Below are 52,424 nucleotides of genomic sequence, written 5' to 3'. Positions count from 1 at the left end.
GAATTCCTCCTCTATCCGAGAGGATAGAGAGTGTTCAGAGCAGGGTGGGCACCCCACAGCTTGGGGTGGATTCTGGACCCAAGTGCTTGACCTGCACCTGAACATCTTTGTGATTTGAGCAAGGCCCTTCAGGTCTCTGTTACCTCAGACATAAAGCAGGGATGATAAACTTCTTTACAGGGTCTTTGAAAAAGATAGATAAAGAGCTTAGGGCCAGGGACACCGAGGGGAGACAGATGGGCCTAAATTCATACTCACAGAGTGTTCAGCCCAGCAGCGTTCTCCCTCCTGTTTATGATGAGAAGAATGACAAAGATGATGATGGTGACAGCTTACTTTTTTTTTTTTGATCACTTACTGTGTGCCAGGCTTTGTTCTCAATATTTCCCATGGATCGTTTCAGATAATCATCCCGACCTCCCTCTGAGTTGAATAGTATTATCATCTCCATTTTACAGAAGGAGAAACTGAGCCACAGAGAGGTTAAGTCATTGGCCCATCACCCAGCCCGTAAATGGCTGGCCCTCTCCACTCTGGAGCAGCTGGCCCTGTGAGGGGAGGGAGCCCAGCACTGGCTAGAGCTAGCCAGGTGCCCCCCCTTGCTGCTCTGTCATCCCTCCCCAGGGCTACATAAATATTAGGGTTATCATTAACCAGGGACTGCTGGCGACTCTGGGGTATAGGGCCACAAGGGGCAGAGGCTCATGAGGGACACTTTTGAAGCTGCTGGGGTCCTCTGAGACCACGTGCACATGCGCGCGTGTGTGCGCGCGTGTGTATGTGTGCACGCGTGCGTATGTGTGTGTGTGTGTCAGGGCCACCTGTGCCTGGGTATGAGCACGTCTACCTGCTCCTGATCTGTGTCCTGCAGAGTGTGGTATCTGGGCCCAGGTCTCTTTCAGGTGGGGGCAGTTTCTGTCCTTAACCACCAGAGGGACCTTGGGAGAACTATCTCCACTTTGCTAAACCTTGGTTTGCAGATATCTAAAATGGAGTTAATAATAAGAAAACGTCAGGGGGACTTCCCTGGTGGTACAGTGCTTAAGACTCTGAGCTCCCAATGCAGGGGGCCCAGATTCGACCCTTGGTCAGGGAACTAGATCCCACATGCATGCCGCAACTAAGAGTTTGTATGCCACAACTAAGGAGCCCACGTGCCACAACTAAGGGGCTCTTGAGCTGCAACTAAGACGCAGCACAACCAAATAAATAGTAATAAATAAGTAAATAAATATTTTAAAAAAAGACAATGTCAGGTTCAGAGACCTCTGAGCCTGGCCCAGGGTGATATGTATTACCTTAGTGATTTCTCCATTTTGTAGGATGGGAAACCAAGGCACAGAGAGGTCTCTTGGGCTGCTCGAGCTCTCACAACTAGGAATGGCAGATCCCAGAGCTGATCCCCCTTTTCTCTGTCAGCAGTGCCTGGTAACCTGGTCCACCCATGAGGACGCCAGGTATGCTGTCCTCCAGGGGGTTTTAGGGGTCACATGAGCTCAGGGATGGGGAGGTTCTGGGCTAAACACATCAGCGCACATTTGGTGGTGTCTCCAAGTGTGTGAACACAGAGCGTAGGCCTGTATGTCTGCAACTGTATGACCAGCTGTGTGCCTGTTTGCCAGTGCATGAGGATGTGTGTGTGTGTGTGTGTCTGTCTGTCTGTTTTTATGGTTATGAAACCACAGCGTGGTTGGTTGTATGCCTGTGTCCTTGACAGTTTTTCTGCTTCTCCATGAGCCCATATAAATGTGTGTGTGCGTCTGTGTACAAATGTACACAGTTTGTGTGCCTTCACATGCCTGAGATTGTGTAGGAGTGCTGGCTGTGGCGGTGCCTTTGAATGTATTTATGTTTAGTGTGCATGTGTTGGTGTGTTTCTGTACAGACATTTGTCAGCATTGTCCTCGCAAGAGTGTGTATCTTTGTGACCATTTGTAAGAGTGCACAGTTGTGTGGTTGTGTCTTTGTGCCTCTATATGGGCATCCATCTCAATGAACACGTGTGTGTTTTGTGTGTATACAAATGTGTTTGTCTTGGTGTTTTGTGACTGGTGTAAGAAGTGCTGTTGAGTGCCTTTGGGTTTCTCTATGGGTGTGTTATTCTGAATTTGGATGTATGTACATGCATGTATTTGTCTTGTTTTGTGCCTGTTTATCCAGGTCTTTGGGTTTCTGTGTGTGTGCGTGTGTGTGTGTGTGTGTGTGTGTGGTGTGGTGTGTACCCCTGGGGGACCTCACAGTCAGTAGAAGACAACCTACATACACGCTGAAATGCCCTCCAAACAGCCCTGTGGTGCTGACAAGGGCCCCGCAGGACCCTGGGGTCAGGGGTCAGTGGACTCCTAGGTACTCAGGCCAGGTGACCTTAAGCCCAGGCTGGGCCTAATTCCCAGGGAGCAGCGTGGAAAATCATTGACACCCACCCTGCCCTCCCAGCTCAGAAGTCCTCTGAAGTGTGCCTGAGGCTCACGTGTGAGTGTGTGTGTGTGTGTTTCTGCGCCTGTAATACAGTCCTCCCTGCCGGCACCTCCTCTCTCCAGCTTTCCCCACGGCTGGCTGCCTACGATTCCTCCCTCTGAGCTGAGAGAGTTAACCTAGCGGGCCAGGGCGGTCTGGGCTGGGGGCCGCCCCCTGGCCCCCCTCCAGCCCGGCTCCAGTTACAGCTGCCGGTTGGGGAGGGTAGGGGTGGGGTGGGGCGGGGAGGGGAGACGGCTGAGGGCAGCGCGGCCAGCTTTGGGCCAGGGGGTCCAAAGTGCTCGGCCCCAGGGCACAGCCGGACGTTTGGGGCCTTCTTTCGGCAGGGGACAGCCTGACTGGGGTGAGCGTCCCCTGCCCCTCCCCTCCAGGCCTCACCCCTGGCCTGGCTGGGCCGCCTATTTTGGGAACAGGAGTGGCTTCCCAGGCAGGCCAGACCCAAGAGGAAGGGAGTGTGGTTGGGACGTTGGGGTTCTCCCAGGGGTGGGAGTGTGGGTGCAGCTCCTCCCTGCTCCTGCTGTGGCACGTGCACCCTGGCTGGGTGTGGGTTTTGGACACTCACGTGTGTAGGGTGTAGGTCGGGTTGCGTCATTGTTTGGGGGTGCAGGAGGCCCAGATGAGGAGTAACGTGTGCCTGGGTCTCCACCCCATGTCCTGCTCCAACCAGAAGTTTGGGGAGTGGGCGTCGCCTCCATTCCAGCCCCACTGTGTGTGTGTGCGCGTGTGTGCATGTGTGCGTGCGTTCCTGCCCCTGGCATCTGTCTTCTATCTCTCAGCCCCGCTGGCCTGGGCCTCATGTCACTCGCCTGGTGTTGTCCGTTCGTGAAAGATGTCACCCAGAGGCAGGCAAAGGGGACGTTTTTCCTGTTCTCTTCTCTTCTAGGAGAGGAGAAGGGGTGGCCTTTCCCACGGGGGGCAGCCCATGGCAATGTGGCAGCCCAGCCTCACCCGGGCAGGGTTGTGCATGACCCCCAAGAGGGGGGAGGAAGGCTGTTGCCATGGTGGCCTGTGCGAGGCAAATTCCTCCAGGGTGAAATGGGAGATATTTATACCCAGGGTCAGGCAGAGAGCGGGCCAGCGGCTGAGGGCAGGAGAGCTGGGATATTACGGACACGGTGAGGCCGTGGTGTGCGGGCAGGTGGGCCCTTGGGCATGTCCTGGCTGCCTCGTCCCTGGCAGTGTGTCTCTCTCTCCACCTGGGTGGGGCAAGGCATCCTGCTCTCCCCCGCCAGGGTAGGCATGGGGAATCTGGGGCCTGCTGTGGGGACGGCCCTGGCCTGCGGGAGGTCCCTGTGGACTGTGTGTGTGTCTCACCCCTGTCCTTGCTGCTCTGTGATCCCCATTGTGTGGGTTGTTTTCGTGATGCTGTGTCCCGGTGAAGCAGGAGGGTGCCTCTGTTTCTCAGGGCGACCAAGCTGGATGATGGACACTTTTGAAATTAAGTCCCTGGACTGTCTCTGACTTATCAGAGACAGTCCCCTGAAGAGAGTTCAGGCCCCAAAGGTGGGGGAACGAGGGTACAGTTTTCCTGACCCTTGGTGTCCCCCAGGACAATGGCATCTCTCAGCCACATCTTGGTTCTTTGTGTGGGTCTCCTCGCCATGGTCAACGCAGGTGAGTCCGGGGAAGGCAGCCCACTACCCACTTCAGCCCCAGGGGTGGCAAGGGTAGGGGAAACCCTGCAAGAGAAACAAGTTGGAGGCTCCAATCTGAACTGAGTCAGTTGAGGCACCAGGAAATTGGGGTCTCACGTGGGGTTCAGTCACAGGCTGGCATCTGGGGGAGGGGAGAGGATGCCCCAGGTCAGGCAAAGGTGGAGGGTGGGATGGAGGCCTGTGAATGACGGAATCAGAGACAACCTGTAATGAGCTGGAGAGCTGAGGCAGTTAGGTGCCTGCTGCTCCACCCAGGACAGTGCAGCGGGGCAGCTAAGACCCAGAGAGGGTAGGCAACAGTCTCCAGACTCTCGGCCCAGGAATGTAAAACCCCCAAAAGGTCTGTTTATGCCCCTCCTTGTCCAGGATCCCATGAAGCATCCGACCCTGATTTCTTTCTCTCTTTCCAGAAGTGCCACAGGAACACGACCCATTCACCTATGGTGAGGGAGGGAGGGGCACCTTTCTTTGGGAGTTGGGGGGGTGCTGGGCTGGGTTAGCCTGTCCTCTCCTCATTCCTCCCCTCCCCACACCTCTCTCTGTTTCTGTCTCCATCTATCTCTAGACTCTCAGTGTTTATGTCTCTGTCATTCTCATTGTCTCTCTTTCTCTTGATCTGGCTCTCCGACTCTTTCTGTCTTGGTCTCCCTCTGTCTCCGTCTCTCTGTTGGTCTCTGTCTGTTTCATCCCTCTCTGTATCTCTGATTCTTTCTCCTTTTACCTCTTATGGCTCATCCTCTGCTGCCACCTGCCTTTCTCCTCTCCCTGATCCTCTCCCTCATCCTTCCCTACTCGCTTGTCTCCTCCCTCCTCCTTGCCTTGCCCACCTCCTCCCCTCCCTTTTCTTTACATCCTCTCTTCTCCCCGATCCCCCTTCTCCCACATCTCTACCTTCTCCTCTCATTGACCTCCTTTCCTCTTCCCCATCCTTCCTCCTTGCCCCTTCCTCCCCATTCTGCCCCTCTACTATCCTTCCTCCTCCCCTCCCTGCATTCACGCTCCTCCTCGCTGCCCACAGACTACCAGTCCCTGCGGATCGGAGGCCTCATCATCGCTGGGATCCTCTTCATCCTGGGCATACTCATCATCTTGAGTGAGTACCCCTACCCTGACTCCAGCCGCGAATCTGCGGGTGTCTGTCCCAACCCCGTCCAGTCCCCGCTCCGCCTCCAACCCCGCCCCTATCAGAGCCCTTGGCTCCGCCCTTATTTCTGCCCCCCTGCCCCCGCCCTCGGCTCCGCCCCGTTTATGCCCCTCCCCTATTGCAGCCCTAGGCCCCGCCCCTTCTACTCCGCCCTCGGCCCCGCCCCCGTTTCTATCACCGCCCCCCGGGCCCGCCCCGTTTACGTCCCCGCCCTCGGCCCCGCCCCTGTTTCTGCCCCTCCCCTTTCCCTGCCCTAGGCTCCGCCCTGCCCCTCTACTCCTCCCTCGGGCCAGCCGCGTCTCTACTGCAGGCCCAGCAACCCCCTGTTCCTGCCCCTCCCCCCCGCCCCCGCCGCTCCAGCCCTAGGGAGCGCGAGCTCTGGCTCGCTGTGCCGCGTAGAGCGTAATCTCAGCGCACTCCTCCCCACGCCCCCACCCACAGGCAGAAGATGCCGGTGCAAATTCAACCAGCAGCAGAGGTAAGAAGCCTCTCTGGGCTCTCACTCATCTACTCCCACTCTGAAGGAGCATTGGGGGTGAGGCCGGAAGTCCACTCAATCCAGAGCCAGAGAGACCCCTCGGCAAATATGTATCAAGCACCTACTACGTGCCCAGCCCCAAGCCAGGCCTTGGGACCAAGCCACGAATTAACTGCCCTCCCTGCCTGGCTGAGCTTCCAGCCCAGTGGGGGCGGTGGCGATGGGCTCCAACAGACCCACAAATATAAAATCACGAAGCGCGATAAGTGCTGTGAAAGAAAGAGCCGCGGCGAAATGAGATCACCTCACTTGGCGGCCCAGTTTCGCTCGGAGTCCTGTTTCTAGCTCTCTGATTCATCCTTAAATAAAAATGTAAAGCCCAGGCGATGTATGAATACCTTGTCGGTATTAAGATACTTGTAGATGTTATTATAAATAAAGGTAGTATTTATTGGGTGTGTCCCACGTGCAGGATGCTGTTTCATGATGTGTTATTTACCCCTCACACCATCTCTATAAGGCAGGTGCTGTTATTAACCTCATTTTACAGATGAGAAAACCGAGGCACAGGAAGGTGGTCACACGCCCCAGATCGCTCAACTGCAAGATGAAGGCTCTGGGTTTCTAGCCTAGGCCGTCTCCAGGAGGCAATCTGCCCTCAAGTCACTTTGGCTATACCTCCTCTTCCAAATTCTAGTTCCTTCTCCAGCACTCGGGGAGGTACTCGCTGTTACCGGCTTGGAGTGCCTCCTGCCAAACACTTAAGCTGCTCCTGGGTGCACTGGATTTTCTGGCGGCCCGGAACCTGCTCCTCGCCCATCTCTGGGTCTCAGTACACAAGTCTGTGAAATGGGGGCTGCACTGGGGTTTCCCGGGTGTAGCTGCCTCTCTCCTTTTCCATCCCCAATTCCTTCTGCATCTCCTTTCTCAGGACTGGCGAACCGGATGAAGAGGAGGGAACTTTCCGCAGCTCAATCCGCCGTGAGTTTGGGGAGACTTCGGGTGTTTGGGGATGCGAGCTGGTTCCAAGAACCCCTTTCCTGGTCCTCCGTGGGCACGTGGAGCGGGGGGCTTGATCTGAAACCCGAGGTCGGGGAGTTGCCCTGCTGTGCTCCCACCTTCCAGAGGAGCTGGGGCGCCCCTCCTGCTATCCGAACTCTATGTGTTCCTCCTTAGGTCTGTCCACCCGCAGGCGGTAGAGACACCTGGTGCGATGGAAGCCAGCCAGGTCCTGCAGCTCTGACTAGGCTGGAGGAGGGAGGGGGGGAGGAGGAGGAGGGGGCGAAGGGCTGGGATAGGGGGCTTGGAGGGCTCTCCTGCCTCTTACCCTTTTCACCCACACAGAATTCCCCTGGCATCTGACGCCTCCCACCCACCTTCCGCGCGCCCACCTCCATCTGGACTGTCCTCTTCCCCAGCCCTGCCCCCACAGACTGCTGTCTGCCGCTCAGATTTCCAATAAAACGTGCTTTTCTGTCTTGACAGAGCGGTGTGGATCTGTCAGTCCCTTCGCGCGGAAAGCCTGGGTGCCCCCTTGGCCCCGGCAGAGGGCGCCCCCACCCTTGGGGAAAGGGCGGGGACGTCGGCAGTGGGCGGGGGCGGGGGCGGGGGTGGCCGGGACGGGGGCGGGCTCTCCGGGCCCCCATTGGCTACGGCCCCCTCCACACCAGGGCTCCCCCCATCTCCCCCCCGACAACAGTCCGTCCCGATTCCAGCTGCTGCAGCCGCGCCTTCACCGCCTCGGCATCCAGCCGCCCCCTGCTCCGGCTTGGCATGGCGACCCCGACCCAGGTCACCACAAAGGGTGAGCGCCGCCTGGGGAGAGGGCGCAGGGGGGCTCCGGGATTTTAGAGCTTAGGAGAGAGGATCTGGGGAGATTCCAGTACTGGAAGGGGAGGGGAATGGGGAAGGGGATGTCCCTTCCTGCCATGGGCGGAGGCCCCTGCAGTGCACCCCTTGGCACCCCTCCAGGCCTCTTGGACACCCTCTCCCGGTGGTTTCGGTCCTGTGCGGGACCCGTGGTTGGAGAGCGGCAATCCCGGGAGAAAGGATGCTCGGACCGGTAGCTATAGCAACCGGGTGGCTGGTCCAGCACAGCGGTGGTAGTGGACTCGAAGAGATGGGTTTCGAAGGTGGGAGCGGGTGGATCTGCAGCCACAGAGGTTCTCGCAGATTTCAGGGTCTCTGCGGAGGGTATGGGGAGGGGGTCCATATGCCTCTTTTTTTCCTAGTGCTGGCACCTACGGTGGGTGTTTCCTGAAATCTGTGACAGGCAGGTTCAGTGGGAAGCAGGGAGAAAGAGGGAAAGATAGGAGCTGGAGGAAGTGAGAGAGAGACGGAGAGAGACAGAGAGAGCAAGAGAGAGGGAGACCGAAAGGAATATAGAAAGAGACTGACAGAGAGCCTGAAAGAGATAGAGACTGAGAGATAGAGGGCCTGAGGCAACTATGGAGAGGGAGGCATAAAGACACAGAGGAGGAGAGAGAGAGAGATGGACCCACAGCGTGAGAGGGAAATGGAAAAGAGAAGGGGGGGGTGACACAGGGTGGGGCCCGTACCACTGCAGTGAGCCCCCATGGGCAGGGGTGGGTGTCAGGACCCTCCTTCCCAGCCCACATTCGGGGTGTTGTCTGGTCCGAAAGGTGCACTTGGGTGTGCACACAGATGTCCCTCCCTACCTCCATCGCCCACACAGAGATTTACATTTCACACCATTAGCCCAATTATGCACCCCCGAAGTACTCACCCCCCCAACAGCCCCCTTTCTTGAGCCTGCTTCTGCAGAGGAGCAAGGGGAAGGATACGTCCATGGTGGGGGAGAGGTGGGCGAGGGAGGGTCTCCAGCGCTGAGAGCAGGGCCAGGGGAGAGGCCAGCGGTGCTGAGGAACCTCTGGCAAGTGAAGGGAACCCCAATTCCACTCTGATCTCTCCTTCCCTGCCTGCTTTCCCGGGAGGCAGGGGCTGCTGCACTGAGCCATATCTGCAGAATTTGAAGCAGGGCGGGGGGGTGGGGGGGGCGGCTGCAGAGGCTGGAAGCCACCCTAGGGAGGGGGGGCAGGGCTGAGGCAGCAAGCCTGGCGGGAGCCTAGTGCTTCCTTTCGCGGAGATGGTGGTTAGCAGGATCGATGACAGCAGTCGGGCAGAGGTGGGAGGACAGATGCCCCCACCTCCCCGCACCTCTTCTCCAGTCACAGCAGGAGATGGGAGCACAGGTCTTGGGAAACCCCGGGGGAGAAAATGCATGTTGCCTGTTGCAAACCACTTAATGAAATGAATGAATGAATGAATGGATTGTTTTGGGGCGGGGGATGGCTCCCGCATCCCCCCATCCCCCACCCCATCAGAGAGCAGGAGGATATGTTGGGGACACACAGAAAGAAGATGCAGGAGCACAGCTAGGTCTGGGTCCCTATCCCTAAGAAGGACCCTCCGCTTGGCCAGAAGCCAGTCCTGCAGAGGCAACAATAGGAGGTACAAAGGGAGCAGAGGCAGTCAAGGTTGGCCCCAGAGTTAGAAACCCAACCCCCAAGTCCCACACAGGACCCTATCCAGCCTGGGGTACCCAGACGCATCACCTCTCTTCACCTCTCAAGATGCCCCAGTTGCCATAGTAACCACCTCCTTCCTGATGTCTCCTTGGCAACTGGCCAGGAGTGGTGCACATTCCTTCTCCTGCCTCCTGGCTCCACCCTTAGCTCAGCCTCGTCCTGAGGACCCAGATTGCTGGGGCAGCAGAGACCAGAAGAGGCACTTCTGCATGGAGCAAGGAGCACCCAGGGAGGAACCAAAGAGGATTCTGGGGCAGGCTCTCACCCACTGGGCTTCTCTGATGGTTTGGGGAGGCAGGATGTGTGGAAACACAGGAGACAAAAGCAGGATAATTCAACTGCTCCACCTCTGATGCAGTCTCCCTGCAGCCTAGTAGGAGCTCATTCATTCATTCATCCATTCATTCATTCATTCTAGAAAATTTCTTTGAAAAACTTTATAAATGCCAGGATTAACAGTAGAGATGAGTCCAATAAATTTACTCTCCATCTGGTAGGGGAGCTAAGACAGAGCACAGATGGCTCTAAAATAATGTTTCCCCATCTTGATGCTTATGAGTACCACCTTCATGATTTTTGCCCTGTCCAAATGTTCCCCACACTGATATTTATTTAACATTTTTCCTTCAAAGAATTAACTTTTAAAAAACTTTGTTAGCTTTATTTTATACTGCCACCACAAATGGAAAATCAGGAATTTTTTTTGGTCTTACACTGAAGGCAAGTATTAAAATGATCTTAAACAAGTGACTTCACTTTTCTGAGCTTCAGTGTTCCTCTTTTGTGGCATGAGAATGAAGACAGCACCTATATCAGAGAGCTGCTGTGAAGATAAGTGTGTTAATATCTGTAAAGTGCTTAGAAGAGAGCCTGGCATGGACTCAGTGCTATCAAATGCTGCTTAGATAAATAAATAAAGGAGAAAAGCAAATAACGTCATAACAGTCTATTTAGATATTGTTGCCTGCTGAAGGCCCTGAACCCAAGGCCTGTTTTATCTTGGGAGATTAACAAGGGTTGGAAAGTGTAGAGTCACATCAGCTCCTATTTAAGACTTGCTCTTTGAAGATTGGACAGGGAACTGAGAGGGGTGAACTTACACACTGTGAATCAGTGCTAATCAGGGTCTTGCCTGGGTGCCACCTGCATGAGTCAGTTTAAACTAGAGTATGCTGTGGTAACAAATAGTACCAAAAATCTCAGTGGCTTCTCACAATGAAGGTAGATTTCTCATTTAGACTATATGGCCACCACAGGTCAACTGGGGGGGTCTCTACTCACCAAAGAAAACTGGAGAAGCCACGATCTTGAGCATTCATATCACCAGGCCAAAGGCAAAAGAGAGCTCTTGTGTGGGCACTTAAATGCTGCAGACGGGACTTACAGTTCATTGGCCTGAATTAGTCATATGTCCCCCTTCCCAACCTCAAGGTAGCCATCCTTCCTGAGCCTGGATAGGGGAAGAACATTAATGACAACATCTGGCATCTCCCTGGCACTCTTGATAACCCCCACCCCCGCTCCCCTAGTGGTGCTTGTTTTGCAGAATTGTGCTCTAATCAAGGCAGAGTGTACTAAAAGCTGTCAGAGGAATTAGGGAAGCATCAGCATGGGTTTCCTGAATGGGAAGGATGTTCTGAGCTCTTCTGAAGGGGAATATAGTTTGAGACAGGGAGGTGGGAGCTGGGGAAAAGTAAATCCACAGACACACAGACACACACACGTTTTATCCACATGTTAACATTTATGAAATCAGAGTGAGTCTTCCAATGGATGAATATGTTTTATGTGGTACAGCTACATATATATGCGTGCATATACACACACACTGGGAAAGCTATTACAAAGTCAATTTTGAATCTTTAAATTGATGTCTGAGAAATAAGTAATATAGGATATATATATAAAATATAGTATGATATAATATAATTAATAAATATAATATAATATACAATTTTGGACAGCTCTGCTCTGCTGGATTTGGTGGCAGGAGCAAGTGGATGAGAGCAGTAGCCACAGTGCCTGCCTTTTGGAGCTCTCAGATGGCTGAGAAGTTTCAGGGAGTGTTCAGGGGAAGCCGATACACTCAGCAGTCCACTCAGCAGTGGGACTGGAGTCTCAGCATCATATGCAAATGGGAGTATATATGTGTATTTCAGGAAATGAGTCCATGCTTGCATTAGACCTCCACGGGGGGCTAGGACCAGGACCGCCATGTATGGTTAGGTAGGTTGTACACTGTACAAGGGAAGGTATCGAGCAATGGAATGAGTGGGGGCTGGAATCCAGCCTATGCTCCTCTCTTTAAGCTTTGTGTCTGGCCATGAGGCTACATCATCCAGAGCAAGAGGTCTCATTATCTGATTTCTACACAGAAACCACTGGACCAGTGGCCCCATCAGAATTCTCAAAAATGTTAAGAAGCTCATTGCTGAAATTTTTTCCCCCTCTCTTTCTTTCTCTGCCTTCTTGCCACAGTTCCTCAGGAACCTGACCCATTTTACTACGGTGAGTGGCAGATTCTGTGATGAGGGTACCCTGGGGCTGGATGGAGGGGTGGCTGTAGATCCCCATGGGTCACTGCGGAAGTGGCTTCAGCTATGGCTACATGCTACGTGCTGGCCCACTGGCCATGTGACCATGTGGATATAATTCACATCAGCTGGGCTCATGGAGGGTCGAGTCAGACTTGGGGAGGGGGTACCCTCTATGGACCCTCTTTAGCCTTCACCAGCGCTCTGGGCTGGTGTACTGGGATCATCAGAGAAGCAGACAACTCTGACACCAGGCTGTCGGGATTTGAATCCTGGCTTATCCATTCACTGGCTGTGTGGCCTTGAGCAAGGAACTTTGCCTCTCTGGGCCCTTCTGTAAATAAAGAATAGTAATGGTTCCTACCTATAAGGACTGTGGAAAAGAGTTACTTGGATGATATCATTAAATCTTCCCCACAGCATTGAAGCTCAAAAAATTACTCCAGGTCTAGCAGAACTGACCGCAGTTCCCCCTCTAAATACCCTCCTGCCCTCTCCCATTGCTCACTCATACCACTTCTCCATACACCAAGTTCTTTCCTGCCTCAGGGCCTTTGCACTTACTGTTCCCTCTGCCAGAATACTCGTCCTCTGGCTCTCCACACAGCTCCTTTTTCTTCTTCAGGCCTCAGATCAAATAATGACTGTCTACTAGGAGAAGCCCTCCTGACTCCGCAGCAAGGGGGACTACACCCACATCTAGCCATGGTCACATGACTGAGTTTTTTGGTTTTCTTTTGTTTATCACTATATGAACGACAACTCCCTGAGGGCGGGGGCCTGGGCTGCTGCTGGTACGGAGTGGATGCTTTATAAATTAATATTTTGATAAATGTTTACTACAGCATACTAGACAAGAATAATTCTTATGAAGGAAAATAAAAGAAAGAATGAGATTAGGAAATGTTGAGGAGAGCATGGAAAATTCTAAATGAGACAGCCAGAGAATGTGTCACTAACATTTGAATAAAGCCCAGAAGTTGGTAAGGGAGGGATATTTGGCGGAGGAGCTTTCAGGCAGAGGGCCCAGCAAGTGCAAAAGCCCTGAGGTAGGACCATGCCTGATAGGCTCTAGGAACTGCAGGGAGACTGGTGTGCTTGGAGTAGGGGATTGAGGAGGAGAGTGGAGTGGGATGAGCTCTGAGAAGGGATAGGAACTAGATGGTACAGGGCCTCACGGGCTGTGGGGAGGACTTTGGCTTTTCCTTGCAATGCAGTGGAAGTGGGAGGGGGTGGAGTGGTGTGCTCTGAACTCAGGAAGACCCTGCTCAGACTCAGGTGTTAACAGTATCCCTATGGCTGGAGGGATGAGTAGGGGGATGGGTGACAGAGAGACCACAGAGAAGGTTATTTGCTGAAAAATATACATATACATATATATATATACATATATATATATATATATATATATATATATATATATATATATATATATATATATATGCAATAGAGGAAGGTCATATCTATATCGATATCTATGGCCAAAGAATCCAGAGAAGGGTAAAGAGGAGAGGTTAAGGGGAGCACCCAATGCCCAAGGCCATGCACTTGATCCTCACGTTGACCCACTGGAGGAGCCTGCAGCCTTGAACCCAGGCCAAGGCTCCAGGGGAGCTGAGGTGCTGCCCCCACTTTGATGTCCTCCAAAATCTTCCCCAGACTATGATACTGTCCAGACCGTGGGCATGACTCTGGCTACCATATTGTTCCTGCTGGGCATCCTCATCATCATCAGTAAGTGTGACCCCTTCTTGGGCTCCAAAGTCCTGGGCACCTACAGTTCCCCTGCTGGCTCTTGTCCAGACCCTTATGTCCTGTCTCCTTGTTCTGTTCTGTCTCTGTCCTAACAGGCAAGAAGGTGAAGTGCAGGAAGGCGGACTCCAGGTCTGAGAGGTCCGGCAGCCGTGGGGAGAGGCGGGGCGGGGTGGGAGCAGCCTGGGGCGCTGGGGTGCTGCCACACAGAAGGGCCCCCAGGGCCTGCTAGGTGTTTCCCAGAAAGCCTGCGCAATTGAGCCTCTTTATGCTTTTCTCTCTCATCTTTGCTTCCACAGCCCAACATGCAAATCCTGTAAGTCGGAGCTTCCCTCCTCAGGTGAGGGTGTGAAAGGCTGTGGCTCTGGGAAGATGGGTGGGAGCAGGGAGGGGAGTCAGAGGGGAAACTGCACTGGATGTCCCTAAGAATGGGGCCACCAACGATGGAGCTGAGACCCTGCCGATCAAACATGTTAAAACATGAAGTTAGCGGGATGTGAAATGTCCTAAAGAGTCCTTGAAACTGCCCAGAAACAAGTACCTAATCTCATAAAAGCAAGGATGAACTAATTCCCCAGATGAGAAAGCCACAGCCTGTGGAGAGAGGGGTCCACGTGGGAAAAGGATGTTGGCAGTCAGAATGAAGGCAGAGTTGAGCACTAGAGAAGGCAGGAAGATAGAATGTTTTCCAGACTTTACTGTTCAGCTGGGAAGATCTAGGATGAAATGACTGAGAAAAAGGGAGGGAGGAAGGAAGGCAGGCTTGTGAATAATTGTATCAAAAAACAAAAGGAGAGACATATAGAATACAGGTTTTAAAAATTGATATTGGAGGGCTTCCCTGGTGGCGCAGTGGTTGAGAGTCTGCCTGCCGATGCAGGGGGCGCGGGTTCGTGCCCCGGTCCGGGAGGATCCCACATTCCACGGAGCAGCTGGGCCCGTGAGCCATGGCCTCTGAGCCTGCGCTGTGACAGTGAGAGGCCCTCGTACCGCAAAAAAAAAAAGATATTGGGAAAGAGAGAATAGAGGAGAGAATATGAATGTGAGGATGGGAAGATGGAATGTATAGGATAAAGAGTGAAGAGAATGGGGGTGTAAGAGGAGGTGAAGGGTGCAGGAGAGGAGTATAGGAGGGGATAGAGGAAGAGGGGGAAGGAGTTTGTAGAAGGGGTGGAGAATGGAGGAGGAGGGTGGAATGTGGGAGGGGGTGGGGTGAAGGGGGGAGGGGGAGGGGTGGAGGGGGAGGAGGGGGAGAGTGAGTGCAGGTAGATAGATGTAGGATGTAGGAGGGGGTAAGCATGTAGATGAAAGATTGTGACTCCTTGGGGGTGTTAATTTTAATTATGTAAAAATATCTCGACCTGTTTTTAGTGGAACTGTGTCCTTTCCAGGGACTTTTAAAAAATCAGAGATGGGAATCTCTCTGCCTCTTATAAAGTTTTTAGAACTAAAAAAATTGGCCTTGCGGTACTCCATATTTGGAGGATTTGATGTGGAATTTCATGTGTTTAGTTTCACGTTTATTTAATGAGATTTAAGAACATTAATGGGTCACTTTGTGGATGATGGCGGGGGTATGGTTGGCCTGGGTACCTGGCCACAGCCTAAGAATATGTACAGAATTCTGACCCATTCCACTTGAATGATGGGCCCAAGTGGGTGGGAGACATGGGAATTCCTGTTGTATCCAGATGTTCCAGAGATGGTGTGTTGGAAAGGAGTGGGGGTATAGGAGGACGTTGGGAGCACGGGAGAGGGATGGAGACTCCTTTTCTGGTGGGGGGACACCCCAGAAAAGCCCAGGCTGGGCCAGGGGTCTTCGCCCTCATCACAGATGTGTTCCTCTCATGACAGTGTCCTGTGGGACAGGACAAAAGCCCCAAAGGTGTCCCTCTATGGACCAGATATTAGGATGCAGGGAGGCAAGACAACTTCCCAGGGCTAGCAGCTCTGGGGAGACAGTCTGGAGATCTGACTTCCATGAAGGGGCCCTGGGGCGGGGGGGGCTGCCTCCACCCCTCTTGCTGCCCGCTGAAGCTCCATGGCTCTCTCTCTCTCTCTCACTCCCTCTCACCCCAGCCCCTGGAGGTGGCGGCGTGTAGACCAGCCCTGGGCACCTCCACTACTGTCCCTGCCTGAGTGCGGGAGCCTGAGGACCGGGTGGAGGCGGTGGGGACCCCAGCCTTGCCCAGGGAGCGCTCCCCTGAATGAGCCGTCCCACCTACTCCAAGGCTGGAGCCGCTGCACCTCCCCAGGCCTTGGCAGTTACGACCCCCCAAAAAGCCCGTCTGCATCCCAGACCCAGGGGCTCAGGCTTCCAGCTCCTGGGGTCCCGGGAGTCCACCCTCAGCTCCCCACAATCCCTGTGTGCCACTCCCCGGCACCTCCCTGCTCCCCGCACCCTCAGCGTCTATGTCTTGAGCTTAATAAATGTGCATTTGGTTTTTCCCCCTGTTCTGTCTGTGTGTTCTCATCTGTGGGGACAAAACGGGGGAGGGGACAAAGCTGAACCTGGGGAGCTCTCTCCCCCGTCCCCAGGTTTCCCCCCTTCCTCTCCCTCCCCTCCCGCAGTGCCACAGTGCCCGCCTTCTCTCTCAGAGCCCCTCAAGCGTCCCTTCCCTCCCTCAGCGCCACCGCCCCCAGCTGCCCCTTGCCTCCTCATCCCCGAGACCCCAGAGTAGAGCCCTCTCCCGCTCTCCCTCCCTCCCCACAGGAGTCCCACCCCGCCCAGACCTGCCCACCCTGCTGTCCCCCACCCCCACCCTCCCCTAGGCCGGGGGTGGGTGGTGGTGGTGGTGGAGGCCTCCGCCCAGCCTCTCACCCCAGCCCCCCAGTAGCCCTCAACGTCTCCCCCTCCTGCTCCCACCCCGGGCTCTGAAGCCAGGAAACCCAAGAGGAAATGACTGAGCCCGTCTCGGTCCCCGCCCGCCAGCGCTCCCCTGGCCACACCCTCCGCCTGGACTCAGCCACTGCAGCTGCCCGCTCCGCACGAGGCTGCCGGCTCGGGACCCCCAGCTCTGACGTGAGCCTCTCCTCCGATCCTCCTCTGTCCGCTCGCCTCTGCCCAGGGGCCGGGCTCAGGTGGGTAGAGAGCGATCTTCTTGGCGCCTCTCCGCACCCCGCTCCCCCCCATTCATGCTCACTGTCCCTCCGGCTCTCCAGTACCACCGTGTGGGCACTGCTTCTCTCCTCCTGCCTCAGTCTCCCCAGCTCGCCTCCATCCCTCTCACCCTCCCAGATCTGCCCAGCATCCTGCTCTATTGTCCCTGCAGGGAGGCCCCTAACACCAGCTCACTTTTTCCTCTGAGATCCGGAGCACATTACTCACTCTTCCTCTTTCCCCCTCGTGGCTGACTCCTCTGCTCTGAGGACGGCCCCAGAGGGAGGGACCGAGGTCCTCAGATCTACTCCGGTGCCCCAGATCCCTCCCCTTGCCCTGCACGGTCCGTCCTGGCTGGCCCTTGAGTGCTTCTCTGCCTCAGCCCTGTGCAGTGGCTGCTACTTGAAGCCTCGTTTGGTCTGATGCTTCTTGTTTTCTTTGGGGACCTGCAGAGGGAAAGAGGGAGTGACTGCCGGCGATCCCCACTTCTGAGACCCTCCCCCTGGCCCTCCTTCCCGAAGCCGAAGACCCTGGCAGGGGTCTTGGAAGCCAGAGGTGCCTGCTCAGGGTAAGGAAGGGGGCTGCAGGGTCCCCAGGGGTTGCCCTGGGCCCGCCTCACTGACATCATGGCTGACCCCAGCTCTGGCTTGCTCTGTAGATGTCGCCCTTTGGTCGCCTGTGTCTCCTGGTCTTCGCTGGCCTGATTCTCCCCACCAGAGGTAAGGCCCAGCCCTTGACTCCACCGTGCTGCAGAGCCCTCAGCCCCACTGTTGCTGGGTGGGAGGCTGGTGAATTTGGATGCTCTGTCCTGTGTCCTCAGTCCCCTCTTGAGCTGGCACCAGGAAGTGGGGGCCCCAATAAGGGGGCCAAGGTTACACCCTGTTTAGATACCTCAGACCTGGGTGGCTGCTTCCAACGAGTCTGGCCCGGGCCTGTCCTGCTGAGCATCTTCCATTTCACCTCCAAGAAGGACTCAGCGGAGTTTGATTTGGCGGGGAGATGGGTGTCGGTTTCCTACTTGGCAGCCAGGAACACCGGACTCACAGCAGAGCAGCTCCCTTGGATCCCCGGGTGATATATGATTAGGGAAAAGAGTGAGCTGGGGCCAGTCCGGGAGTTGGAGATGTCTCACCCTTACCTGATAAGTATGTTCTGAAGGCAGTACCTGTGGCGGGCCTTGGCAGGTGCTTTCTACATGACAGGTGCTTGTTTCAGCTTCAGCTCTACTCTATGATGCTGTTGTCATGACCATTTTACAGATGAGGAAACGGAGGCTCAGTGAAGGAAAGTGCCCTGTGCCAGAGGCTAGTGAATGGAGAGGCTGGGCTACAACCCTGGAACCCAGTGCAAACTGCACTGAAGCTGCCCCATTTCTCTTTGATAAAATGGTTTTCCTGTGTTCATTCAGTCATTCAACAAGCGTTCACTGAGCAAATCCTATACTAGGCACTGGGGAAACAGCAATGGCATAAAACAGGAGCTCACATTCCAGTTGGAAAGACACACAGTAACTGACACATCAGTAAATTATATAGTATGCTAGAAGGTGAAAAGTGCTATAGAGAAAAACAGAGGAGAGAAATGAGGATTGTTTAAATAGGGTGATCAGGTAAGACCTCGCCAGAAGGTGACATTTGGGCAGACACTTGAAGGAGAGGAGGGGACAAGCCAAGCAGGTATGTAAGGAACGAGTGCTGTCTGGAGAATGTGAGTGACAGCCGGCAGGCCAGGGTTCGGGTTAGGGTTTGGGTTAGGGTTAGGGTGGGAAGGGGCAGGGTGGTAAGAGGAGAGGTCAGAGAGGTGACAGGGGACCGGGTGGAGGGGGGACTTATGGGCCAGGTGAGGACTTCGGCTCTTACTAGGAGTGAGATGCAGCCAGAGGAGGGCCCTGATCTGACTCAGGGGTTCACGGGTTCCCTCTGGCTGTGTGTGGGGAGCAGACTGTAGGGGCGGGAAGGGGGCAGGGAGACCAGGGAGGAGGCTGTGTGATGGTCCAGGAGGGAGAGCATGGAGGCTGGGCCAGGGTGGGGGGCAGTGGCTCTATCCAGCACTGACTGCATGTTAAGCAGTGCGGGAGACCATTCCCACCTCCATCTCGTTTCACCCTCTCCACAGTCCTGAGTAGTAGATTCAAGTATTATCCCCACTTTGCAGATGAGGCAGCCGAGGCTCAGAGAGGGGTTTCACTTGCTCCAGGACACACAGCAAGGAAGTTATTGGGAACAGATTTTGAGATCAGGGCCCTGGCTGAGTCTAGCACCTGGGCTCCTAGGTTAAACTGCCTCTCTCATCCCACAAGGATGGGTAGGGAGAGGCAGCTGCAGGTAGGGTGCTGGGCATTAGCATTTCTTAAAACACTTCCACCAAAGCTGATCAATCACACATCTGTCTGCTGCTCCACCAGCGGACAGGACTTCCTGGTTATCCCCCAAAGTTTCAGGAGGGAGGGCAGGGTAGGGGTTTCAGTGAGAGAAGGGGGACCAGAGGCTCCTCCCTGACTTCTCATCCTTGATTTCCCAGGACAGACATTGGAGGAGGCCACATCCATTACTCTAGCAGACCCAGTCACTGAGAACGTTCAGGTCCTGACTCCAGCCCCAGGTGAGGAGAAAGGGACAGGTCTGTCAAGATCCTGTCATTGCAAATAACAATGGCAACAAAAATCTCATACTTGGACCAAACGGGATTGTTTGGATTTGTGTAACTGAAAGGTCCAGGGATAAACCTTCAGGCATGGCTCCATCTAGGCTCAAATTATGCTATCAGGAACCTGTCTCCATCTCCTGGTTCCGTTTTCTCTGTGATGGCTTCATTTTCAGGCAGATTCTCCTTTTATGGAGCAAAGATGGCCCATAGAGACCTGGAGCTTCTATCCTACCTGCTAAGAATCCAGAGGAAAGAGAATTTCCCCTTCCCCAATCCAGCAAATGCCCCAGAACTGAGTGTCATTGACCAGGCTCAGGTCACACACCCACCTGTGAGCTGATCATTGTGGCCAGAGGCATAGAAAACTGATTGGCCAGACCCGGGTCTCATGTTTAACTTCCAACAGGGTTGGTGCCAGGCCCATTGAACCAAGTGGACTGACAGTCAGGGAAGGATGGTTCCCCAAAGGAAGTTCAGGGGGCTCTTACCAGACGTGGGTGGGTGCTGAGTAGGGGAAAAGACACCTGTGGGAGGGGAGGGCCTGAGACCAGGGAGATACTGGCATCCCATTTGGGCAGTTAGCAAATGGCTGGATTAATTTGTTTCCATGACATCAAAGTTGAGTTGCTATGGAAATCCCCCTGTACCTCCATCCATGCGCCTTCTCTGCATCTTCTCTCTTTTCTCTTCCTGTTTCCGGACTCCAGACACCGTCCACCCAGAACTCCAGCCCACTCCTCAGACTTCAACCCTGCAGGCTGGTAATGAGTGGGGCAGGGGCAGAGGGTGGGGAGGTGGGCCTGGGACAGACATTGTTGCCCCTCTTCCTCCGACACTCTGGGTCCTTGATTACCCATTTCAGTCCCCCAGTGCTGAATCCCCTGGTTTACTTTGTCGTGGGGCAGCCAGCTAACTCCATTCACTTCTTGTAAAAATTGTTTGAAATCATGGAAAATAACATGCCTATGGAAAAATATAAAAACCGTAAGTGTACAACTTAAATTACTCTAAGTTGGACCCATGGAACCATCACCCAGGTCAAGGAATAGAGTTTTGCAGACACCCCAGAAACTCCTTGTATGCCAACCCCTTCATTTTCTTCCTTTTATCTCTTTATCTTTTTCCTTTTTTGAATTTTCAAATCATTTCTTTCACTCTTTCTTGGAATGTAACATCATTGAAAAAGTGTTCACCAATTTTGTCCATTCATGTTTAGTGGTACATAGACACGTTCTCCTTGGAAATAAAAAGAAAATTGCAGGCAAGATGAAATCCCTTCATCCACTCCCCATTCTCATTCTCTTCTCCCTCTCTGAGAGGTCCCCACCGTTAGTGTTGTACTGGGAGTCGTTCCCCAGTGATACTGCATCACATGTGTATTAACTGGGAAAAATATACTAATTAGGAGGTGTCATTGTGGGAGCTTAAGGATATTGTATGACTGTTGTTCAGCAACTTGCTTTTTTTCCCCCCTGCAATAATGTGTTTGGAAGCTCTTCCCACAGTCCTATAGAAGCATCCATGTTGGTCTTTTTCACTGCGTGGCATTCTGCAGGGTGCCGGTGCACAGCTGATGAAGCCATGCCCATCTTGATGGGTATCTTGGTTGCTTCCAGTTCTTCCTGTTGCTCGCAGTGCCACATGAGCAAGCCTGTCCCCTCCTTCTTGAGCACTTACAGCACAAATTAAGTGCCGGTCACGGTTCTAAATATTTCACCCGCGTTCACTCATTCAATCCTCACACAAACCCTCTGAGGTAGAAATGAGCATTATCTTCGCTTTACAGGAGGCTCAGAGCAACTCACCCAAGGTGTCACAGAAAGTCAGTGACACGACTAGGATGAGGGTCCAGGAACCTGGCTCTAAAGTTTACCCACGACACGGTGGGGCAAAGGCACACTGATTTGCCCTGCCACCAGCGGCGTGTGAGACAGTCCCCTTCTCTCATCCCCACAGCAGCACTTGTACATGGATGTCTTTGATTTTTGCCAACTTGAGGAGGGCAGAGGGCCCCTTGCTGCTTTCTGCAGGTCCCTGATTCGCTTCTTTCTCACCCTCCCCCTCCTTTCTCTTCCGACCTGAGTAGAAGCAACCCCAAACCAAATGGAGATGCACACCCAGCAACCGACGGAAATGGATGTGCTTCTAACAACAGGTCCGGGGACAGACAAGAGCAGGACGCAAGGTAGAGCCTGGGACTAGAACAGCAACATATGAGTTGTGTTTAATTCTCCATCTAGGTCGGCATTTCCCTGAGTACGTTTCTCAGAGCACCCGTTTGGGGAATTAATACATTTTTCAAAAAATTTTCTCGGTTTGCGGTCAAAGGTATTTGGGAAACTCTGAGTTAAAGTTAAACACGTTTCTATCTGGCAGGACTTCTCGGAGTCGTAATAAAGCTTGTTTGTAGCAGGCATCCCAAGAGGGAGCATCTAGTTTGCAGCGTTTTCCAAACTTGGTAGACTCAGGAACCCTCTTTATTCAGATCCCTTCGAAGGGCTGGTGCGGGAAATGTACCTGTAGGTGTTTCATTGGTGTAGATCTTCTTAATGTTAGAGCCAGAGCTGTTCAGTTGCAAAACTCAGAAAACCCAACTGGAAAAAAAAAAAAAAGATGTATTAGAGATATACGCTCTGTAAAGTACAGAGGCACCAATTTCAGGCACAGCTGGGTCAAAGAGCTCAAGCACTGTCATCACGACTGACTTGCTTCCTCTCTCAGCTCTGTTGTCTTCATTCTCAAGCAGTTTTTCCCCTCTTAGTGACAAGGTGGTCCCGTAGCTCTAAGTTTAGGCTACAAACTCAGCAGCTAGAGTGCATCTCTAGCTGAAAGGCCTAGAGTTGACTCTCATTGGCCAGCTGGGGCTATGTGCCCATGCCTGACCAATGGGAGCCTGGGAAATGAACAGCTCTGACTGGTCAGGCCCTGAGTCTGTGCCCCATGTCTGATCTGCATAGACCAAGAGTCAGGGAAGAGGTGGCTCCCCTCAGGACAAGTGAGTTAATGTTACCAGAGGCGTGGGAAAGGGGGATGAGCAGAAATAAAGGTAACAGGGGGTCTCTAATTACTGCGTGATGGTCCATATTTGAGAGGCAGCCCCCACTGGAAAGTACTATAGATTAGGCCACTCGCAGGCTGAGTTGCATGCACGGTTGCTCAGACTGGGCACTGCACAAGAGCACTACCTAGAAGGTCACACCATTCTCCTTGTAGATTTCTTTATCATTGTTACAACTTCCCAGTGATGGCAGTAAAGCATCTCATTCTGAAAGAATCTGTCTATTAAAACAATTTTACAAGAGATGGAAATACGGTGTCTTGGGGAAGGGAGCTTTTTTATTTTGTACAACAGAGGGGTTTGGGGGTGTAGCAGCTGTTTCCACATTTTCCAAATGAGAAAACATCTTCACATCTCCGGATTCACTTACTCTGAGTCCTTGCTGACCTGCGTTACCCTATGTGGTATTCCATGTTCCTGGTTATACGTGATGGAAATTCTACTGGGTCGAGGGGGGTCAAGGAGCCAAGTGGTAAAAGGCACTGCTGAGCCCAGCGCCCCCAGAGCCTCTCTCCCTTCTTCATCTTTGTCTCTCTTGCACTGGAGCTTGTTTTCCACCTGGCAAGGAGGTGGCCAGCTCAGAACTTCCTTCTCCTCGCATCCACTCAAAAGCCCTACTTGGGGGCCTCCCTGGTGGCGCAGTGGTTGAGAGTCCGCCTGCCGATGCAGGGGATACGGGTTCGTGCCCCGGTCTGGGAGGATCCCATATGCCGCGGAGCGGCTGGGCCCGTGAGCCATGGCCGCTGAGCCTGCGCGTCCGGAGCCTGTGCTCCGCAACGGGAGAGGCCACAACAGTGAGAGGCCCGCATACCGCAAAAAGAAAAAAAAAAAAAAGAAAAGAAAAGAAAAAAAAAAGCCCTACTTGGAATTTGAAAGGTAGGGAAAGGTGAGACTGGGTCACATGCTCCCCCTTGTGGCTGGGTTACAATAGGAGACCCAGATGGTCTGGGGAAGCAGGAACATTTCCCCCCAAAGAAAGGGGACTGTTGCCAGAAGAAGGGAGGAGTGAGAGCCAAGTAGACAATAGCAACTACGTGCTGAGGGTTTGCTCCACGCGGGACACTGTGCTAAGCTTTCACGTGGTCACTCGTTCACTGCTGACAGCTACCCTATGTGGGAGGAACTGTCGGTACCCCATTTTACAGGGAAGGGAACTGAGGCCCAGAGAGGTTACTTGGCTGGCCGTAGGCCACACAGTGCAAAGTGGCAGAACCAGAATTTGAGCCCAGGTTCCCACACACCGGGGTGGCCGGGGTGAGGGCCGGGGGGCGGGGCATGAGCACCACATACCACTGAGGCTGTCCTTTTATTACATTTCCTGTGGTCCCTCCATCTTTACCCTTGATCTGGCTTATCCCTTTTCTTGGAAAAAGGTTTCCTGAACATCTCGTAATCCTTGGCTGTCGGTTCATATTTAGGAAACGAGGTGCTGAGGCTGGCCTGGGGAGCCAGTTCCTGAGGCGGCTTCTCTGCTTGCTGGCTTCACACCGGGGCATCAGTCAGGGATGGCCACCTCACTGAGGACATTTCTCAGTGCCAGAGGGGCAGGTCTTTCCTTGAGTATTGATTTTTTTTTTTTTTTTTTTTTAAAGAGAGGAACCCTCTGGTGTTTGGTCTGGGAGCAGAGGCAAAATTCAACATGTTTTCTAACAAGTGTCTCCAGGCTCTGTAACTGGGTCAGGGCTCTGGAGGCCCCTGTCTGGCTCTGACAGATGTAACCCTTTATTCCTGATCACGGGGTGGTCCGGGAGGTCCTAGGAGAGGAGCCCGGGGTTCCTCGGGAGTCGGAGCTGCTGGTCCTAATCAGGGGGGTGCAGGCTTACTGCAGTATTTCTATAGCTGCCACGCCTGGCTGCCTCTGTGGGTGGGAGGCGGGGATACCTGGCCTGCGCCCTGAAGGTAGGCGTGGGAGAGGGGCTTCTCCCGGACGCAGACGTTCAGTTGTCTCTTGTTTCCCTCCACGGCTCACTCCTGCCCTCCACCATCTTCTGGCCATTCTCTCTGCTGATCCCACTCAAGGCCCCACGCCCCCCAAGACCCGACTCCCAGGCAAAAACGTCAAGAGGGACCCCGCCCTCAGGCAGACTGGTCAGTAACTCCTTTCCCAGGCTGGACACAGGCTATTTCCTACTCACTGTGTGTTTTTAGCGCCTCAGTACTGCCCAGCACAGAATAGTGCTCAGTAAACAGGTGTCAGGCGAATACCTGACTTCAGGGCTGGTGTTCTTGTGGGTGGGTACAGGGTAGACACACAATAAATGTCTGAATAGATGAATGAATGCATAAGTGAGTGCTGCATGCCGATGACCCAAAAACCCAATGGCTTATAATGACAATCATTTAGAGACTTGCCTGGTGGGCCAGGGGTTAAGAGTTCACGCTCCCAACGCAGGGGGCCCGATTCAATCCCTGGTCAGGGAACTAGTTCCCGCATGCCACAACTAAAAGAGCCCACGTGTCGCAACTAAAAGAGCCTGCATGCCACAGTGAAGATCCCACGTGCCACAACTAAGACCAGACATAACCAAAAAAAAAAAAAAAAAAAAAAAAAAAAAAATGACAACCGTTTATGTAGCTGCCAAGTCTGCAATTTAGAAGTTTAGTCTGGGCTTGGCTGGGTGCTTCTCTGGTCTCAGCTGGACTTACTTGTGCATTGGAGATCAGGTTGGGGTCAGCAGGGAGCTTGGTTTGTAGGGGCACCTTGATTCTTCCCCTCCCGGTCTTATCTTCCACTTCCTGTCCAGCCAACCCCAGTGAACAGATGGAAATGATACACCCACGGGTCATATAGAGAGTTCATTCATTCGTTCAAGCAATACTCATTGAGCATTTATTGTGTGCTGGGCACTGCTCTAGGTGCCAGGGGTACAGCAGTGAATGAGACAGACAAAAATCTCTTCCCTAATGAAGGAAACGTTTTCATGGGGAGAGAGAGACAATAAATAAGAATCATAATAACTATATATCAGGTGGTTTTAAACTGCTATCGAGAAAAACGAAGAAAAAAAGGAAAAAAAAAGAAAAATGAAGCAGGGTTAGGGTGAGAGAATGACTGGAGAGTATTTTCTGTAAAGGGCCAGGGAGACTCACTGAGAAGGAGCTGAGGGGGAGCCATGTGGACATCTGGGGAAGGGAGCTTCAGGCAGCAGGAGCAGCCAGTGCAAAGGCCCTGGGGTGAGAAAGGGTCTGCATGGTCACCAGCGGGGGGTGGGGGGAGCGGTGGAGCACAGTGAGTGAGGGGGCAAGTGAGGAGAAAATGTTAGAGGTGATGGGAACCAGACTGTGTGCTGAGTAAGGACTTCAGTTTTGCTCTAAGTGCACCAAGGCTGAGACCCAGGTGTCTCCGCTCTGACTCTGACTCTCACTCACCGATTCACTCCACAAACCTGTGCTCCCTTCTGTCCCCTCCAGGTTCAAGCGAGGACGACCCCTTCTCCTATGGTAAGTTACCCATGGGAGGCTGTGGGGAGAGGAGGGTGCACGCCCCTCTCACCACACACCTCCATTTCTCTCTCTGCAGACGAGAGCACCCTCCGGAAACGGGGGCTGTTGGTGGCAGCCGTGCTGTTCATCACCGGCATCGTCATCCTCACCAGTGAGAACGGGCGCTGGGGGGGAGGGACATCAGGACTGGGAGGGAAGAGGCCTTGGCTTGGACTCTGACGGAGGGTAGGTTCTTGAAGGCCCCTGAGCAAGGTTGTTTTAAAGGAGGCATATCCATATAAGCCTCCCCAGAGTTCAGTGGTTTAAGATGATAATCATTTACTGAGTTCTCAATTCTGCAATTTGGAAACTTAGGCTGGGCTCAGCTGGACGGTTCTTCTGGTTGCAGCTGGATTTATTCACGCGTCTGAGGTCAGCCGCAGGTCAGCAGGGAGCTCTGCTTCTATGGGCACCTCAGTTCTTCACCCGGTGGTCTTCTCCTCCAGCAGGCTAGCCTGTGCTTGTTCACATGGCAGTGGCAGGGGAATGCGATGGTGCAGCTCCCCAGGATTAGCAATAGCGGGAAGCTTTGATGGCCCCGGGCTGCATGAGTGAGGAGAGGTAATGGCTGCGCCAGGGCCTGATGAGAGATGGAAGTGGAGGAGGGGGCCCCAGGCAGGAACTGTGGCTTCAGAGAGAGGTTTCCAGCCATGCCTCCTGGTAAGCCCACCGGGAGGGAGCAGGGCAGGGGTCGAGGGGATCGGATACCTCAGCCTCTCTCTCCTCCTGCCCTCCTCTCTCCCTCCAGGGCCTGTGGGCTGCGGCCCCTCAAGTCAGCCTCCCAGGGCCCAGTGTCGAGCAGGGAAGGGGGGCAAAGGGAGATTAACAAGTAGAGAAACTAATTTTTAAAGAAGTTTAAAAAATGTTACAGATTAAGGGGCTTCCCTGGTGGCGCAGTGGTTGAGAGTCTGCCTGCCGATGCAGGGGACACGGGTTCATGCCCTGGTCCGGGAAGATCCCACATGCCTCAGAGCAGCTAGGCCGCTGAGCCTGCGCGTCTGGAGCCTGTGCTCTGCAACGGGAGAGGCCACAACAGTGAGAGGCCTGTGTACTGCAAAAAAAAAAAAAAAAAAAAAAAGCAGGTAGAGGGAGCAGCAAGTGCAAAGCCCCAGATGCAGGAATGAGCTTAGCTTGTTGCAGTAACCACGGGGAGAGGCTAGGGTGGCTGGGGCAGTGTGAGCGGGAGAGGGGTAGGAGGTGAGTCCAGAGGGACAGGGAGGTGTAGGTAAGGGTGGCAGCCAGGAGATGGGAGAGGGCTGTTTTCTGAAGTCCCCTTTGTTTTCTAAGATCCCCCTCATTTGCTTTGGCCCAGCCCCCTGGCCTTCCTGCTCTCCGTTAACCCCACCTGTCTACTTCTGCCTCAGGGCCTTTGCACTGACTGTTCCTTATGCCTGGAACACCCTTCCTCCAGATGTCCATGTGGCTCCCCCCTCACCTCCTCACTGAGGCCCCTCTAGTCACTGCCATGAGGATGCCCTCAGCTCCTGGGTCTCCCTGCATCTTTCCTTGCTTTACTTTTCTTCATAGCATGCATCACTGTCTGACACATCACTGTATGTGCGCTTGACTTAGTTCTTTTCCTCATTGTCGGTCTCCCCCACTAGAAAGCTCTACTAGGGCAGGGATTTTATCCATTCTTGCTCCCAACTGTGTTCTCAGTGCCTAGATCACTGCCTGGCACAGAGTAGGTGCACAATAAATGTTTGCTGAACACATGAATGACACACAAGCTAGGGCTCCTCTGTGTAGGGGTGGGGGGAGGTCCCCCCTGCGGACCCTTGCACCAGCTCTTCCCCCTTCAGCTTCTTGTCACTTGCTCAGAGTTGCCTTCGAGCCTCCCGAGGGGAGGCTCGTCCTCCAGCACCCAGATCACCACAATAATCAATATTGTTCCAACTCATGACTGAACCATTTCCTTCACCTACAGGTGGCAAGTGTAGGCAGTTGCCCCGGTTATGCTGGAGTCATGACAGATGAGTCTGTCAGAAGTGGGGGCTGATGACCTGATGGGCACCCCGACACTGAGCCCCCGCTGGCTCACCGTGCCTGGCCTCCTCCCTCCCCTCGAAGGACCTACAGACTAGTCAACAAAGCCCAGCCTGAGAGGTAGGACGTGGATGGAGCCAGAGCCGGAACTGGTGGCCTGAGCCCCCTACTCTCCCAGCCCTGCCCTCCCTGAAGGCTGACTGGCTCCGCATTTATCCATTCTGTTCCGACAAGAAGTAAAGCACTGTGGTCTTTGCCCCATGGTCTCTGATCATTCCTGACCAGGGAGTGGAAGAAAGCAGCAGGGGCTGGGGCAGGGCCCCCAGGAGTAAAGTGAGGGAGTCACAGACTCCAAAGCCAAGCTGGGGGCCACAGTGAACGAAGCCAGCCTGGGTGAGGTGGGAAGGATGGGGGCAGGGGCGGGCCACAGGGTAATCTGGCCAATGGGAGGGTCAGTGTTGGATTCCACCCATGGCAGACTGAGACCCCTGGCCTGGTCCTTGTGCAGAGCCTGGTGTCCAAAGCCAGCTCACCCCTGACACTGAGAGTCAGCACTGGTAACTGGGCAAACACAGAGGGAGGGCCCAGGCCCACGGTGACCTACTTTTTTCCCATTCTGGGTCCCTTCAGCATGTGAGTGTGGACACCCAACCCTGCACATCCAAGGTCCATCCACACCCCTGGTTGCCTCTTGGTCTTAGGGCTGTGCCCACAAAGAAAACCTCGCAGGCCCTGGAGTGGGCTCAGAGTAGTCTGGGTGGGGAATTCCAGGTCCTGGGGGCCCAGAACATGGTTGAGAAGGGGAACAGGCTCCTGTGGGCACTTCCTGAAAGCCCTTAGGTTCTGCAGCCTGTGGGGAGGGACTCAACCAGATGAGGTGGGAGCAGGCCCTCTGAAATGCAGGGCCTGGGGTGGGAACCTCTGCTCAGGGTCAAGGGTCACCATGCCGAAGCCAAGAGACAAGGTCCTGTTCAAGGCGGTTGCATAACAATGTTTCACAAACTTCAGGTCATGGCCTGTTCCCGGGGTTACAAAATCAGTTTAGTGGGCTGTGAGTAGCCTTAAAAAAAAAAAAAAAGCAAAAGAAGTAATAAAATAGAAAAGAAAATATCAGAATATATCACAAATAATATGACATTGTAGATAGATTCTTTTCTCAATTTTTGCTACATTTTTATCCCACCTGCATTATTATTCATTTTTTAAGAGAAGAACTCCCTTTTTAACTTAAATAAATATATTTAAAAAGGCACAGTGAGGGGGCCTTCCCTGGCAGCCCAGTGGTTAAAACTCCGCACTTCCACTGCAGGGGGCACAGGTTAGATCCCTGGCCTAGGGAACTAAGATCCTGCATGCTGCACGGCATGGCCAAAATACCCCCCCCCCCCAAAAAAGGCACAATGATATATGGAAAACCAGTACTGCTTCATATAAATAGAAGATAGCCAAAAAGATAAATTCAATGAAACAAACATATATATTTTATGCAATATATTGTATATGTCTGTATGTGACATATATTATGTATAATATATGTATACTATCTATGTGATATATATCATACATGATATATATATATATAAAATACATATGGGGGGATACTAAAAATATTTTTGATTGGCACTCCCCACCTACTAATCAGAACAGATACCTAACCAATCAGGAGGGAATATCATTCATATATATATATATCATATATTACACATATATGTATCTATTCATGTGTAATGTGTTATATCTATTAAATTGAAATATAAATTAAATATGAAATTGTCACCATTCAAATTTTTTTGACCTATAAAAACAATTTCATGTGGCCCAACCTAATGATGATGGTATAAAACAGATTTCATACTGCAGGTCACTTTTTAAAAATATTGAAAAGCACTGGGGAGAGGGAGCCCATAGGTTGTCACAGCGAAGGAACTAAGGTTCTTTCTCAGAACAGGAAGTGCTGGCAGCCACATTTGCCCCCCTGGCTGGATGGCCACAGGAGTGTGTGGAAGCCGTCTCTAGTATTTCCCAAACTTCAATCATCACTCATGCTCTTCACAATTTTTGCTGTATTTTCATCCTGCCTGTACTATTATTATTCACTTTAAAAAAAATCAGCTCCCTTTTTAACTTAAATACATTTATTTTAAAAGGCACAATCATATGTGGAGACCTAGTACTGCTTGATATAGATAGAAGACAGCCATAAAGATTAATCCAATGAAGACAAACAAGGAGAAAGATAGACTGCATTCGAGCTGGATAGTGAGTTGCTGGCTGAGGGCTCTGAGCTGGAGGCCAGAGTCTGCTCTATTGGAGGAGAGCATCAGGTGTCAGGGCCGTGATTGTTTCCTTACTGCCCAAAGGCACTGCAGAGTTTGGGAGGCCCAAGAGCACCCTCACTTCTGATGCCAACTATAAGACTAAGTGTGCCCAAGACCACCCTTGGGTTCGATAATTCACTGAAAGGACTCACAGAGCTCACTGAAAGTCATTATTCTCACAGTTATGGCTTATTACAGTGAAATACAGTGTTTTACAGTTCCCTACAGTGAAGGGAACCAGATTAGAATTAACCAAGGAAAGAGACACATAGGCGGGCTTCCCTGGTGGCACAGTGGTTGAGAGTTCACCTGCCAATGCAGGGGACATGGGTTCGTGCCCCGGTCCGGGAAGATCCCACATGCCGCGGAGCGGCTAGGCCTGTGAGCCGTGGCCGCTGAGCCTGCATGTCCGGAGCCTGTGCTCTGCAACGGGAGAGGCCACAGCAGTGAGAGGCCCGCGTACCGCAAAAAACCCAAAAAAACAAAAAAACAAAAAAAACAAAGAGACACATAGGGCAGAGTCCAGGAGTGTTCCAGACATGAAACCCCCAATTGTCCTCTCCTAGTGGAGCTGTGGACAGTGCTAACTTCTGGCAACAATGTGTGACAGTACACATGGAGTACGGCCAACCAGGGCAGCTCCCACAAGCTTTGGTGTCCAAAGTTTTTATTGGTGCTCAGTCACAAAGACACGACTGACCACCCACGTGGTCACCTTACTTTCCAGCCCCTCTGGGGCTGATACTTGTGACCCAAAGGCCCTACCATAAATCCCATTGTTAAAAACTATTTAGGCTGGCCCAAGTCCCCCAGGTAAAGAAAGACACTCTTTTCAGGCAGGACATTCCAGGGGCTTAGAGATTACCTTCCAGGAGCTGAGCACAAAAGCCGGTCATCTCTTTACTAAGCAGAGTCTTCCTCCCTCATATCATTTGATGGATTAAAAGATATTCAAAAAGCAATTTACTCTCGTGATGCAATTCAATGTGAGTTAATATTGTTTGGGGCCTAAAACCATTTCACCTGCCACCACTGGAGCACAGCCTGAACTTGAGGAATCACCAACACACGGGCATGCCTGACAGCCTCCAGCGCAGACCTAGGGCAGTGCTGACCCACTTCATCGTAACTGGGGAACTGGTGCTGGGCGTCCACTCCCCCCTCATTCCATCTTCCCATGGGGTAGAGATGAAAACGCTGATGCTGTTTTTCAAAGATGCCCCTGATATGGAGTTCTGGATGCAGATTCAACTCCGCTAATTAGAGGCCCTCGTATGAAATTGGAAAGCCAGAGAGATCATCCTTCTGCTCAGCTGGCTGTTTTCTGCTGACAAGTAGAGTTGCCAAGGTGATGAGTTTGGGACCGCACCATTCCAGTGTCCAGTCGCTAGCTTCGTGGGCATTAAGAGGCAGTTATGCACACACACACACAAAGGATATCTAAATGGCCAATAAACACACGAAAAGATGCTCAACATCATTAGTTATGAGCCAAAAGTAAATGAAAATGAGAACGAGACACCACCACACACAGAATGGCTAAACTTAGGAAGACTAACAATACCAAATGCTGCAGAGGATGTGGAGCAAGTGGAACCTTCATACGTTGCTGTAAATTGGAGTGTAAATCAGTACAGTCACTTTAGAAAGCTATCAATTCTTTAAAAAGGTAAATGTACACTTAACATATGATCCAGCAGTTCAATTCTTAAATATCTAACCAAGAGAAAGGAAACCAGGTGTCCAGAAAAGACTTGTACTACACAAGTGTTTATTGCAGCAGTATTTGTAATAGCGGAGAACAGGAAACGACCTAAATATCCATCAGCCAGCATAGGTGAGTGGATACGAACTGTGGCATACTTGTGCGATGGAATACTACTCAGCAATAAAAAGAAGAATTACTGGTACACACGACAACATGAATGAATCTCAAAAGCATTATCCCGAGTGAAAGGAGCCAGGTACAAGAGAGCACACACTGTATAATTCCACTTACATGAAATTCTGGAATAAGCAAAACTAATTGATGGTGATAGAAGTCAGGATAATAGTTGCCTCTACTACTATTATGTTGTCTTTACTATGAGAGCAAGAGGTTGATGGAGAAGGGACACGAAGGAACTTTCTTGAAGGATTGAAATGTTCTGTACCCTGACAGTGATGCAGACTAATTGAATGTATATATTGGTCAGAACCGGCTGAACTGTACACTTAAGATTTGTGTACTTTACTACCTGTGAATTATACCTCAACACAAAACACAACAGAATGGAAAATAAAAGGGCAGTTATGTCCTGGGCTGCGATGACTTCCAGGTCCTGGATCAGAGACAGAGCTACAGGATTCTGAAGATGCCATGTACAGTGGATCCTCTTGATTGGGGTGGAGGGAGAATCTCCCCAGGTGGGTCAGTTTGGTCTTTGTGAAATGAGAAAAACTATATATATATATATATATATATTTATATTTGGTTTTGCTCCCAGTTCCTGGCACACGCTTCCTAAAAACACTTGTAATTTCCTAAATGATAGGAAATTACATTAGGAGCATCTTTCATTTTAATATTTGGTCTCTGATCCCAGTTCCTGATGTGGAGCTCCTAAATCCCTTGGAATTTCCTGGCTGATAGGAGTGCCTTTTGTTCTAATGAAGCAATGCCTGGTGGGCTCCTGGATGGGGGCTGGTCACCAGAAAGACCAAACCACGGTTAGAAGCTTGGAACTTTCAGCCCCACTCCTTACCTACCGGGAAGGAGAGAGGGCCTGGAAATTAAGTTAATGGTTGACCATGACTGCACGATGAAGAAACCTCTATAAAAATCCCAAAATTATGGGGTTCAGAGAACTTCCACGTTGGTGACACATCTACATAAAAGGAGGGTGATGCACCCCAACTCCAGGGGGACAGAGGCTCCTGTGCTCAGGACCCTTCCAGATCTTTCCTTCTGAACTTCTTCATCTGGCTGTTTACCTGTATCCTTTATCACATCCTTTATTATATGATACACTGGTCAATGTAAGTGTTTCCCTGAGTTCTGTGAGCTATTCTGGGAAACAATCGAATCCAAGGTTTGGGGGGAATCATGGGAACCTCCAATGGTAACCAAGTTGGACACAAGTTGTGGGTGACCTGGGGTCCTGCTAGTGATTGGCATCTGAAGTGGGGGGCAGTCTTGTGGGACTGAGCCCTTAACCTGTGGTGTCTGCACTAATTCTGGTTAGTGTCAGAATTGAATTGAACTGTAGGACATCCAGCTGGTGTCACAGAGAACTGCTTGGTGTGGGAAAAACCCCCACATCTGGTATCAGAAGTGTTGTGAGTGTGGCAGTAGTGAGAGGGTAAAGGAGAAATGCACAGGAGGAGGGATGGGTTTCTCCTTACAATCATGTTCTGGGAATCATCTGCAAAGTCTTAACCTAGAGCCCATTCCACTAGCCTTTTCTTTTCTTTTTTCTTTTCTTTTCCACTAGCCTTGTCAAAGAGCTTGTCAGTCCCTAATTCCCTGTATCAAGTCAGCCCATTTTTGCTTAAATATGACAGCAATAAACAATAAAATCTAAGTGGCTTACAACAACAAAGATTTGTTTCTCACTCACACTGTGTGTCCATCATGAGTCAGCCAAGAGCTATGATGTGACCTAAGATGATGGAGAAGCTATTACAGAAATATTCCTGCTTATCACTGACAGAAAGAAAAGAGAATAAGATGAAACACATATTGACTCTTGTAGCCTCTGCCAGGAAGGGACGCTTATTATTTCTGCTCAGCTTTCATTGGCCAAAGGAAATCACATGGCTACAGTTGAGTTCAAGAGAGCAGGAAACTACAACCTTCTTATAGGGAGGGAACTGGATATTGGTGAACAGTAATATAACTTGCCGCAAAGGAAGTTTATTATCTCACATAGCAAGAATTCTGGAAGCAGAAACCGTATTCAACTGCAAGAGACATAAGCCAGAAACAACAGTGATGTAAGCAAGGTGATTTATTTCTCTCTCACATAACAGAACTCTGAAGCATGTAGTCCAAGGCTGGGGAAGGGGTTCCTTGATGTCATGAGGGACCAGGCTACTGACTTACTGCTCTGCCATCCTTAGAATGTGGCTCTAATCCTCAAGGTCACAAAATGGCTGCAGGAGCCTCAGCCATCATGCCACATTCCAGGGTAAAAAGCAAGAGCAAAAGAAAAAGGCAGGGTTAACCACTTGGCGAGGTTAACCTACATTTCCCAGAGTCCTCCCCTTCCCCGTGTGCTTCTGGTTAGGGTGGGCCACGAAAGACATTCTAGTGGGAGGGTTGCTGGATGGATATTAGAGCAGCAGCCATTTTCTGGCTCACATTGGTTGTCACTTATTTGCCCACTCACCACTGATGAGTCAGCTCCTTTTAAAGAGACTTTTCAGGATCCCCTCCCAAAGGCTTCTACTTACTTCTGATTGGCCACTCCTATCTGCAAAAAGAAACTGGGAAATGTAGTCTTTTGGCTGAGTCTACAACACTCTGAATACCACCAGGGAAAATGATAGCCTGGAGGAATTTGTGAATATGGTGAGGAGGATGCTGAGCTTCTCCCAAGTCAAGGGATGGGAGCTCAAGCAATTTTTATTCAAATAAAAGAAGAGAAGGTAATTCTTAAAACTGGAGTCTGCTGAGACCTCCAGGGGACAGCAACACTGGATCTCAGACTTGGAAAAGACACTCAGAAACCTCTCCACTAGTGCCCCAGGGCTCCCCAAAGGCTGTTATCTGCTGCCCAAACCCCTTCTAGCACAACACCTTTTTCTGCTGCGTAGTGTCTGAACTGAAGCCTCTTCCTCCACTCTTACATCAGGGGCGAGATTTCTTGCCAATAGCTAATGCAGTGGCTCTTCTCATGCAGCCAGGCTCCTCAGCACAATACTGACAAGGTTCTTGTTCTGGAAGAATTAAGGCCAAATCACAGTAACTGGAAGAAATCTGCTTTGCTCATATGAGACTAGATTGTGCTTTTCTCGGGGCGTCGGGAGCGTCCTCCAAATGCTTGCTTCAGGCAGGGGTGCCGCTTCTGAAGAGGCTGGTGAGTGAAGAGCCGGCTCCTGCTGGTGGGAGATTAAACAGGATTTGAAACGCCCCCTGAGTGGCTTTGTGATGTGTCCACTTGGCGAGGTTAACCTACATTTCCCAGAGTCCTCCCCTTCCCCGTGTGCTTCTGGGTAGGGTGGACCACGAGAGATGTTCTAGTGGGAGGGCTGCTGGGTGGAGATTAGAGCAACAGCCGTTTTGTGGCTCACACCGGTTGTCACTTACCTGCCCACTCATCTCGTTGGCGTCAGGCAACAACCGGGCCTGCAAATGCTCCAGCTCCCCCTGGATCCATCTTCAGCTTCTCCAACTCCTGGGCCAGGTGCGTGCTTAGCCCTGTGATCGGGACCCTCACTCCGCTGGACCCCCGCACCATCAAGGTCAAAGGTGACAAGAATGACGGGGTTCACTTCCTACACTGTTGGTGGGAATGTAAACTGGTGAAGCCTCTATGGAAAACAGTATGGAGGTTCCTCAAAAAACTAAAAATAGAGCTGCCATATGATCCCGCAATCCCACTCCTGGGCATATACCTGAACAAAACTATAATTTGAAAAGATACATGCACCCCAATGTTCATAGCAGCACTATTTACAATAGCCAAGACATGGAAGCAGCCTAAATGCCCATCGACAGATGAATGGATAAACAAGATGTGGTATATACACAATGGAGTATTACTCAACCATAAAGAAAAATGAAATAATGCCATTTGCAGCAACATGGATGGACCTAGAGATGATCATACTAAGTGAAGTAAGTCAGAAAGAGAAAGACACCATATGATATCACTTATATGTGGAATCTAAAATATGACTCAAATGAACTTATCTACAAAACAGAAATAGACTCACAGACATAGAGAACAGACTTGTGGTTGCCAAAGGGGAGGGGGGTGGGGGAGGGAAGGTTGGGAGTTTGGGATTAGCAGATGTAAACTATTATATATAGACTGGATAAACAACAAGGTCCTACTGTGTAGCACAGGGAACTGTATTCAATATTCTGTGATAAACCATAATGGAAAAGAATATATATGTATTACTGAGTCACTTTGCTGTACAGCAGAAATTAACACAACTTTGTAAATCAACTATACTTTAATAAAATAAATTAAAAAAAATAAAGGATGATGGGGTTCAGTCCAACCTCGTGGCTTCCAGATTGTTGTTGCTCTCCCTGGCTTTACATCCATCTGCCCTTCCTGACTTCTGGCCTGTGGATTTCAAGTTCCAGCATCAAGTACAGAGACAACAGCCTTACAGAGACAGCTTACCCAGCTCCCATAATGGGGAAAGGTCAAATCCCTGTAACAAATCGTGTGTGTGTGTGTGTGTATGTGTGTGTGTGTGTGTGTGTGTGTGTGTATCAGTGGTTCTGCTTTGCTGGTATAGAATTGGGTCTAAGAGTGGGCAGACTCTTAGAAGAACAGACTCTTTTTTTTTTTGTCATCTTTATTTTTTATTTTTTTTTGCTTTATAACAAATTAAATCAGTTATACATATACATATGTTCCCGTATCCCCTCCCTTTTGCGTCTCCCTCCCACCCTCCCTATCCCACCCCTCCAGGCGGTCACAAAGAACCGAGCTGATCTCCCTGTGCTATGCGGCTGCTTCCCACTAGCTATCTACCTTACGTTTGGTAGTGTATATATGTCCATGCCGCTCTTTCACTTTGTCACAGCTTACCCTTCCCCCTCCCCATATCCTCAAGTCCATTCTCTAGTAGGTCTAAGAACAGACTCTTAAGGATGAGTTTTGTTTTTTTCTGGAATTGGTTCTCTGATCTAATCAGATTTGAAGTCATTAATGACCCTGTTTCCAGAGGTAAAGGGGGCACTGATAATCCATAGCATGAAGTGGCAGAACAGTTACTCAGATCATTACCTGTAGCTTCTTGAATCAGTTCTATAGGAGGGAAGGTTCTGGGTGACTAAGCATTTACTTCCACGGAACATTTCAGTAAAACGAAGGAGTGTGCTGGATTGGTTGATTGTTTCTAACTGTGCTGGAAAGCATGGGGGAAAGAAAATGATGAGCTCAGAGCTTCAAATTCCCAGTCAAGACCTGTATAAGAGACTCGAAAGCTTCTGTGACCACACTGAAAGAAACTTATTTCTCATGGTCACCGGGCCAAGAGTTCTGAAGACCAAGCTCGAAGCCCCATCCTGTGAGTGGCTGAATTACAACACAAATTGAACTTCCAACCTCATGGGGTCTTTTTTTTTTTTTTTTTTTTGCGGTACGCGGGCCTCTCACTGCTGTGGCCTCTCCCTGCTGTGGCCTCTCCCGTTGCAGAGCACAGGCTCCGGACGCGCAAGCTCAGCGGCCATGGCTCACGGGCCCAGCCGCTCCGCGGCATGTGGGATCCTCCCGGACCGGGGCACGAACCCTGCATCGGCAGGCGGACTCCCAACCACAGCGCCACCAGGGAAACCCTCATGGGGTCTTTTTTGTTAAAGTTAGGGCATTGATTGGGCAGGACTAGGATCCTGAAAATTGGGATTAGGATGTATGACGAGATTCTAATAAGGCTGGGGACCTCAAACCCCTAAATTCTGCCATCTTCTTTGCCCAAAGCAGCAGCCTGCACCCCTGCTCTAGTGGCCTCCCCAAGGCAGTTTCCCTGCAAGGCACTGCTGAGCCTCGTCAGAACCTACTCCTACTCCCACTTCTCACTTCCAACACCTCTAACTAGACTCAAGTCTCAACAGAAACCAAAGGCTGAGGTACAAAACATGACCCATGAGGAGGTGTGATATAATACCAAAACAGTTGCCAATTTCTGTTTGCCAAGAGAAAACTGGGGCATATGTATGGAAATGGGTCTTAAGAGTGATGAATCAAGGTGGAAGCATACAAAGTGGGTCAGGTCAAATTTATTGACATTGGTCCACTAAACAGAGATTCTAGATTCAGTGGTTGAGGTAGAGGGGCTAGGAATGGCTTTGACAGTTTACTTGGTTATTTGACTGATGTATGTTCCCAAAGGTGGCCTATCCTGGGTGGAAATGTCAGAAGTTCCTTGGTAACCTGCAGAGCATGCGTCAGCAAACCTTTTCTGTAAAAGGCCAGATAGTACACATTTTAGGTTTCACAGGCCAGTGTCAGTTGTGACTATTCAATTCTCCCATCATAGCTGGAAAGCAGCCAAAGACCATCTGTAAATGAATGAGCATGGCTGTGTTCCAATACAAGTTTATTTACGAACACTGAAATTTGCAGTTCATATCATTTTTTAAGTGGCACAAAATATTCTTCTTTTGATTTTAATTTCCATTAAAAATGTACAAACCCTTTTTAGCCTGTGGGCCATACAAAAACAGCCCTGAGGGCTAGATTTGGCCTCTGGGCTGCAGTTTGCTGACCCCTCCTTCACCAGGAGGGTCAGGGGGTTGCAATTTTCACTGTAGCTATCAGAAATAAATTCATGAGGGAGAGTCTGAGCATCCTTGAAGAGCTCTGTGATGGCGCTTCTTTGTAGGTCAGAAACTCTAGTGGAAATGGCTATGATTAATTGGGATATCTAAATGCAATAGGCATGCAGGAACCCAGAGGTGGCAGGGATCCTGGTGGCACTCATATGCCAAAGATAAGATGGGCATGGTTACCATAGTGGATAGTGAAGCCAAAACAGTAATGAGCATAGTGTGACTCACAGAGAGCTTTAGCATTCATTAGTTTATCATGGCAGTAGATGGGAAGCCTACTGAAGTCTTGCTTGATCTGACTGAGTTCTGGGTCTGGCGAATGGAAGCCTGACCAGAATGCTCAAAACAGAGAGTCATGGACCCTCAATCACTTCCCATGCTTGAGCCCTTGATTAAAGTAGAGACCAGGTTCCTTGAGGAAGGACCCTGTTACACTGCCAAAAAAAGTATGCTGTTAGTCTTCCTCCCAGACTTCTCCAAAGAGACTTGTGGCCATTCACCCGGTGATTGTGCAAAGGGGAAAGGGACATAGTGTGACTTTCCAAGGATTACTGGACACAGCATCTGAACTGACTCTAATTCCTGGAATTCCAAAACATCACTGTGGTTCACTAGTCAGAGTAGGGCTATGGAGGTCAGGTGATCAATGGAGTTTTGGGGAAGATCTGCCTCACAAAAGGCCTAATCGGTCCCTGAATACACCTTCTGGATATTTCTTCAATGCTGAAATGCATCATTGAAATAGACATCTTGAGCAACTAGAAGAATCCCAACATTGGTTCCCTGACCCATGGATGAGGGATTTTATCATAGAAAAAGCCAAGTAGAAGCCACTAGAACTCTCTCTATCTATGAAAATACTAAACCAAAGGCAATACCACCTTGTTGGAGGGATTGCAGAGATTGGTGACACCATTAAGGACTTGAAAGATGCAAGGGAAGTGATTCCTACCGCAACCCCGTTCAACTTGCCTATTTGGCCAGTGAAGAAGATAAATGGGTCATTGAAGAATGACAGTGACTCATCATAAACTCAATCAGGTGGTGACTCCAATTGCAGCTGCTGTTCCAAAGTGGGTTTTGTTGCTGGAGCCATCAACACATCTCCTGGGACCTGGTATGTAGTTATCGATCTGGAAAATGCTTTTTAATCTATATCTGTTAGTAAAGGACATCAGAAGAAGTTTCTTTTCAGCTGGCAAAGCCAGCAATACGCCTTCCCTGTCCCCCCTAAGGGGTATATTAGTGCTTCAGCCCTGTGTCATAATATGGTCTGGATTAACCTTACCTTCCTTTTCCACAGGACCTCATGCTGCTCCCTTACACTGATGATATTATGATGATTGGATCTGATCAGCAAGAAGTAGCAACCCCTTTAGACACATGTGTAAGACACTTGCGTGCCAGAGGATGGGAAGCCAATCCCACCCACAAAAATTCAGGGGCCTGTCACCTCACTGAAAGTTCTTGGGGTCCAGTGATTTGAGGCATGTTGACGGGGAAAGAAGAGTTGCTGCCACTGGCCCCTCCTAACATTCAGAGAGAGGCACAGACCTGGGGAGCCCCTTTGGATTTTGGAAACAACACATACCTCATGTGCTGTGATTCATTTACTGAGCGACCTGAAAAGCTGCCAGTTTTGAGTGGGATCCAGAACAAGAGAAAGTTCTGCCACAGATTCAGGCTGATATGATGGTGCTTGATGTGTCAGTGGTAGATAGGGATGCTGTTGGAGACTATGGCAGCCCCCAGCTGGGGAATCACTGTGTAGACCTCTAGGATTTGGAAGGAAGTTATGTCATTCTTTAAAAATAATTACTCTACTTTTGAGAAATAGTTTTTGGCTTTCTACTGGGCTTTAGTAGAGACTGAACGCTTGACCATGGGCACCAAGATACCATGCAATCTGAGCTACCCATCATTATCTGTGTGTTGTCTGACCCAACAAGCCATAACATTGGGCACGCACAGTAGCACTCCGTGGAAGTGGTTTATGCAAGACTGGGCTCTAGCAGGTCCTGAAGCACAGATAGTTTGCATGAGGAAGTTGCTCAGATGTCCAGATCCCTTATTCGTGATTCATTGTCTTCTGTCTCTCAAACAAGACCGATGGTTCATGGGGAGTTCCCTGTGACCAGCTGACTGAGAAAGAAAAAACTCAGACCTGGTTTACATATAGTTCTGCAGGACACACAGGCACCACCCAAAACTGGACAGCCGTATCACTATAGCCCCATTCTGGGACATCCCCGAAGGACTGGGGTAAAGGGAAATTTTCCCAGTGGACAGAAATTAGAGCAGTGCATCTGGTTGTCCATTTTGATTGGAAGGAGAGATGTCCAGAAATATGGCTCTACATAAATTCACATGTTGGGACTAATGGTTCTAGGCTAGATGGTCAGAGACTGCTACAGGGTCTGGGGAAGAGGTATGTGGATAGATCTCTACAGAGTGGGAAGATATTTGTGTCCCGTGTGAATGCTCAACAAAGAGTGACCTCAGAAAATAAAATTTTAGGAATAACCCACACTGTGGGTTACTTTAGGGTAACCCACGCTGTGGACACCAGTCAGCCACTTTCTCCAATGACTCCTGTATTTGCCCAATAAGTTCATAAACAGCATGGCCAAGGTGGCAGCGATGGAGGTTGTACACAGCCTCAGCAACAAGAACTTCTACTCACCAAGGCTGACCTGGCTTCTGCCACTGATACGTGCCCCATCTGCCAGCAGCGGAGACCAACACTGAATCCCTGCTATGGCACCATTCATTCCTCAAGAGGATCAACCAGGTGGACCATGGCTGATTGATTACATTGAACTCCTTCCTTCATGGAAAGAGCAACACTTTGTTCTTTTTTTTTTTTTTTTTTTTTTTGGTAACAGGTTTAGTGTCATATAATTCACTTGCCATACAATTCACATCTTTAAAGTATACAAGTCAGTATAACACTACTATAACACTACTATATATAAAATAGATGGGCTTCCCTGGTGGCGCGGTGGTTGGGAGTCCGCCTGCCGATGCAGGGGACACGGGTTCGTGCCCCGGTTCGGGAAGATCCCACATGCCGCGGAGCGGCTAGGCCCGTGAGCCATGGACGCTGAGCCTGCACGTCCGGGGCCTGTGCTCCGCAGCGGGAAAGGCCATAACAGTGAGAGGCCCGCGTACCACACACACACACACACACAAAAAGATAACCAACAAGGACCTCCTGGATAGCACAGGGAACTATACTCAATATTTAATAATAACCTATAAGGGAAAAGAATCTGAAAAAGAATATATGTATATATATATATATGTGTGTGTGTATATATATATATGTACATATAAATAAATAAATAAATAAATATATATATATATATATATATATATATATATATATATATATCTGAATCACTGTGCTGTACACCTGAAACTAACACGACATTGGAAATCAACTATACTTCAATAAAAATTTTTTTAAAACCACAAAATAATAATTTTTAGTGTATTCACAGATATGTACAACCACCACCACACTCAATTTTAGAACATTTTAATCACCCCAAAAAGAAACCTCAGGAGCATTCTTGGAAGATGATGGAGTACGAAACAGCAGGAATGTCTGTCTCCCCGTCTAGACAACATTGTACTGGCAGGATCTGTCTGATGGAACTAATTTGGAACTCTGGCTCACAACTACCAGGGGAAGTCTTGGATGGTAAATTGCAGTTAATTTTAGGTAAAAGCATGACTTTGTTGCTCTATTTGGAGATTAAGTATGGTTGAAGGAGATGTGTATGTGCAAGTTGACAAGGGGAGTACTGTGGTGGCTTTGTAATGGTTTGACTCACTTAGATTGAACTACATTTCCCCGAATTCCCTTTTGGGGATGCTTCCAATTACGTTGAGCTACAGGAGAGATTCTTTTTTTTCTTTTTTAAAATTAATTTATTTTATTTATTTATTTTTGGCTGTGTTGGGTCTTCGTTGCTGCATGCGGGCTTTCTCTAGTTGCGGCGAGCAGGGGCTACTCTTCGTTGTGGTGTGCGGGCTTCTCATTGCGGTGGCTTCTCTTGTTGCGGAGCATGGGCTCTAGGCACGCAGGATTCAGTAATTGTGGCACACAGGCTCAGTTGCTCCGTGGCATGTGGGATCTTCCCAGACCAGGGCAACCCATATGCCCTGCATTGGCAGGCGGATTCTTAACCAGGAGAGATTCGGGATGGGGGAAGTAGCAGCCATTTAGTAGCTCATAATCCTTTCTCTTTTCTTTTATTTTTATTTTTTTTGCGGCACGCGGGCCTCTCACTGCTGTGGGCTCTCCCACCGCGGAGCGCAGGCTCCGGACGCGCAGGCTCAGCAGCCATGGCTCACGGGCCCAACCACCCCGTGGTGTGGGATCCTCCCGGACCGGGGCACGAACCCATGTCCCCTCCATTGGCAGGCGGACTCTCAACCACTGCGCCACCAGGGAAGCCCTCCTTTCTCTTTTCTGCTGGCTCACTTCATTAGTCCTGCCATTGCTCCCCTCCCCCTCCCCCTCCCCCACCCCTCCCCTCCCCCCACCCCCTCCCCTCCCCCCTCCCCTCCCCCTCCCCCTCCCCCCCTCCCCTTCCCCTCCCCCTCCCCCCACCCCCTCCTTCTTCAGCTTCTCCACTTCCTGGGCCAGGTATGTTTAGTCCCATGGCGAAGCGCCCTGGCTCCTGCAGGACACCCACGCCACCAAGGTCGTCAGAGGGAACAAGAACTGACAAGGGGTTAGGTCCAGCCTCATGGAGTCCAGCTTGGGCTCTGTGGTCCAGCTTATGCTTTTTTTTTTTTTCGGTACGCGGTCCTCTCACTGTTGCGGCCTCTCACTGTTGCGGCCTCTCCCGTTGCGGAGCACAGGCTCCGGACGCGCAGGCTCAGCGGCCATGGCTCACGGGACCCAGCCGCTCCGCGGCATGTGGGATCTTCCCGAACCGGGGCACGAACCCGTGTCCCCTGCATCGGCAGGCGGACTCCCAACCACTGCGCCACCAGGGAAGCCCCCAGCTTATTCTTAACCCTCATCGATCTTACATCCATCTTCCCTTCCTGACTGCCTGCCCTGTGGACTTCAAGTTAGAGCATGAGACTCAGAAACAACACCCTGACAGAGACTGTTTCACCAGCTCCCCAGATTACATAAGATCAAATCCAGGTACAAGTCCCTTCATAGCTATTTACCTATCTATAGATATATTCTAGTGGTTCTGCTTCTCTGGTTGAATCCTGATACACTCACCAAATTCTTATTATTGCAGAACCAGAACCTGGGACGTGGGCATGACCCATTGGGAGTAGGGGAGCTGGCCAGAGGAGAGTTTCTATTAGCATCTGACTGAAGCCTTGATCCAAAAGGAAAAAAAAAAAAAAAAAGGAGGATGAAATCTCACAGGGAAGAGAGGAGGAATACCAGATTCAAAGTCTGGAAAGAGGGGGCTGTAAGAGGAAGATTGAGAAAAGAGGGAGCAAGAAAGAGAATCTTTCACTCCCGACACCTTCCTTTCCAAGAGGCAAGCCTGGGTGGCTCACTTTCCTTATATGGTTCAAGGAAGCAAGAAAGGTGGATAAATTCGCACCCTTGAGCCCTCCAAGCAGATATCTATTTGACTGTAGGGGATATCTTTTGCTTCCCCCTGCCCAGTAACCATTCTCTCCTCTTTGGGTAAGAGAACCCATATTTTCCTTTGGGGAACACTTGCCCACATGTTCAGCTCCTAGAGTTTGGGGTGTGACCCCCTTTCCTAGATCCAGGAATGGGCATATGCACCGTGCCTAATAAATTGTACCCCTGGCCACTGTCATTGTTTCTGCCATGGGTGCATTGTTAAGCTGGGCCAATGAGACAATTCTGGAACCTTTGCTGTTATTTTGTCTCGGTTCCTCAGCTGATAGGATCTGATCCTGGAGTTGCTGGGGGCCATTGTTTCCCTCAGCAGGGAGGAATCAGCCTGAGAATGAGGTCAACATAGAGGCAGATTGAGCAGGTAAAAGGGACAGAGACACACTTCTAATAATGTGGTCCTCTGAGCACCTGGATCCAGCTATGCCTGAAGTCAAACACATCTGGACTTTTTAGTGTACCAATAAGTTCCATCTCCTTTGTTGTTGTTGTTTTTCTTTTGTTTAACTCTGTTTGAAAGTAAGGTTCTGATGTTTGCAATAGAGTCAAAACTAATAAATTGACCCCTCAGTAAAAGAACTTGTGTATACATGCCTCACATATAAGATGTTTGATTTGAGGGAAAAGTAGGGAGGCTGGAGATACCACCAACAATGGCAGCTAACTTTATTGAGCACTTATTATGTGCCAGGTGCCCTTTAAATACTACCTGTATTATCTCTTATAATCCCAGAACAGCCCTATGAGGTGGCTACCAAGATGGCCCCCATGTTTCAGATGTGGCACAGAGAGCTTAGGCAGCCATCTCAAGGTTACACAGTAAGTAAGAAGCAACAGAGGGAAAGGGATGCCAACAACGTCTTGACAACAGTGACTGAGAGGACTCCTCAGGTGTGGAAATAGGGAAAGGTCACATCCCCTGATTCCCCCGGTACAGGTTAGCCAAGAACAATGTTTTGCAAGGCAGAACTGAAGGAGTCCTGCCTCTGGCTGGTCAAGGAAAACCTTTTACATTTTGGGTGAAAAGCTGCCCCCTTATAATTGCCATCTGACAGTCCTCATGCTGCCCTCTATGGTCACAGGTAAGTTGGCTCCAAGTCTCCCACACCAAGACCGGCTGATGCTGGAAGTAGTTTTCTCTCCATCATCAACCCCTGGTTTCTTCGCTGCTCTTCTGGCTGCCCTTAACGGATATTGCATGTGTGGGCTGATGAGCTACCACACTTAATCACCTCCCGACATCACCTCAAAGCTCACCTTAGGCTAAAAGAAAAACCATAAAAGCTCCTCACTTCATTATTCTTAAGTAAAATCAGTTTCACCCTTTCTCCACTGTGCCAGCAAAATGTTGAGCTCTCCAGGGCTGCTTTTTGCTCATGATGGTCACGTCTGACCTTCCAGAGGTTTATTTTAAAATGCAAGTCTTCCTCATTAACAAAAGGCGCAACAGGAAGACATGGAAACGTCTTCGCTGCCCTGAAGCAGTGTGCAATCCGCATCATAAATCTAGTTCACAGAATCTGATGGAAGAAGGTATAAAACCGGGCATTTACAAGAACATCTTTCATGCAACATGGGAGTAACCTTGTGTGATTTCCTCTTAGGATAAATACCAAATGCCCTACGCTGCCACCAGCCCAGCTTGGCCTGGCTGCCCACACCTCCAGACTCGTCTCCCCATCTCTCACTGTCCCACTTGCTCTCTACTCCAGCTAGATTGCTCAGAGCCACCATTCTCTCTCTTGACACAGGACTTTCACACATGCTATTCCTGCTCCCTGAAATACTTTTCCTTGCATTCTTTGTCTAGTTTAACCCTGCCATCCTTCAAGCCTCTGATCAAATTTCATGTCTCCAGAGAAGCTTTCTTGGAGCCCCCTTTTATATTATATGCTCTCATGGATTCCTATAGCATCCATAGCATTTATTGAGTTTATTTTATTTTTGTGGTTATTTCCATAAACTATGTTCCTCACCCCACCCTCTTTAGAACATAAGCTCTGTCCAGGAAGGGACCAGGTCTTGGTCACTGCTGACTTCCAATGTGCTCATGAATGTTTAACAACAGCCTCTGGGGCAAGGTGGGGTGGCGGTGTAGGGGTTGTGAGTGCTGATTGATAGCATTTGCTGATTTCCATGGTGTAAATCTCCCACCATGGACAATTTCAAGCCACCAATGTGATTTCAACCAAAATTCCTGAAAAATTTAACAATAGGCTCTTGACACCTGGTGTCAAGCGGGCTCCAGCACACCACTGCAGTCGACACCCCAGCACCCAGCCCAGATTTGTTGAATGAGTAAATGAATTAATGAAATCAGTCCCACAGAATTAGCTTCCTCTATCTGTGCCTATCCATGCACGCTCTCCATCAGTCTGATTTTTTAAAAAGCAAACTATGGTGTTTTCATCAAGTACAATGTATTCAGTATAAAATGAACTTATATACAAAATAGAAACAGACCGACAGGCATAGAAAACAAACTTATGGTTACCAAAGGGGAAATGTGGAGACGGATAAATTTGGAGTTTGGGATTAACATATATACACTACTATATATAAAATAGATAACCAACAAGGACCTACTCTATAGCACAGGGAATTCTACCCAATATTTTGTAATAACCTATAAGAATCTGAAAAAAATAGATATATATGTATGTATAGCTGAATCACTTTGCTGTACACCTGAAACTAACACAGCATTGTAAATCAACTATATTTCAATAAAAAAATACAAAAAAATGTATTCAGTATAACGGAATATTCTTTGGGTCCAACCCTCCCACTTTTTCCTGGTGTTAAATCATCCTTTCTTGCGTGTAGTTAGAGCTTTGCAAACTGTGGGTAGTGACTCAATAGTGGCTCACAAGGTCCATTTAGAAGGTCATGACAAGCATTTAAAAAAAAATGAAATCAAGGAGAAAAGAAGAGAAATTTTAAAGTATCAGTGTTTGTCTCAGGCTGTCAGGAAGTGTTGTTTTGGGAAACTTTTGTTGTAATCCTGTGTTCCTCCTGAGTTATGATGTAAAGTGAGTTTCTTAGAGTCAAGAAAGTTTGAAAGTCCCTGTGGTTGATAACAATTTTTAAAATTAATAACTTTGTTTCTTACAGCAATTTTTAGGTTCACAGCAAAATTGAATAGAAAGTACAGGAAGTTCTCATATACTCCATCACAGGTACAACCTCCCCATTCATTAGCAGCATCTCCCACCAGAGGGGTCTTTTTGTTACAATCGATGAATCTACACTGACACATCATAATCACCCAAAGTCCATGGTTTACATTACGGTTCACTCTTGGTGTTGTACATTTTGTGGGTTTGGGCAAATGTATAATGACATGTGTCCATTATTGTAGTATCATTCAAAATAGTTTCACTGCCCTAAAAATCCTCTATGCTCTGTCTATTCATCCCTCCCTTACTCCTCACCCCTGACAATCACCTATCTTTTTACTGTCTCTGTAGTGTACCTTTTCCAAATGTCCTAGAGTTGGGATCATACAGTATGTAACCTTTTCAAATTGGCTTCTTTCACTTAGAAATATGCATTTAAGTTTCTTCCTTGCCATTTCATGGCTTGACAACTCGTTTCCTTTTAGTGCTGCATAGTATTCCATTGTCTGCATGTACCACAGTTTGTTAATCCATTCATCTGCTGAAGGTCATCTGGGTTTCTTCCAAGTTTTGGCAATTATGAATAAAGCTGCTATAAACATCTGCATACAGGATTTTGTGTGGACATAAGTTTTCAGCTTCTTTGGGTAAATACCAGGAAGTACAGTTGCTGGGTTGTATGGTAGAGTATGTTTAGTTATAAGATATTGACAAGCTGTCTTAAAAAATGCCTGTTCCATTCTGCATTCCCACCAGCAATGAATGAGAGTTCCTGTGGCTCCACATCCTCACCTGTATTTGGTGATGTCAGTGTTTTGGATTTTGGCCATTCTGAGAGGTGTGTAGTAGTATCTCACTGTTGTTTTAATTTGCATTTCCTTAATGACATGTGACATGGAGCATCTTTTCATATGCTTATTTGCTGTCTGTATATCTTCTTTGGTGAGGTGTCTGTTCAGGTCTTTTGCCCATTTCAAAATCAGATAGCAATGCATTTTCGTTTGGTAGTTTTGTTTGTTTTCCATGTCTTTACTTGCAATTTTTTTTTCTAAAAGTAAGGACACTATATCAGACTTCACATTTTTGTTGCATGCCATAACAGTTTGTGAAAAAACAAACAAACCACCAACGTCTTAAAAAAAAAAAACCCTGGCCTTCCCAAGTCCTTGTCTCCCATCCCCCAGGGACCTAAGGGTTAAGACCACTAAGCCCTGAGAGACTGAGAGAGAGAGAGAATGTCTTGGAGGCCATGGAACTTCCTGTTCCGCTCCCCCACCTCACCCCTACTCCCCCTGGCGGTGAGCGAGAGCCTTTTCAATTCAGCTGCCCTCACCTGCCGACAGCATGGGCAGGGCAGGGGCTGATACTTGCTGCCTCCATCCTCCCTACATGCAGGGGACAGCCCCTAGCTGGCCCTTGAAAGCTGAAAGGGGAGGAGGGCTGGAGGTGAAGGCCATTGCTGACGTCACATGTCCCGCCAAGAAACCTTTCTCCAGATTATAGTTGGCTGAAAAATTACATCATCCATCACTTCCCATTTACTGCCTGAAACGCTGCACTAAGTTTTATTTGCATGAGCTCATTAACCTGCACAGCCATGTGTGTGTGTGTGTGTGTGTGTGTGTGTGTGTGTGTGTGTGTGGTGGGGCGTGGAGGAGCGTGGTGATGCTACAGTGAGCTCCACTTTTACAATGAGAGAAATGGTCCCAGTGGGACTTCCCTGGTGGTTCAGCAGTTATGACTCCACGCTTCCACTGCAGGGGGTGCAGGTTCGATCCCTGGTCAGGGAACTAAGATCCTGTATGGTGCAGTCGAATGGTTAAAAGAAAAAAAAAAGATATGGTCCCAGTGTGAGGAGGTCACTTGAACAGGGTCACACGGCCAGGAAGCTCCAGTCATGGCTGGAATGCGTGCCCGACTCCCTCCCAAAGACTTCACAACAAGCCTGGGCTGGTAATAATAATATCGCTGAGGCTGACCTTATGGGGCACCTACTATGAGCCAGGCTGCATGTGCTCTGTGCACCTTAGATAGGTTGTCAGAGGTCGTGTCTATTGTTATGCCCATTTTACAGAGGAGGAAACTGAGGTACAGAGAATGCACTACCGCACTGGGAAGAACAGACAGGGAGCACAGGGGTGATAGTCCCCGGCACTGAGGGGCTCTGAGCTGCTGGATCCTGAGCACTTCGAGCACCTACTCTGTGCCAGGATTTGTGCTGGGCACTGGCGTGAGAGCTGGGACTGAAACAGGCTCATAAAAGTTTCCAAGAAAGGAGGTAAAGCAGGGTGGTGTGATTGGGAAGGGGCTGCCAGGGGTGGGGAGGGGGGCGGTGATTCAGTTGGGGTGGTCCAGATGGGCGGCTCTTAGGAGGGCATACTTGGCTGAGGCCTGAGGGCTAAGAAGGAGATAAACTCCCAAAGTTCTTGAGGAAGGGTGTTCCAGGCAGTGGGAACAGCCAGCACAAAGGACTGGAGGTGGGAGCAAACTTGGTCTGCTTGAGGAACAAAAAGAGGAAGTGAGGATGCTGTGGGAGAGGGAGAGAGGGAGGAGAGGGGAGGCTTTGCACTGGGAGAGGGTTTCAGGGTAGCCCCAGGAGCCTCGGGAGCGGAGAGAAGGATGTGGGACGTCATCTCCAAGGTAGGGTCCACTGTCCGCCCCTCCTCTTGGCTCCTGGGGTGTCTAAACACCCCTTCGCCTCCTCCTCTCAGGCAACGTCTGCACACCCCTCTTCCCCTCAAGGTCTATCCTGGTCCAACCCCAGCTCCCTCATTACTACGAGGGCCCATGGGTTCCTTCTGAGCAGGAAGATGTGCTCTCATATATAGTCCCCACCTGTAGGCATCCATCCCTCCATCCATCCATCCATCCCTCCATCCATCCATTAATTCATGTACTTATCCACTCATCCACCAAACGTTGATTTACCTCAGGTCTTTTGCCCTTCTAGGTCTCTTCCCCTGGAACACTGTCTTTTATCCCTCAGGGTTCTGCTTCCAACATCACCTTTTCCAAGATGCCATCCCTGACTGCCTCCAGCTAACTTAGCCCCTTATTGGCCTCTTGGCAACTTAACTGCTCTTCATGACAAAATAGGATGGGTTGGTACCCCCAAGGGCTGGCTCTCTCTACATAAGAGATATATTAGCCTCATGGGCATTAATTTCCCCTTCTCATTTTCTTTTGGAAACCATCCTTTCCTTCTCTTTGTGTGAGCTGGATGGGGCCAACCCTGTTCCCTAGCTTCAGAAATGAGCACATCATCCAAGTAAAGCCAATGAGAGACAGCTGCAGGACTTTTGCCAGAAGTGCTCAGAAAACTGAGTTTTTGTTCTGCCATGGTTACTTATCTGGTAGGCTGCAAGGCTGCTGGTGCTGGGGGAGGAAAGGACCTGATTGAAAATGAAATCAATATTGAAGAAAGCGGAGGTGAGAGAGGGAGAGAGGCACAGTCCTGAGTGTGAGCACCTGGATTCAGCCATACCTGAAATCTAGTTCCTGCTGGAGTTCTCCATTCTAAGAATCAATAAGTTCTCTTTGTGCTAAATCTCATTTGGATTTCAGTCACTTGCAATAGAAAGTTTGGTTGATAATAAAGCCTCAAAGATATGCAGACAGTCAAGCTTAGGTACTTTCCCCTTGAGGGATGTGGGCAGGTGCTTCCTTCACTCCTAAGCCACTCCCTCTTTAGAAGCTCCTATTTTATGAGGCTTGAACGTTTGAGGTTCGTTCAACCTGAGAGAGAAGAAGAATCAAAGTGGCAGGCCAGAGGTGGGGTGACTCTAGAAGCAAGCATGAAACCAGCAGCAAGAACTAGGAATCTTCATTATTAATAAGCAAATCCATTGTCCTTCCTTCATTTTTAAAAAAATTATTTATTTTTGGCTGCATTGAGTCTTCGTTGCTGCGCACGGGCTTTCTGTAGTTGCAGCAAGCGGGGGCTACTCTTCGTTGCGGTGCGCAGTCTTCTCATTGCAGGGGTTTCTCTTGTTGCAGAGCATGGGCTCTAGGCACGCGGGCTTCAGTAGTTGTGGCTCATGGGCTGTAGAGCACAGGCTCAGTAGTTGTGGCACACGGGCTTAGTTGCTCTGCGGCATGTGGGATCTTCCCGGACCAGTGCTCGACCCCATGTCTCCTGCATTGGCAGGCGGATTTTTAACCACTGTGCCACCAGGGCAGTCCCTTCCTTCTTCTTTGTAGGGAGAGCCCTGATTTTATTAGCTTGTTTATTAGCCCTGTCCATGTGTTCAGAAAAAGTGGTCTAAGCCAGTCACAGCTCTCCAGCCTTTCTGATTAGTTCTGAAAGGGGCTGTCACACACTACTGGCCAAGATAATGTGAGGGGAAGTTAGTTGGGGAGTGGTTAGCTCCCAACTGATTGGAAGTGGGGAGTGCAGACGTTGCCTGAGAGGGGGAGGTTTCTGGGGTAAACTTTTTTCTTTAAAAAGTAGTGCACGGGAAAGAAACTTCCCTCTTCTGCCTTGCACAGAAAGTGGGGCAATGTGAGGAGGCATTAACTGCCTTGGAATTTGATTCTTTTAGACTCTTAGTCTAAAGCAAAATCATAAGAGAGTCTATGTTTTGTTTTCCCCTCCCTCCATGTGAGAAAAGAGGGGGTGGTAATAACATTCTTCTGGTTTAACAAAGAAAAAGCTCATAAATATTTCTTTTTCAGAATCTACATGCCAATTTAAGTATTATTCCCAGGACAATAAATTGTTAAGTAGGACAAGAAATCAGACTTACAGATTTTGGAAAGTTAAAATTTTCTTTCATGGGATGTTCTAATCACCTCTGAAGCCCCTATGGCCTACAAAGGATATTTGTATGAGGAGTTTAATGATGCTGAGGAGTGTCTGATTTTCTGAAGCTGCAAAGAAAGATACTTTTCCCGCTTATCTTTCCGTAATATTTTTTTCACTGGCACTTAGAAGAGCCAACAGCCTCAAAGCCAAGGTCAAGAATTCCAGTGGTTAGTACCAAGAACAAAATCAGAG

At 50.0% G+C, this 52,424-nt stretch overlaps 2 protein-coding genes and 1 pseudogene across 10 annotated transcripts; 2 read left to right on the top strand and 1 right to left on the bottom strand.

Moving 5' to 3' along the window:
* Nucleotides 1-2,560: 2,560 nt before the first annotated feature.
* Nucleotides 2,561-3,272, bottom strand: LOC132479602 (nascent polypeptide-associated complex subunit alpha, muscle-specific form-like; annotated as a pseudogene).
* On the top strand, nucleotides 2,724-17,227 carry FXYD1 (FXYD domain containing ion transport regulator 1). Of its 7 annotated transcripts, none has more exons than XR_009530656.1 (13): nucleotides 2,733-2,818; nucleotides 4,025-4,089; nucleotides 4,541-4,573; nucleotides 5,149-5,223; nucleotides 5,716-5,752; nucleotides 6,684-6,733; nucleotides 7,452-7,556; nucleotides 11,779-11,808; nucleotides 13,494-13,568; nucleotides 13,685-13,718; nucleotides 13,886-13,926; nucleotides 16,519-16,667; nucleotides 17,139-17,227. XR_009530656.1 is itself a non-coding variant. In XM_060084993.1 (12 exons), the coding sequence occupies exons 2-12, from the start codon at nucleotides 4,029-4,031 to the stop codon at nucleotides 16,487-16,489; spliced, it is 573 nt and encodes a 190-aa protein (XP_059940976.1). In that variant the 5' UTR covers nucleotides 2,724-2,818; nucleotides 4,025-4,028; the 3' UTR covers nucleotides 16,490-16,602. The 7 variants fall into 7 exon arrangements, 3 of the variants coding, with proteins under 3 accessions (XP_059940976.1, XP_059940977.1, XP_059940975.1); XR_009530655.1 differs by having other exon boundaries at nucleotides 13,685-13,727; XR_009530657.1 differs by having other exon boundaries at nucleotides 2,734-2,818; nucleotides 13,685-13,727; nucleotides 13,886-13,902.
* FXYD5 (FXYD domain containing ion transport regulator 5) lies at nucleotides 17,168-28,115 on the top strand. Of its 3 annotated transcripts, XM_060084997.1 has the most exons (10): nucleotides 17,168-17,254; nucleotides 17,345-17,405; nucleotides 19,207-19,287; nucleotides 20,040-20,093; nucleotides 21,419-21,517; nucleotides 24,410-24,478; nucleotides 25,802-25,831; nucleotides 25,911-25,985; nucleotides 26,189-26,256; nucleotides 27,801-28,115. In XM_060084997.1, exons 2-9 carry the CDS (start codon nucleotides 17,345-17,347, stop codon nucleotides 26,242-26,244), a joined length of 525 nt encoding a protein of 174 aa, XP_059940980.1. In that variant the 5' UTR covers nucleotides 17,168-17,254; the 3' UTR covers nucleotides 26,245-26,256; nucleotides 27,801-28,115. The 3 variants fall into 3 exon arrangements, with proteins under 3 accessions (XP_059940980.1, XP_059940983.1, XP_059940982.1); XM_060085000.1 differs by lacking the exon at nucleotides 24,410-24,478; XM_060084999.1 differs by lacking the exon at nucleotides 26,189-26,256.
* Nucleotides 28,116-52,424: the final 24,309 nt, after the last annotated feature.

Source organism: Mesoplodon densirostris, chromosome 19 (assembly GCF_025265405.1).
Source record: "Mesoplodon densirostris isolate mMesDen1 chromosome 19, mMesDen1 primary haplotype, whole genome shotgun sequence".
NCBI classification, from domain to species: Eukaryota; Metazoa; Chordata; class Mammalia; order Artiodactyla; family Ziphiidae; genus Mesoplodon; species Mesoplodon densirostris.
This window is presented reverse-complemented; position numbering and strand designations above follow the sequence as displayed.

Bases quoted from the DNA above. Each gene is read 5' to 3' on its own strand.
- FXYD1 (XM_060084993.1), top strand. From the start codon at position 4,029: ATGGCATCTCTCAGCCACATCTTGGTTCTTTGTGTGGGTCTCCTCGCC. The intron at 4,574-5,148 runs GTGAGGGAGGGA...CGCTGCCCACAG, and splicing joins ACACGACCCATTCACCTATG to ACTACCAGTCCCTGCGGATC. The intron at 7,557-11,778 runs GTGAGCGCCGCC...TTCTTGCCACAG, and splicing joins GACCCAGGTCACCACAAAGG to TTCCTCAGGAACCTGACCCA.
- FXYD5 (XM_060084997.1), top strand. From the start codon at position 17,345: ATGTCGCCCTTTGGTCGCCTGTGTCTCCTGGTCTTCGCTGGCCTGATT. The intron at 17,406-19,206 runs GTAAGGCCCAGC...TTGATTTCCCAG, and splicing joins CCTGATTCTCCCCACCAGAG to GACAGACATTGGAGGAGGCC. The intron at 21,518-24,409 runs GTAGAGCCTGGG...ATCCCACTCAAG, and splicing joins AGACAAGAGCAGGACGCAAG to GCCCCACGCCCCCCAAGACC.